At 34.7% G+C, this 72,089-nt stretch overlaps 3 protein-coding genes and 1 pseudogene across 4 annotated transcripts; 1 reads left to right on the top strand and 3 right to left on the bottom strand.

Moving 5' to 3' along the window:
• Positions 1-12,416: 12,416 nt before the first annotated feature.
• On the bottom strand, positions 12,417-13,658 carry LOC116146356 (transcription factor bHLH131-like). Its single transcript, XM_031431764.1, has 3 exons — positions 13,563-13,658; positions 13,218-13,433; positions 12,417-12,972 (listed from the first exon to the last, which is right to left on the bottom strand). The coding sequence occupies exons 1-3, from the start codon at positions 13,578-13,580 to the stop codon at positions 12,559-12,561; spliced, it is 648 nt and encodes a 215-aa protein (XP_031287624.1). The 5' UTR covers positions 13,581-13,658; the 3' UTR covers positions 12,417-12,558.
• A 22,164-nt stretch (positions 13,659-35,822) lies between these two features.
• LOC116146387 (GPI ethanolamine phosphate transferase 2) lies at positions 35,823-42,982 on the bottom strand. Its single transcript, XM_031431788.1, has 17 exons — positions 42,767-42,982; positions 42,586-42,685; positions 42,452-42,496; positions 41,830-41,997; positions 41,667-41,751; positions 41,440-41,546; positions 40,918-40,998; positions 40,672-40,724; positions 40,474-40,576; positions 40,124-40,267; positions 39,209-39,305; positions 38,507-38,732; positions 38,306-38,399; positions 37,140-38,129; positions 36,857-36,949; positions 36,469-36,746; positions 35,823-36,157 (listed from the first exon to the last, which is right to left on the bottom strand). The coding sequence occupies exons 1-17, from the start codon at positions 42,895-42,897 to the stop codon at positions 36,028-36,030; spliced, it is 2,925 nt and encodes a 974-aa protein (XP_031287648.1). The 5' UTR covers positions 42,898-42,982; the 3' UTR covers positions 35,823-36,027.
• A 709-nt stretch (positions 42,983-43,691) lies between these two features.
• On the bottom strand, positions 43,692-61,426 carry LOC116146376 (kinesin-like protein KIN-14B). Of its 2 annotated transcripts, none has more exons than XM_031431778.1 (24): positions 60,942-61,426; positions 59,442-59,565; positions 59,004-59,090; positions 58,593-58,763; positions 58,344-58,450; positions 57,841-57,972; positions 57,535-57,713; positions 55,535-55,696; positions 55,006-55,097; positions 53,681-53,832; positions 52,698-52,871; positions 51,899-52,045; positions 50,750-50,938; positions 50,235-50,306; positions 50,089-50,144; positions 49,753-49,972; positions 48,813-49,004; positions 48,520-48,711; positions 48,142-48,322; positions 47,240-47,409; positions 45,506-45,604; positions 45,166-45,306; positions 44,915-45,073; positions 43,692-44,411 (listed from the first exon to the last, which is right to left on the bottom strand). In XM_031431778.1, exons 1-24 carry the CDS (start codon positions 61,173-61,175, stop codon positions 43,956-43,958), a joined length of 3,888 nt encoding a protein of 1,295 aa, XP_031287638.1. In that variant the 5' UTR covers positions 61,176-61,426; the 3' UTR covers positions 43,692-43,955. The 2 variants fall into 2 exon arrangements, with proteins under 2 accessions (XP_031287638.1, XP_031287639.1); XM_031431779.1 differs by having other exon boundaries at positions 47,240-47,575; positions 48,305-48,322.
• A 7,263-nt stretch (positions 61,427-68,689) lies between these two features.
• On the top strand, positions 68,690-69,829 carry LOC116146371 (annotated as a pseudogene).
• Positions 69,830-72,089: the final 2,260 nt, after the last annotated feature.

Here is a 72,089-nt window from a genome sequence, read left to right as displayed (position 1 = left end):
GCCAAGTTTTCGGCTAATCGAGCTCAGCTTGAGTACAGGTTAAACAAGTTTGAGTTCGAGCCGAGCCGAGCCGAGCCAGCCGAGCTTTTGATATCCTTGCTCGACTCAAACTTAATAAGGCTTTAGGGTTAATCAAGCTCGAATTCAAGCTGGCTCGAATAAGCTCAAAAAATCTGAAAAAACAAAATAGAACCTGATGTATTTTATATGCCAACCTTTCCATTTCAATGCCACAGACTATTTGGCGAACACAACAACTAAACCTACATCTATTTTGGCAAGCACAACTACTGAACACAACAACTAAACCTAAAAAAAAAATGCTACAGCCTATAAATCATTTACCATTTAGCCTACTGGTTCTATACGACAGATTAAGTGAAGTGAACTAAAGTTTTTGTTTACTTCACTTTACTTAATTAATCTTTCATCAAAATAAAATGGGGACTATATACGAATTTAATCCCAAAACATCAAAATATAATGTTTCATCAAAATATGGCTGTATATTGGGCAGCTACATCCCAAAACCATTCTTGCCCCACTCCTACAAACAAATTCAAGTGAAGCACATAAGTACATAAAGATGAATATGAAACCCAAACAAAAAATTAATTAAGTCAGACCTGCACAATCTTGCTGCCACAGCCAATGACTAACAGGGGAATCAAACAATCTACTGATTCCCATCAACTGACAGGATAGGAAGATTAATCTCGAAGTGCTGCTGCTTTTCTGAAGTGAAAAAAGAAATAAAAATAAAGCAATTGTAAATATTGAATTGAACTAAAAATATAATCAATGGAACCTACTTTGCACCCTTTCTTCACTACATTGAAAGCACATAAGAGCATTTACACCATGTTGGGTGACAAAGAAGCTCAATAAGTGTCAATAACCCTACTCTCGGCACTAATTGCAGACTCTGAAGCAACCATAGTGATCAAGATGGCTAGTATCTCACGAGTTATCGTAGACAAGATAGGGTACTTGGTTGAATTTGCCTTTCACCATTGTAAAACATCAAATGCCTCACTATCCCCCACACACTTATGACACCCCTCTCCCAAATAACAGTCCAACACAGACTTACTTGGCTTAACAGTCTCAACCACGTCTAGAAAATTGCTAAAATCATCCCAGTTCACGCCTCCGCCAGCCGTTGCCTCCTCACCAATGGCTCCAACACCATCCCCTACTAATGTAGGCCCATAGACAATAGTAAAAGCTTTATTAGCTTCAACATACTCTCCATATAGCTTCTACAATGCATCCCGAATAATTACAATATTTGCCCGAGCTTCTAACTCAAAATACATCTTGGGAAATGCACACTAAATCACCCTCATTTTCAATCGAGGATCCAATACAGCAGCCACAGACATCAGCACATTACATTCCCCCCAATATTTATCGAACTTCTCCTTCATTTTCCTAACCATGTTTCTAATAAACTCATCATTTTCTTCACTCTTTCTATCCAACATAACTTTCACTAGACACACCTCTTTTAGAAATAAATTAGATGTCGGATAATCATTCCCTAAAATGTGATTGGTTGTACCGTTAAAAACTTTTAAAATGTCACAAATTTCTCTACTTCTCCCAATCCTTATCTTGCGAACAATAATGATAACTTGTATCCCTTTCTTTCAATCTTCGAAAAACTTTTTTGAACTTAATTGTCGTTGCCAACATTTCATACGTTGAATTCCATCTTGTTTTACAATGAAGAATAAGCTTCTAAAATGGTAATTTACGTTGTTGAGCAATCTCGAAAAAAAACCTTAAGTCGACTCTCTGAAGCATTAATATATAACACACTCTCATGGATGTCTTCAATGATATGCATAATCTGATAAAGTCCATCTTGAACAATCAGGTTCAAGATATGTAAACAACATCTTACATGAAACAATTTACCTCCACAAATCATTTTCCTCGTAACTTCAAAATTTGCTCTCAGAACTTTGATTGCAGCATCATTACGTAAAGCATTATCCACTGAGAGTGTGTAGACCTTATTTTCAATTCCCCATTCCATTAGGCACTTGGAAATAAAGTCAGCAATCGCAACACGGTACGAGGAGGAGGTAAATGAACAAAACTTAGGACACGTCTATTCATCCTCCAATTACCATCTATCCAATGGCTAGTCAGCACCATATACTACATCTTCTAATTGTTGGAATTCCATAAATCCGTAGTCAAACTAATCTTTGTCACACTCTTCAACAATGTCTTCAACTTGACCTTCTCACTTTCCTATACCTTCACACAATCATTTTTACAGGTATGGCAAGAAACCAGACTCCATTCAGGAATCTCATACTTCATCATGTTGTTCAAGCCCTCTTCCTCCACAATTGTAAATAGATGCTCATGCATAAGCACCTAATGGGCGATAAGTTCCCTCATCTTCATCATGTCGAACTTTCCACTTAGAGCAGGCAAAATAGAAGTTCCAACATCAAAACCGGCAGCTAGAAAATTAATATGTTGTTGTCTCATGGAAGCTATTCTCTTTTAACACCATTTTAAATTTCTATTAAACTAGGTGTTGCTTCTGGTGGCATTAATACACAGTTTGGCTTTGCAGTGGATACACTTTGCCTTTTTGTACCATTAGGGAGAACCACCTCTTTAAACTCTATCCAGACCACTGATGTCTTAACTGTATTTCTCCTCTTAATTGGATTGTCATTCTCCTCACCATTGTTTGGGGTACTAACACTATGTTTCATATTTGTTATGGTCTCATTCAAGTTACGCTTATTGCTTGGTGTAATTGTAATTGTATATTACAGTGTAAGGTTGCTTGAGGAACTATCGTCCATTTCCAAACCTATAATAGAAAATAAAAATGAAGTTAGTACCATTCTTGAATCATAAGTCAAGCAAGTGCTACTAATAAACACAAAACATTTCCAAAACTATACAATGTATAGTTCCTTAATCCTTTTTTTTGTCCTATATGTTATGCAAAAGTGCTATTAATAAATACGACCAAGTTATTGCATAATGTTAAGCAACATACAGGCAGACATGATTCATAATGTTAAGCAACATACAGGCAGAGCCCACAAAGTAACTATCTAATGTACAAGTAAATACTTATAAGATAAAAATACTTTTATTTCCTCCTAACCAAGAGGTCTCTAGAGTAGTGCACATCTTGGTTCCGAAATCCAGAATCTGTAAACGACGGTGAAAATGTATTAAATCCAACAGTTTGCCTTAACAAACAACCGTGGCAAAAACAAAAAGAAAATGCATCATTCAAAGAAATTGATATCGTTTTGATAGAAGAATGAAAAAAACATGCATTAAAAGTCTTTCCAAGTCAACCAACAATAGAGGAATTGTCAAAAATTACACCATCAAAAATCCTTCAAATTTCAAAGATTGAAGGAACATGTTTAATCAAACAGTTTGCCACATCTTTAGCAATTCCAACGAGGAAAAAACAAATTGCAAATTTAGATTGAACATCACAACACAAACCACATAAATCAAAAAAAAAAAAAAAAAAAAAAAAAAAAAACTGAAGAAATCATTAACCTATTTAGCTAATCAACCAAAGCAAATACATATAAATATTGATACATCAAACACCAACCTTTGTATGATGGCGAGGAGGATTGCGTCGACGACAAGAAAAAAAGGGCAGCTTATGAGATTACAGGACAGCGAGAACAATGGGCAACATGGCGACGACAACGAGAATAAGACGGAGAGAACAATGGGCGACAACGACGGCATGGTGGCAACTTAGGTGATTTTTTCTTTTTAACTTTTAGGGATTTACTGATTTAGGGAAAGAAGATCACATTTTTACTAATTTTTACAATGGGAGGAGATTTCTCTTTCTTTCTTTCAAATATTTGAAAATTACAATTTAATCCCCCATAGTTTCAAAAAACCTCTAAATCAACCCTTTTGTTTGCAAGCCAGATTCGACTCACGAGCTGTTTGAGCCGAGCCAACCACTAATCCAACTCGGCTAAAAAACATTCACAAACCGAGCCGAGCCAACTCGTTATTAACCTATTCAAGCTCTAGACAAGCCTTAATCGAGCCGACTCAAGCGACTCGCAAGCCGCTCGATTCATGTAACAATCTTATGACCAGTTGTTCCATACTATGATGATTCACTTTTACCTGACCTTAGTATTTTTTAGAGACTGATCGGTAAGCTGTTATATCTATGCATGACTAAACCTAACCTCAGTTATTCTGTCAACCTACTGAGTCAATTTATGCACAAACCTAAATAGTCACATATGACTACTGACCTCAAAATTGTCAAGTATGTCAAATCTGCACTAGGTTTGGGACTGTTTTTTCCTATAGATAATCCTATGCAATTGCTGGCTTATAGTGATTCAAATTGGGCATCTTGTCTCATAACAAGAAAATCTATCATTGGGTATTGCATATTCCTTGACAATTCTCTCCTATCTTGGAATTCAAAGAGGCAAGCTACCATATCTAAATCATCCTCTAAAGCTGAATACAACGCTATGGCATATACTTTATGTGAGATTATATGGATTGTTCAACTTTTTCTGATCTTGGTTTTCACAATTTAGTTCTTTTCAAACTGCATTGTGATAATCATGCTACAAATCACATTGCTTCTAATCCTATGTTTCATCAGAAAACCAAATATATTGATATTGACTACCATATTGTTCGAGAGAAGCTCAAGGATGGGTTGATCAAGACTGCCTATATCCCTACGTTTGAACAGCCAACTGATTTATTGACAAATAAGGCCCTTGGCAACAAACTTCATCATCATCTTTTACGCAAGTTGGGAGTTCTAGACTTCTATCACCCACCAACTTGAGGGGGGTATTAGCAAGATAATCTTTGTAGCAATGTATGTATTTTAGTAACAAGGAGCAATAGAATACTACAATGTATTTGTAAAGTTAGTTAATCAGTTAGCAAAGTTGGCTCAAATAGTTGTAGTTAGTTTACAGCTATGGTTAACTAAAGATTAGTCAGTTTTTCACTTGAGTTAGTTGCTGCATTATACAATGATGTAGAATAGTTATTGACGAGGTAATAAACAGAAGCATTATTCTTTCCCAAATTCTCTGGTCTCCATGTGTTAATAGTTGCAAAGAATGAATGAATGAATTATTGAGAAATATTCTTGTGATCAATTTCATTATGTGTAATATATTTATCTTCCTACTTTAGAATAGGTAGAATATTGTAATATATTTTTCTTCCTATTTTAGAACACCAACCTCTGTATATATTTGTGCTATTCCCATTGAATATAGACACATAGAATATTACACAACATATTGCTTATCATTTTTCTCTAGTTTTTTACATGGTATCAGAGCACCAGCTCTTGATTGCCTAACAATTTTTTCACATACCTTTCCAATCAAAATCCTCCCGATTCATGTTCACCTTCAATATGGTGGAAACTCCAATCTCCTCAATTGAATCAAAGTCTTCCACACCAATCCCCACTTCCTCTGCCATTATCAATAGTTGTTATTTCCTCCACCATGGAGAAAATCCCAACCAATCTCTCGTCAGCAAATTGCTCAATGGAGAAAACTATGCTACCTAGAGTCGATCTGTCAAAATAGCTCTCTCTACCAAGAACAAACTTGGTTTCATCAATGGTAATTCAAGGCCCCGTCACCAACTGAGCAGCCCAATGAATATGAATTACGGGAACGATGCAATGATGTGATTCTCTCATGGCTCGCTCACTCTGTAGCCCCTGATCTTACATCCAACATTGTCTTTACATCCATAGTCCATGAAGTATGGGAAGATTTTCATCAACGCTTTGCTCAAGGAAACGCACCTAGAATTTATCAAATCCAAAAATCAATTGCCTCAGATGAGCAAGGTACTTCTACTATTGCTGTTTATTTCACCAAATTAAAATCATATCGCCCTCTTTCAAGTAGCACACACCTAGATGTGTAAGAGATAGAGAAATAAAAAGAACAAGATCGGTTAATGCAATTCCTTATGGGTCTCAATGACTCCTACAATGCCGTTTGAGGACAACTTCTTCTTATGAAGCCTCCTCCTAATGTGCGCAAAGCATACAACTTAGTTACTCAAGAGGAGAGACAAAGAGACATAGGAAACAATTCTCTTATAGGAAATTTTTCAGTCGCGGCAGCTATACAAAATATCAAGAATTCCAACCACAAATTATCTGGTAACTTGGCTTCTCACCCTTCTTCTAATGTCAACATAAGTGGACTATTTTGCAGGTATTGCAAGAAAGACAACCATAACATTGCAGAATGCTACAAATTACATGGATTCCCACCTGGACATCCATGCCATGATTCCAATTTCAAGCCTAAAATCCACCAGCCATGTAAAACCCCTCCCTAGCCGGGTATTTCCTAAGTATCCCTTGGCCATGGAGAACCTAGAAAACATACGCCTAGGAAAGAAGTTTATTTTAAAATCCTATTTAAAGAATGAACCTATAGTTTAAAAAATATTTTTTTAATTTAATTTAATTTCTAAACTATAATAAGTTCATTGTACAAGTCAAAAAATATAGTTTCCTTTCTTGGAGTAAATTATGAAATCCATAGTAATACTTACTAGAACATACACACTTTTACAAAATTTACTAGCAATTTGATTTCCTTTATTAACACAAACATATATACTCCATTATAACATGGACATATTTACTGCATTATGAGATATAAATATAATTACTACACTAAATACTAGCAAAACCATTCAATAGTCATAATTAAAACATCCCTTCATGCTCATAGCGTCCCTCGGAATCCTCTCCCAGCTTCATGCCTTAATCCTTACCTGCAAAACATTTTAAAACATTTCGTGGGGTGAGCGCTAATCGCTCAGTAAGGAATATGGCCATTTATAAACTATTAAGGTTCATTATACAAGTAAATTACTTAGGACTTTACCTACCTACAAAACATGACCTTCATTCTTTGACATAACAAGTTCATAAAACATATCATACATTTTGGACTTTTCTCATGAACATAAGTCATAACATAATCATACATAATATAACATAGAACATATATGACTTATGAAATATTCATGTACATGGCATGCTTATTTCTTTTGTCTTTATACTTGATGGTTTCATTAGTCTTTGTTATCCGATCGGATTCATTTAAACCATTACCTTGTTCTTGGTCGTCACCTCAAAGGACTCATGGTTTCCATAAGAATTCCATTCCTCTGATCTTGGTTTATACCTCAAGAGACTCATGGAATTCATTCTTTAACATTTCATAAATTTTTCATAAGACAACTAAATAAGCTATATGCATTACCATTATGAATGCAAACATATGGACTAACATATTCCATGCTCAATCATACTATATTCTCCTACTAAACTTCTTAACTTAATTCATTCAATTTCTCATACAATACAAGGAATTTCAGTAGTAAGATTATTCAGGGGTTTATTAGAATTAGAAACAAATGGGAATTTCCATTAAGAAGGTGGATGCCATACAGTTCGTTACTTTCAAGCAATTTTTCCATTATCTTCTAATTCGAATTTATTTTTGGCCAAAACATAAACGTTTTAGGTCTGTTTCTCAACTTTTTAACACTTCAAGAATCAACTCAATCAGACTTCTATAACTTCAGTTATGACTGATTCAGTGAAGCATGTACAGTATAAGTCTCAAAAAGCCAAATCCGAATTCTATTCATTTTAACCATGTCACCTTCATTTGCACATTCATATCATTTGCCATATCATTCTAAGTATAAAAGGCCATAAAAACCTCCCTTTTTACAGAACCAAAAAGTGCCAAAACATCGTCCAACTACAAATCTCTTAATTGGCATAATCATCCTTCACATGCACACATACACCAATCAACACACCCATTTAAACAATCCATAACCAAAACATAGCATCACACTCATATTAACATAAATAAATGTAAGTTTCATAAACCCTAGGTGTTATCAATTGTAGTCATAAGAGAGATTTTTTTCCTTACCTTAGGATTCAAAGCATAAGGACACTCCTCCTTAGCTCCAAAGGTTCACCCTTTCTACCTTACACACATAACCACTTATGAATCTCTCTTTTAACTAAAAGATCAGAACAACTAGGGTTTTGAAACTCACCTTAAACCCTAAAATTGAAGTTCTTAAAGTGTGGATGGTGATCTCCTTCGAAATTCAACTTGAAATCCTATGAAAATTTGAGAATAAAATGCTTGGATTAGTGGTTTTTATGGTGGATTTGAGAGAGGAAGAAGAAGATGATGCACTTGGTGTGTACAAGGTCGACCACTCTCTCTTAAAACCTTTTAAATATTTATTCCATTGTTACTCTATTATGATTGGTCAATAAAAGTTAGATATAAGGGTCATTTGGCATAAATTTTTCATATAAGGGCATTTTGGTCATTTCTACCACAACATAATGATTAGCACTCATTTAATGCCATTTGACTTCTTTTAAACACTTAGCAATTAAGCAATCCCACTAGGTAAATCACTAATTTACCCTTAGTGCACTTTTATGGATACTTAATTCTTATAGATTTATATGAAAAGACAATTATACCCTTGGTTACCGTTTACGCCATTTAACCATATCAATCAACTTTATGACCATTCTACCCTCATTTCTCTTCAATGACATCACCCCTCACACTTTATAATGGCCACATCTCGAAATACATGTAAATTGACCATTTTACCCTTCCATTCAAAAAAAAAAGAAAATTACTTGAAAAGGAAAATTTCATACCTTAGGGCATCGGAATAATAACGTGGGGTTTGCAAGGCACACCAAATGACCAGCAGCTATCAAAGCTCACAATCGAACCAGTTTCACGAGGCACATGCAACATCTATCACACCAACTGAGTCTCAAGTCAGAATTGATGCCAATTCTCACAAATCTTTCCACAACAATCAGAATGCACCTGCTTCCCATGTCACCAACAACACTTATTTGCAGGAGATAGTTCCAGGCCTTTCAACGGAGCAATACCAACAATTGACCACTACCATGGCCAATATGGCAACACATCCAAAAGTAATATTGATGATTATACCAATACAGCAGGTCTGCACAAACATCCTTCTACTCACTCTATTTTTTCAGATTGTTGGATTATAGATAGTGGTGCCACATACCATATTACTTTAGACCCCACCTTATTTGCTCACTCACATCCACTTAACACACCTGTTGTCAATTTACCTAACGGTTCTAATGTCCCCATTGATTCTACTAGCACAATACTTTTCAATAAATATATTATTTTACAAGATGTTCTTCATTGCCTTCTTTTCGTCTAAACCTTTTATTTGACAGTAAAATCACCAAGTCAATACATTGTTGTGTGATGTTGTTCCCTGGCTTTTGCGTTTTGTAGGACTTGGCTACGGGGAAGATGATTGGTTGGGGTAAGCAAAGTGGCGGTCTCTATTTCATGTCACCAGCCCGCAAGTCACCTACAACATGTTCTACCACCACCACCAATACCACCTGGCACTATCGTCTTGGTCATCACCGCTTGCACTCCATCTCTAAGTTTGTTTCTATTACTGACAATCAATTTTCAAATAATTGTAATATTTGTCCGCTAGCAAAACAAACTCGTCTACCTTTTCAATCTAGTACAATTTCGTCTACTTTACCATTTCAATTAATACATTGCGACATTTGGGGACCACATAAACAACAACACATTCAGGTGCACGTTATTTCCTCACCATTGTTGATGATTTCAGTCGTTACACACGGTTATTTCTTATGTCACATAAATCTAATGCTCCAAAATTGCTCATGACCTTTTTTTAATTTTGTTTCCACTCAATTTCATTCTCACATTAAAATCGGTCGTAGTGATAATAGTGGAGAATTTCTTTCTCTGCATTCTTTTTTTCTTCAAAATGGAGTCGAATTTCAACAGTCTTGTGTTTATACTCCACAAAAAATGCAGTTGTCGAACGCAAGCATCATCACATTTTACAGGTCGCCCGTGCTTTAATTTTTCAATATAATGTTCCAATTTGTTTTTGGGGTGAATGTGTATTAACCACAATTTATTTAATTAACCATTTGCCCATGCCATTACTTTCAAATATTATCCTTTTTGAACGATTATACCGTCATCCACCATCTTATGATCATCTCTATGTTTTTGGCTGTTTGTGTTATGCCACTATCACTCATCCTATTCCCAAATTTGCCCCCCATGCTTGTCGTTGCATTTTTGTTGGCTATCCTACAGGACAAAAAGTATACAAATTATTTGATTTAGAAACCAAAAAAATTTTTGTCAATCGAGATGTGTGCTTTCATGAACAAACTTTTCCTTATAGTACAATACCCACCCACCAGTCATTAGAAACTGTATCCCCACAACTTCCACTCGCCAATGCCTCTGATTTTGACTTTTCCACATCAAACCCATCTCACACCCAAAGCCCTCTTGTTGACAACTCCCCGTCGATATCACCAACACCCTCCTCACCACCAAAATCCACTGAACCCAATCCCACTTCTACTCTATCCCCCTTCTCACTTTTCTTTTCTTGCTAATATTTCTGGTTTCTGTGAGCCCACTAACTATTCTCAGGTAGTCCTTGATCCCAAATGGAGAGATGCTATGCAGGCTGAGTTTGATGCCCTTATACACAATAACACTTGGACCTTGGCTCTTCTACCTGCCAATCATAAGCCCATTGGATGCAAGTGGGTCTACAAGATTAAATATAATTCTAACGGTTCTATAGAGTGGTACAAAGCCCGTCTTGTTGCTAAGGGTTACACCCGAATTGAAGGAGTTGATTATCTCAAAACCTTTTCCCCTACCGCCAAAATCACCACTAGTTGTTGTCTTATATCCATTGCCGCTTCACATCATTGGAGGTCTTTGCCGACAAGGGGAGAATATGGTATGTCGGCTCAATAAATCCTTATATGGTTTAAAGCAAGCTTCCCGCAACTGGTTCGCAAAATTCTCTCACGCCATTCAAAAGGCAAGTTTCACCCAGTCAAAGGTCGATTACTCCTTATTCACCAAATCCGTAGGGAACTCATTTATTGTAGTGCTTATTTATGTAGATGACATTATTGTGACAGGCAATAATGAAAAAGTAATTAAGTCCCTCAAGGATTATCTTTTGCAACAATTCCGTATCAAAGATCTTTGTAATCTAAAATACTTTCTTGGCATTGAAGTTTCTCGATCCATAAAAGGAATTTTTATCTCTCAACGAAAATATGCATTAGATAGTTTTGAAAGATACAGGATTACTTGGATCTCGTCCCAATTCTTTTCCAATGGAGGAACATTTAAAATTAAATCCTGAGGATGGCGATTTATTGCAAGATCCCATCAAATATAGAAGGTTGGTAGGGCGATTGATTTACCTCTCGATGACAAGGCTGGATATAGTTTATTCTGTACAGATCCTAAGTCAATTCATGCAAAATCCATGGAAACTACATTGGGAAGCTGCCCTGAGAGTTTTACGATTTATTAAAGGTAATCCTAGTCAAGGATTATTTTTTTCCTTCCTGTAATGATCTCACATTGAGGACTTACTGTAGTTCAGATTGGGCTGGTTGTACGACGACTCGACATTCTATTACAGGATTTTGTGTCTTTCTGGGAAATTCCTTAATTTCTTGAAAATCAAAGAAACAAGCTAATGTAGCTCGATCTTTCGCTGAAGCAAAGTATCGAGCTATGGCTGCAACATGTTTGGAAATTATGTGGATACGATATATCTTGCAAGATCTCAAAGTACCACAAAATCTACCGGCCTCTTTGTTTTGCGACAACCAAGTGGCTCTTCACATTGCCAAAAATCCCTTTTTTCATGAATGCACAAAGCGTATTAAAATAGATTGTCACATTGTGAGAGAGAAAATACAAGACGGAGTAATAGCACCTTCATATGTCCCATCACGTTCACAAATTGCGGACATCTTCACCAAACCTATGGGAAGTGAACAATTCCATTACTTAAGTGGCAAGTTGGGACTTCATGATATTCACTCACTAACTTGAGGGGGAGTATTGAGAAATATTCTTGTGATCAATCTCATTATGTGTAATATATTTATCTTCCTACTTTAGAATAGGTAGAATATTGTAATATATTTATCTTCCTATTTTAGAACACCAACCTTTGTATATATTTGTGCTATTCCCGTGGAATATAGACACACAAAATTTACACTGTAGATTGCTTATCATTTTTCTCTAGTTTTTTACATGATTTAACAATGTCGTAAATATTTCTTTAACTGATTTTAATTCTTTTATTACGCTGCATGTAGTAATTATAACTACGACAATTGAGACAATTACATCGATCGTTCGGGAATGTGTGAACAAGAATTTATACTCTTTAAACTGGCATGATTATATTGCCTTATAATAAATAAAAAGTACAGGATTTTTGTATAACATATCATTCTATAGATTTATAATGAAACTTAACTTTTGGAGATGTAACTCTTATAAGTGATCTATATATCATGCACCATTATGAAGTGTAAAATAATCACTTATAGAAACAAATCTTCTTACCATAATTTCCTGGCAAACTTGGCTTATCTATGACTATTTTTAAGGCCCTCTTTAGTATTACCATGCCTTCATTTCCTTTAAATCCTTGAATCAACAATTCACATTTGACTCTACCACCCACTGTCGCCATCTCAACCTTCAACACCGTTGCTTTCACTGACCTTAGCGCTCTCCCTATGTCTGACAATAATCCCGGCTTATCCTCGCAACTCAACGTGGCTTTTACCAACCCTCCATCGCCATTAGAGTAGCTTAAGTTCAACTCATTCACCTCATTGGGGAATTCACATTTGTGGCGATCTCGACCCACTGTTTTTAATTCTTTGACCGTCTTCTGCAGCTCCCTCACGCTTTTAATCGTCTCTTCTAGCACGGATGCCTTGTCCGTCTGTTGTTTAAATTAATTTTTTCATCCGTTGTTAATTATAAACTCTACGCATGTAATCCCTATACGTAAATTAATTAACCACTCGTCATAAAAATTGATGTCTTTTCTGTAAAAATTAGATATCACTTTTCAAAAAATAAAAATAATAAAAAACTATAAAAACTGATGTACTAGTGGTAAAGTTGATAAAAAAAAATTACCCTTTTTTTTTTTTTGAGTTAATTCATTCTGAAATATTTACTTACTTTGACTAAGTTGGGTAAGATGGTCCGAAGAGTGGCATACTGGCCATTGATTCGAAGTCGTCTTCTCCGTTCAGCCTCACTATGTTTCTTAGCAGCAAGTTCTTTATAATGAAAGGTTGCGTCGGTGGGGATATCTCGTTCAGGGTAGCTAACTTCTTGTTTTGAATATGTCGCTGATTTGTAGTAAGTTTGAATTGGTTTTGCTTCTTTCTCCAACTACAAGTACAAAATCAAGAAACCAAAAAAATAACAAATAAAAACTAATAGTACTATGAAAACATGGAAGAACAAATAATGGAAAGTGTACGCACAAATCCAAAGAGAAAGAGGAAGGTATATCGGTACCTGTTGCAGTGAAATCATGGCTTGGAACAGAAATTGACTGCTTTACAAATTGTTGCTTAATTCTGTAAAGATCGGAAAGATGGACTATTTTTTTTCTTGTAAAACATAAGAGAACAAAAAGAAAGATATTAATGTTAATAAATCATGGTTTGTTTCAGGTATTTTGCTATGTTAAAGAAATAAATAAGATGAGTATTTTTGCATTGAAGTGAAAGAAGATAGAGAGGTATCGAACATAATAAATGGCAATTAAACAGAGATGATTTCATATATACTTAACTTTTATGGATATCAGCATATCTCTTTTTAAATATATATATATACGCACACAAATTGCCCGTGCATGTAATAGATCGAGTACAGCTCTAAATATGACTACCAACCATATCATATATTTCAGCTGTTTAGTTTATTCTTTGTTTCTAGAATTCCACAAATCATATCTCACTATATCAGTTTGGTTAATAAATTTGTATTTGTAGTATTATTAGTATGGTAAGTTTTATAATTTATTAAGATAAAAAAAATACCAGAATTTTAATTGAAATTGGAATATATATAAATGTCTCGAGAAGCAAATAGTATGTTTATTATATAAAGTTCTTTGTCCTTATTAGTTTTTTATCTTTCTATAATTTCAAATTTTGAAAGTAGATCAAAATTAAAAAAAATCTAAATGATATGTGAACCGAAAATAAATTTTCGGGAGTTAAAACGTTTTTGAGTATACATAATATATATATATACTCACTTTATAATTGAATTTATTATAATCTTTATTAAGAAGAGAATCACAGAATTTTTTATTCTTTACTAATTTAGAAATGAAGAAAAAGGGTGTGAAAACAAAAAGAAAAAATGATACAGAATGAATTCTACCCAAAAATATTAAAAGATTAGAGAATTGAATACTTATTAGAATAAATAACCTTGAATATTATATAATAAATAATCTATTCTAGCTATTGTAAAAAAAATTGAAATAATTTTGGATACATATAATAAATTATAAAAATTAAAAAATTTATTTGGCTATAGCTTTGTACCAGTTTTTTCTTATTTTGGATAAAAAAAAAGTGTTTTAAACAAGTGAGTATAAGTCCATTTCTGGAATATTTTGAAATTAAGAATTTAACATGCTTGTCTCTATAAACATTATGTGGTCTTTTGTTTTTACATATTAAAAACACTAACCATGGCAGAATAACTTAACAACTCTTATTTCTTGATACTGCAGTCAATGTTTTAACTGTAGCGATGGTAACCTGACCTTGCTGTAACAGTTGGGCTTTGAAAAAAAAAAATCACTCTGCTTTGAGTTTTGTAGGGCTCTTAGAAATTTCTTTTGGAAGAAGGCATTTTGTTTTGATGATTGTTTCTTTGGAAAAATGGACAATTAAATTTTTTTTTCAGTGAGAAAAGCATTAACTGGTGAAGCAACAATCCCTTGTGAATAAATTAGTAAGGGTATCGAGAAGAATGAACTTTGATTATATCAAGTACCTTTTTTAACTATATTTTTTATGTATAATGGGTTTTACATCTTCTGTGATTAAATTATTTAATTCATGTCATATATATATTTATTTAAAAATTGCCAATCACCTTAGTTGTAGCTAGAGTGAATGGAAGAAACTACCTTTGGGTGATCAAGTGGTTGATAAGGACTTTTGGGTATATTGTTTAAGGTCCTGGTTCAAGTCTCTCCTTGAGTGCCAATAGCGATAGCCACTTGAGCTCTTATCCGGCTGATAGTTTCTGAGCTCAAAAGTTAGTTGAGGTGCACGTAGTTGCTTGAACACCCCCCGTCATTAAAAAAAAAAAAAAAAAAGGAATGAATTGAAGTCAAAAATAATGTATATGTGGTACAATTTAAATTTGACTTATTGAATCTAATTCTTGGGGGACATCTTCTTTAGAATATGAATATAAGATGATGTCGAACATACTCGTAAAAGAGTGGGAAACATGGTACCCTCACCTCCAAAGCTTGGAAGAGAGCATGAGTGATTGATGATATATCTTTGTTATAAAAAAATTTTTCTTCGATTATGATATGATTATAATGTTTATAAGTTTAAATAGTATGTCATCCTAATTATTAGATAAAATGAATAATTGTGTTACAAGCAGTGATTAGAAACCGACCCTGTAGTGGACCCGGCTAGGCCACTGGGTCATGGGTCGAGCGTTTTAACTCATAGTAAACCAGTGTCTAAAGGTTTGAAATCTAACAAAATTACCCTAAAATTATGTAAGTCCCAATAGGTTTGAAATCTTGCAAACACCCCAAAACCCCACCATCGACATCGGCAAATAGGGCTATTTCTGGCGACGACAACAATCCCCATCATCACGAAAACACTTCCCCGGCCTCCTTACGAAAACCCATCTCACCCCTCCCCATTCGCCACTCCCATCATTGGTGACAATTGGCTTTGTTTTACGATTTCCGGGTGACATAGTTTTGCAATTTCTAATCAATTCACTCACCAAAAATCGACATTGTTGCCACCATTCTACTCACCGGTCATTCCTCTTCAAAAGCCCTAACTTTTCAGCCTTCGATTGTTCATGGACTGATGTCTTAATTTCTAGAGTTTTTAATGAATAGAAAAATTTGTAACCGAGTCTGTACAGGCGGCGGGTCACTATTGAACCAGTTCAACCGACAAGCCGGGTGGTTCCTATCAACTGGTTACAAGTAAAGTGTGTAGCTTCTAAAAAATCACAAAATCCACCATTGAATACCAACGAGGACGGAAGTTGATCTTTAACAATTTGCACATTGCAAGCTTCACTAAATTTGTAGTTGGATTTTTTTCCAGACTTAGAACTTTATTTCCTTCTAACCGTTTTAATTGCATTCTGAAAATATGTAAATAAAAATCAATTAAAAGGAGAGTCTTTCTAGTATACGGAATGAAAATCATAAGTTAAATTCATTATAGGGCTTTTATATATCTTTTTATCTTTTATAAGATGCTCTGCCGCCAAGATCAGACTCGAACCAGAGGCTCTAGCTTGCTTCCTAAGAGCAGCGTGTCTATGATTTCACCATAACGGCTATACTGGAAATCATAATAACCTATTTTTACTCAGTCACCCTATATGTCTTCTCTGTGCCACCCAAATTTGCTTAACAAAATGTGGCTCCTATAATTACAAGTAAATTACTTTGTTCTATGTTCGGTACACTTAGCAAGAAGAAAGCGAGAGAGTTAGAAAAAAGTCAACTACAAATTGACAACAATTTTTTTAAAAAAATACTATATAACTAATTAGGGGTGTTCAAAGAACCGGTTGGAACCAAAAACGGGGGTACCCTGGATTTGGTTCTGGTTCCTACCCAGAACCAATCATCAATGGGTAGGTTCCGGTTCCAAATTTTTGGAACCGTTATTGTGCGGTTCCGGTTCTAATTCTATAGTAGGAATCGAAACCGGAACCAGGAACAGGAATCAAGACTAATATAAAATTAAATTAAATATTAGGGGGTTAATAAAAACTTTTGTAGAAAAAATAATGTGAATACATATATTATATTTCATAACATTAAAGTAAGTTGGTTTGACTTTTGAGAATCTTTACAAAGTAATGGAGTTTGAATTTGAATTTTGAATTATAATTTGTAATTTGTAATTTTATTTTTGTTAACAAGTGCAGGTGGGGGCGGTATTTAAGTTTTTAAGGGTTTTTGTCATTTAAAAACTTTTGGGGGCAAAGAATTACAGGGTACCAGATTCGGAACCGAAACCGTTGTTACAATGGTTCTGGGTACCTAAGAACTCGAACCGTCGGTTCGGTTCTGGTTCCAAATTTCAAGGAACCGTGGTTTGATTCCGGTTCGTTCCTTCAAAAAGTGGCAGGGTACCCGAACCAACAACCCTAATAACTATGATATATTTAAATTTTTGGAATGTGTTAATATGTTATTTGACTTGGTGATTTTAAATCCATGATGTTAATTTAGTGTTAGATTTTTGGTTAAAGCTTGTTGAATATTAAACTTATTTGGACCCAGGACTATTTGGGTTTATCACTTAAACCCATATAGATTGCTAGCTTAATATTTCTTACTAGGCCTAATGTAAAGCCCATATTTAACCCATTTATCTAGCCCAAATAATAGGCCTTGGAACTAGAAAAATCTTATAAAAATATCTCATTTATTAGCAGACCTGGCAAAATGAGCGGGTGGGTCGGATATGGACCCCCAACGGGTACTGATCCAAAATGGGTCGATTCTCAACAGGTCTAAAATATTGGATTTGTACCCTACCCTATCGAGTACGCGTGGACTTATAGGTACCCATACTGTTCACTCCAGTTTGCAATTTTTACAGTTACACCTCCACAATTTATGCAATTTTCATTTTTTTGTGAAGATGAGTTGTTTACAATCACCCACTGGAGGAGACTCCTCAACTAATACTAGTGATAAAACCAAATGTTGAAATATGATAAGCTCCACTAAGATTTGAAATGGTAAATGCTAAAGATGATGTGACATAAAAGGCAAGTTAAAGAAGAAGAGAATCAGGATTTTGGTTCGTCATGAAAGCAATATTGGAAGTTAACCAACTCCCACCAACCAATTAAATACCAAATTTATCATTCTCTAAAAAAAAATTGTATTAATAATTGAATAATTTGGTGTAACAAGATGGCGGGAAGGACTAATTCCAACCCATTGCATCAATTTGGTGCAAAATTGCACCAAATTGATACAAATTTTGGTACAAAATACTATTCTATCTCTAACCCATAATATCAAATATTACACTAAAAAGAATATTTTTTTTTCTTTTATTGTAATAATCAATAATTAATTTATTTCACTCATTATTTTTATATATATTAATTAAATATTGGGAATGATATTTTTATTAGATAATAATTATTTTGAAAATTATACTAATTTAATAAAATTAAGCATTTATTTAATCAAATAAACATTACATCTAATATAAAATGATACAAAAAAAAAAAAAAAAAACAACAACAACAACACAAAGGTAAAATTTCATATTAATAGTAATTTAATTTTTCGAATTAGTATGTTCTTCCCACAAATGATCAATTAATGCATTTCAAAGAGCATGGTAAGCCTCTGTATCCTTGATTTGTTTATGTCGAGCAAGAAAATTTCAAAATCGGACATTCTCATCTACGACAATTTCAACTTCGGGAGTTGGTGCTTCCATCTGGTTCTCAATCGATGCATCAACATTACGTTCATCCTCGATTATCTTGTTGTACATAATAATACACGCAGTCATTATATTATGTAATACATTTTTATCCCAAAAACGTGTCGGTCCTGCCACAATTGCAAATCGCGATTGGAGAACTCCAAACGCACGTTCCACATCTTTTCTACATCCTTCCTGTTTCATTGCAAATAATTATTTTTTTGGACCACGTGGATCGTGAATAGTTTGTACGAGAGTAGACCACTTTAGACCATCTCCAACCCATTGCATCAATTTGGTGCAAAATTACACCAAATTGGTGCAAATTTTAATGCAAAACATTATTCCATCTCCAAACCACAACACTAAATATTACACCAAAAATAATATTTTTTAGAATATTCTTTTTTTCTTTTATTGTAATAATCAACAATTAATCTATTTCACTCATTATTTTTGTATATATTAATTAAATATTGGGAATGATATTTTTATTAAATAATAATTATTTTAAAAATTATACTAATTTAATAAAATTAAGCATTTATTTAATCAAATAAACATTACATTTAATATAGAAAAACATTACATCTAATATAAAATGATACAAAAAAAATCGATGCCTTGTGACATGTCGTCAAATTCTCTAAACATAAGTGATGAAAATATTTGGGGTAGTTCAGCTCAACGACCCATTGGGTTGAAGAAAGCAAAATTTAAAAGGAAAAATGATAAAGAAGTTTTAAACAGTTTTGAAGCTATTCAAGAAGAAAATCGACAGCTCCCTGCTATTTTCAATCGGGGCAACTCAGCTAGGGCACAAAATTATGAAATCCAAATGAGAAAATTGGATTTGGCAGAATATTGAGAAGATAACGAAATTTTATTCAGGGATTTGAATTCTATAACCGATCTAAAACTACGTGAGTTTTTTCAAAATGAGTAATCAAGAATTATACAAAAAAGAGCTCAACAACAAGGTCAAGGATCTCAAAATAACTCTAGTTTTTTTCAATATTTTGATGATCTTACTGGATCTGGAACTAATCTACCGGAATGCTAAATTGTTATTTTAGTTTATGTTGTATTTTCTTTTAATTTTAGTGTTTTTAAATTAGTGTTAATTTTTATTTTGAGTTATTGTAGTTTAATATTTGCATTGAATAAAGTTCTATTTTTAATTTTTCATCATTTTTTAAATTATATCATTATTATAAATTTATTATTATAAATAATAATCAAATTAAATTAAATACAAATACTCAAATTTGGTGTGATTTTTAGTGTAAAATTTAATACTCAAATTAACTTAACAAAATTAAAACAAAAAACAAAAAAAAAGCAAAATTAAAAAAAAAATTATATATATATTATTTGTACTACAATATTGCACCATTTTGGCGTGGTGCTACAGTGCCACACCAAATTTGGCGCAGCACTGTTTGGCGTGGGTTGGTATTTGGTGTTTTTATGCCATTTTGGCGTGGGTTGGAGAGACACCTTCAAAATTAATAAATGTCTTTACTACTAAAGGCAAAGGTTGACTTTTAAGTTAATCAATGTAAACCATTTTCTGAAATTAGTTAAAATTATATTATATATACAGATATATTTAATTGGGTTTTTTCATTTTTTTTTAATACAATAAAAAATGAAATTTTATGACAATAATAATTAGAATAACGAAGAAGAATTTCAATAGCTGCTTCAATAAATATACTACAAACCCAACGACACAATCTTATCTTATCAACCTACAACACATAACATTTATTATGAGAAGCGTAAGAAATCAATCAGCACAGGAAACATAAGAACTCAACCAGCCAAAATCATCATATTGTGAGGATTTTCACTCTCCAGAAAGTTATTAAACTCAAAAGTTGTGTCTTACTTGTTCTCTGTTTTGGACTTCTCACCTTCTTCACACGCTCTAATAAGAGAAATCTTCTTTTTCTTGAAATTCCTGCGAGTAGGTGGCGGCCGACGGCGACGGAGAATGAGGAAGGTGTTGATAGACCAGTGCAAACTGAAGATATGCATTCAGATGTATCCAGAATAAAAGAGATATCAGAATATCAAGAAGTCAAGAAGGGTCTTCCGAATATTAGGGGAGCAACTTGATTCTTCTCATGTTCAGTTTCTTATACTCCTTGTAATTGTCAATTGATTGTGTATATAAACACACGTTCATATTGTAAAAGTTAGATTGGAATAAATGAGATTTACTCTTGCTTAGACATTCATTTTGTGTATTTCTTCTTGGTATCAGAGCAGTCGTGTATTCCTACCTCTCCAGTGGCAGCCAACACGACCTCTCCCTTTCCTGAACAAGTGAATGTGGCAAACTTTAATTGTCACAATCAAACTGAAAGAGAATAATTATCCCTCTTGGGTGACTCAGTTCAAATCACTGGTGAGACACCAGAAGTTACACAATTTTCTCACAGAAGAAGTGGCAAAACCTACTGAGTTTATTGATCAATCCGGACAATAGACTGCAAATCCTTTGTGTGCGATATGGGAACAAACAGATGGTCTTCTCAAATTTTGGATCACCGGGACTCTTTCAAAAGAAATTTTGGGCTGTATTTTTTAGCTCAAAACGGTAGCAAAGTATGGTCAGCTCTAACAGAACAGTTCCCTCAACACACTGAAGCTTGAAAGTTCGATTTGCTATCAAAACTTCATAGTTTACAGAAGAGAAGAGATCACTTATAGCCTATCTAGGGGAATTTACAACCTTATGTAATCAAATGTTAGTGATTGGAAAGTCGCTTTCAGACTTGGCAAAACTCATCGACTCCTGGAAGGTCTTGGATGAGAATACGAGGCGTTCCGCACCGTCACTTTCAAACCTCCAATTCTAGCCCATGCTGACGTGATTTCTCAACTCATATTTTTTGATCTTCGTCTTTATCGCAACACCACAACACAAGATGAAAACGTTGTCTTTTTCACCCAAAATAATAGCAATCGAGGAGCGAGACATGGTGGAGGGAGAGGAACACGTTAAAATGGCAATAATAATGGCAACGAGTATTGTAATTTCTCACATAATGCTAACGGATCTTATCAAACTAGTGCACATGGAGGCTACAGAGGACGCAGGAGTCATTCATCATATCAGCAATTCAACTCTATGGGACGAGGCTTCATCCAAACTGCACAATCTAATCAGTTCGATGATGGTAAGAGACAAACTTTTAACATATATCAGTCCCTCGTTTGTCAAATTTGTTATAAAGAAGGTCACTATGCCCTTCAATGCTCAAAACGATTTGATCACTCGTATCAAGTTGAGAGGACTCCAAAGGCTCTTGTAGTAAAACATATGAACGATCCTATAAAAGGAGAATGGATAATCTATACAGGTGCTACCTCACACCTCACAAATGATGTTGGTAAGATCTCTTCTGTTGTCACCTACTCCGGATCAGACTCTGTCATGGTTGGAAATAAAGGTGGAATAAATGGGTCGGGTTAGGAGGGTCAACCCTAACTCAGCTCGCATTAGAGAGGGTTCAATCCAGACCGCCTTATAGGCGGGTTGGGTTGAACCCAACCCGCATGCAACCCCCGGGCGGGCCAGGTTGCTATTTTGTTTGCATTAGCCAACCCGACTGGTTGGCTTGGCCCAAAAAAAATTAAAAATTAATTATTTTTTTCAAGTTTCCCCTATTTTTTTAATTTTTTTAATTAAACTATTATGATTGAACTCTTACAAACAAATAATTTTACACAATAATATTAAATTATACTTCTAAATCATAAATATTAAAATGTATAAAACTTCGTAATATTTTACATATTGTTATTATTATTTTTTATGGTACGTGAAATATAAAAAAAATAAATACTAAAGTCTTATTCTCAAATTTCCATGTCTTGTATAAAATATAATTCATTCTTCTGCTAAAATTTCATCAATTGAATGAATAAATCTAATTTTTCTTATACTACAATTTTATTGTACTAAAATTGAATTAATATTTGAAATGTTAACAAAAAAAAAAAATTAATTTAATTGAATTATTGATATTTGAAAAGTTAACTAAAAACAATTACATTTATTTATTTATAAATTGTTAATTATTTATTTGAAAAGTTAAATAAATAAAACAAAATAAAATAAAAAAATAGGGCTAACCCGGCCGGGCTGGGCCAGCCATTTTCCCAAAAATGGCAGGCCTAACCCAGCCTGCCTTTGTTGGCGGGCGGGTTAGGACCAACCCGCCTAATTAAGTAACCCACCACGGGCCCGGCGGCGGGTTACTTTTCCACCTCTAGTTCGAAATGGAAAAAATATTCACATTTCACATGTTGGTAATTGCACTATTCCTGAAGGAAATTGTCCTTTAGCGCTAAAATCTGTTCCAGTTGCACCCTCAATCAAGAAAAAATTGTTATCTGTCAGCAAATTAAATTCAAATTACCCTTGCTATTTTGAATTTAACAAAGACGGTTTTGTCATTAAGGATTCAAGGAATCATGCAGTTCTAGCTTCAGGAACTAGAAGAGGTGGTTTGTACGTATTGACCAGATCTCCATACCATGCTTTTTATGTTAGTGTAAGCCCTAAGAACCAATCGTGTTATCGGTTCCAAGGTATTATGTTTTGTACATATATGTTACTGTATATATATTTTGTATATACATTTTTATCTTATTAATAAAAGAAAGTGTTCTTATTTCACATGTGGTTTATTGCTTCATTTATATATATGTATTACATGTGAAATGCCCGAATAATATAAATCTTTTAAAGATCAAAATCATCAAAGTATTCCCTACATAGGTAAAATTAATTGGGCAATAATATTACATAGTAGGCACGCTGAATGCCTCTGTTGAATATCATGTGATGGTATTAGTATGGGTGATTATAAAAGTTATATCACTAGGGTATTGGCATGGATAAGTGGTTAGTACTATTTATCGAATATGCTCATTTATGATGAATCACATGGACATTTAAAATATAGTCAATGATGCATCATAATATCGTACTAGTGTATTATTAATCCTTAGACCTGAGATATCACGGTTGGATTCTATATAAACTCAAATGGTTCATATGGTGTATATACACAAGGCTAATCATGTCATGTGTTAATAAGCCGATTTGGTCATGTGTTGTTTATGTGTGAAGACAAGTGGTAGTCGAGATGGGATCCATTGACTTGGTATAGATTGATATCAAGTTCCTAGACAAATGTCAAGATACATTGGAAAAGAGAAATCTCCCACTACGGTATATAAAATGTTAATTGTGATTAAATGTTAATCCAATATTATTATTTAAAGAAGTTTAATAATTTCATAATAATTATGGAATCTTTTGCAACTCCAAAACAATTATGAAATTGTTTAAGGAAGTCCAAAACAATTATTGAATTGTTTACAAGGCTACATAGACAAAGAAAATGATATATCAATTTCAGTTGAGAGATCAAAAAAATTTCTAGGAACCCTAAAATGTCTCTCTTGACCTAATTCTTCTTTTACCTTAGTGTGGATACTCTTTTGTTTAATTTCTCTTGAAATTAAAAGTCTCCAAGGTTGCTAAGGACTTAAGGTAACAAGTTATACCTTACTTGTTTTCAATTTGATTGAATTTTTTTTTTTTTTTCAAAATACTAATATACATATTATAGTATCACATGTATCATTCTCCATACATTCCATCTTTCACTTTATTCCATAAGACAATAAACTATGGATGAAGAAACATGGCATTACAAACTTGGTCATCCCAATGTTGGTATTTTGAATAATTTCAAGAATAGAGATAAGACTTCTGTTAAAAGGTCAAATAAGTTTTTATGTGATAGTTGCCAGATTACAAAAAGTGTTAAATTACCCTTTAAATCTTCTATAAATAAGACCCTTATGCCATTGGAAAAAGTGCATAGTGATCTATGGGGTCCTATGCCAATTACATCCTTCCAAGGTTTTAAATATTATGTTGTCTTTGTGGATGATTTTACTAAGTTTGATTGGATTTACCCATTGAAAAAGAAGTCAGATTTTTATGACATTTTTGTGAAGTTTAAACTTATAGTTGAAAAACAATTTAATCAAAGTTTAAAAATACTCCAATCTGACAATGGAGGTGAATATACTAGCCACACCTTAAATGATTTTCTGACTACAAATGGCATTGTTCACAAGTTGACATGTCCACATACACCAGAGCAAAATGGTGCAATCGAACGCAAGCATCGCCATATTGTTGAAATGGGACTAACAATGATGTCTTAGGCAAAAATTCCAAAGAGATATTGGGTTGAGATTTTTACAAATGCCATCTATATAATCAACCGTTTACCAACACCAAACTTAGACTTTAAGTCTCCTTATGAGTTGCTTTATCATATGGAATCACAATACACCTTTTTGCATACTATTGGGTGCTGTTGCCATCTGTATTTGCAAGATTATATATCACGACAACAAGTTCTCACCAAGTTCCCTAGCTTGTGTGTTCTTGGGATATAGCACCAAGCACAAGGGATATCGTTGTCTCCACCCCTCTCGTGGAAAACTCTTTATCTCTCGGCATTTAATTTTTAATGAGAAGTGTTTTCCTTTTGTAGATCAAAATTCTCAAGACTCTTCTTCATGTGAAATCAATAAAGATTTGTCTATTGCTTCAATCCTGGACTCTGAAAAATTTAGTTCACATATCAATCCTTTAGCCACGTTTACAACAGGCCGTTCAACATCACTTGGGCCAGCCCAAGTTGCTACCAGATTCTCCTCCAATACACCAACAGTTCAATCTTTATCAAGGCAATCTGCTACATCTGGGCATGCACCCTTAACCATGAATCAATCTCCACATCAATCACATGAGCAGCTAGTTCCCAATAGCAATGACAATCCCACCTCAAGCCTACTGCACAATCAAAATTTTGGTTTGTCACAAAGTCCAAATATGTCCCCAGCTCGTAGACATCTGGTTTTTGTTTCTTCCTTGGAGCTAATTGTATCTCATAGAGTGCAAATAGACAACCAATTGTTGCATGCTCTTCCACTGAAGCTGAATATCAAGCCATGGCAGTAGCTGCTGCCAAATCTACTTGGATTTGCTCACTTTTGAAAGATCTCAGAGTATCCCAATATAAGCTTACATCACTCTTTTGTGGTAATCTCTCTACGCTTCACATGACTACCAATCCAGTCTTGCATGGGAGAACAAAACACGTTGAAGTAGATTATCTCTTTGTAAGAGAAAAGGTTGCTTTAAAGTCTTTTGTCACTCGATATGTTCCTACGAACGAGCAGGTCCCTTTCACTACCAATGTTCTTGTCTCTTCATAGCAAACTTGGTCTGATCGCCTTAAGTTTGAAGGGGAATGTTAATAGTCTAATTCGAACTAAAGATAATAAAAGAGATCAAGAAGAAGTCAAGAAGGATCTTCCGAATATCAAGGGAGCAACCTGATTCTTCTCATGTTTAGTTTCTTATACTCCTTGTAATTGTCAATTGATTGTGTATATAAACACACATTCATATTGTAAAAGTTAGATTAGAATACATGAGATTTATTCTTGTGTAGACATTCATTTTATGGAATTCTTCTAAAGGGTCGAATTGAAGAGAGAAGAGATGATTTATTGCAGAAGGAAAGAAATCAAAGATAGTATTAGTAGGAAAGGGTCGAAGTCGAAGGTGGATAGAGAAGAAACGTTAAAACTTAAGAACTAAATTAGGGATTTAGAGTTCATACTTTTGTTTTGGGTTTATTTTTTTAATTTATATAGGTACCCGCGGGTTTACCTGGCCCACTCATCAAAAAATGTACCGAGCCGATACAGGTAAAAATAAAATGGGCCTAACTTTATGAATCTGTACCTATATTTTTTTATGGGTATGGACCCGTTTTGTCGGGTCTATTTATTAGGAAGTTGTTAGATAGCTATTAATTGTGGAAGGTTGGTAGATGATATTTATTAGGGAGCTGTTAGGTAGCTATTAACTGTGGAAGGTGGAAGATGATATTTATTAGGGTAGGTAGTAATTGGGAGTTGCAGTATAGAAGACTACTCTAAGCACAGTAGAAGGGGTTGACCCCTAACCACTTTGTATAAGCCAAATTTGAGAAACAATAGTAATCCTCTCTTCCAAAACACTTCCCTTCTCATTTCCTCCTAGTTAGCCTTGAGCTAAAAACTCTTCTTATAACAAAATTGTATCAAGGCTATAAAGATCATGAAGATGACAAGTGGGATGGTTCCCTTCCAAGTTCCAATTCTTAACCAAAGCAACTATGATAAGTGGAGCATCGAGATGAAGGCATTGCTTGGGTCACAAGACATATAGGAGATTATGGAGAAAGGTTACAAAGAGCCTGAAGATCAGACTGCCCTAACCCAAGCACAAAATGATACTCTGAAGGATTCAAGAAAGGGAGACAAGAAAGCTCTCTTTACCATCAGTCAAGCCCTTAATGATGATGGGTTTGAGAAGATCTCAAATGCAACTACCACCAAGGAAGCATGGGAGAAGCTCCACATATCTTACCAAGGAGAAGAGAATGCGATGCAGGTTCGTCTCCAAACTTTAAAATGAGAGTTTGAATCTCTCCGTATGAAAGAATCAAAGACGATCTCCAATTACTTTTCAAGAGTTCAAACAGTCATCAACCAACTCAAGAGAAATAGAGAAAAGCTGAGTAATACTCTCTTAATGGAGAAAATTCTCCACTCTTTTGACTCAAAATTTGAGCACATAGTTGTTGCCATTTAAGAAACTAAAGATTTGGTGGCCATGACTATTGAGCTACTCATCTGATCTTTGCAAGCTTACACAGAGAGACAAAAGAAGAAGAGGGAGACTCTAGAGCAATTTTTCCAAACCAAACTAACCTTGCAAGACAAGGAGAAAGGCAGCAACAATGAAAGAAGTTAATGCGGAGGCAAACATGGACATGGACGAAGACGAGGACGAGGCTGGGGTTGAGGAAAAAGAGGCTAAGGATCATCCGATAATGAAGAAAGCAGACGAGGAGGCTCTAATTCTTCAAGAGGTCGTAGGAGATGCTATCAATCAAAGCAAAGGTACAATATCTCTCAAGTACAATGTTTCAATTGTAAGAAACGTGGACATTATGCCTCAGATTGTAAAACCGCTCTAAATGTTAAAGAGAAAGCCAACTATGCTGAAAATAACAATCAAGATGAGTTCATTCTATTGCTAGCCTACAGAGGAAAAGATTAAGGTGAAAGTCATACATGGTGCCTAGATACCATTAAGAAACGATCAAGTTATGGCAGCAAAAACAAAAACATAAACATCATGGATCATTCCTTAGAACCAAGATTAGGGCACAAATTTACAGTTTATACAACATATATTAGAATCTGCAGAAAAATCAGTTTAAAGTTAAGAAACCATACCCACATTTGGAGGCTCCTCCAACTTTATCACTGAATGGGTTTCGCTACCGATCCAAGGGTAGGATCGAACCAGCTGTAGTCCACACGAAGATAATCCCAACGAACTAAAGAGGGATTTGCTAGATCCTCTTTAGCCTTGAGAACCAAGAACAAAATCAAGATGAAACTTTGATTCAAACAACTGTAAATTGGCGTGGAAGAGAGGAAAGGGGTTGGGGTTTTTCTCAAAATTGATTGAAATGAATTTTTTGTTTAATTTCACAAAGTGTTGCACTTATATAGTGCACATTTTGCCCTATTTCATCATGGAATAGGCTTGGGCCCTAACCCAAACAACATCTTTGTTCAAACAGCCCCATTTAGATATTTTTATTATTATTATTTTAATTAATATATATTTCATATATTAACATTTAACAATAACAATAATTCATTTAAATATATGCGAACACATATTTAAATATAATTTCACTTATTTAATTTTATTAACAAATTGAATAAAGGCTACGACCTCAGCAAATTTAATTACACTATGAAATTACCAAAATACCCTTTCGCCTAAAATGATGAAAACACCATTCTTAGAAACAGGTTCTTAAATTATCTTTTATGTGTGTGACCCGTAGGCTCCTCATCATACCGGTAGTGTGTAGTATCGTGATTAATACCAATTAATCATCTCACCACACATAGATCAAGACTGGCCCCTAGCAAGGCATCATGGCCACCCGACAAATTCGGATTCAGCGAAGCAACTATCTGTCAACGATATGGTTACTGTACAATCCAGTCCTTTCATCATTTGTTATCTCGACAGACCGAAGCATAGAAATAGTGTCAACCTCAGTTACTCTCGATATTATGTATTCAGTTACTAGACTAATTACCTGAATTATAAATTGGATCGAGCAACAACTCAATCCCACTGTGGCATAGTTTTAGTGTCATTACCATTTACTGAATTACGTCGTGAGATAATTTCTCCTGTACCCGGGAGTGATGAATCATATGTCAATCCACCATAGTCTTGATACACTCCTTGATGCAGCCAATAACTACCGTATTAACAGCTCTAAATAGAACTACATTAGGTTAGTGTCAAACTACACCAATCGGTGCACAAGGCGCTCTAGTGATCTCAAGTCTAAGGATCACATGCACCACCATTCGTTAGAGGATTTGTTCTATAGACACTGGAGTTACCATCCATATGGAATCCTCTGGTGGGTCAGTCAAGTGAACTTGCCTACAGCAAGCACCCATGTGTTGCACTAGGTTGTCACCAAACAACCTTGGCAAGTGAGATCAGTCACTGCCTTTCGACAGGGTCGTTCAACACTATGATAGCCTTATCGTATTATATGTGCCCTTACTTCAGAATAATACTAGGGCTATGGACGTTTCTATAATGGCCACCATATGTGCTCATAGGGTTCTCACTATCAAGATTTAAAACACTTGATACCCTCGTCACGGTTCTACCATTCTAAGGACATATATCAATACATACAACGATGATTTACGCGATATAGAATAAAATGTATTTTATTAACCAATGAACATTATTACAAAAAGTCAATTCTACAATAATTGATTGGCTCTAGGGCACCTACTCTAACAGATCCCCTTGCAAGCAACCATATGTGTAGGAGTAAAGACATGTTTGTGGAGCTCGATGAATTAGTAAGTGGCAACATCACTTTTGGAGATATTTCTAAAATACCGATAAAAGGGAAAGGTGAAATTTTAATCCAGTTAAAAAATGGAAGACACCACTTTATTTCTAATGTCTATTATGTGCCTAACATGAAGAACAACATTATGAGTTTGGGCCAACTCTTAGAAAAAGGTTATGATATTCATATGAAAGAAAATAACTTTTCTATAAGAGATCACCTAAACACTTTGATTGCTAAGGTGCCTATGATAAAAAATAGAATGAACTTGTTGAATATTCAAAATGATGTTGCCAAATGCCTAAATGTATGTTTTAATGATTCATCTTGGTTATGACACTTACAATTTGGGCATCTAAATATTAGGGGCTTCAAATTATTATCGAAAGAAGGGATGATGAAATGATTGCCCTCTACCAATCACCATGACCAACTATGTGAAGGATATTTACCTGGAAAATTTAGAAAAATCTTCCCAAAAGAAGCAAGTACAAGGGCCAAGAAGCCACTAGAGCTCATACATATTGATGTATATGAGCCAATAAACCCAAGCTCTTTTGGTGGAAGCAATTACTTTCTACTCTTCATTGATGACTATAGGAGAAAGACTTGGGTTTATTTTCTAAAACATGAAGACAAACTCCCAAGATTGAAAAAGGCATTGTATGGATTGAAGCAAGCAACAAAAGCATGGTATAGTAGAATTGACAGATACTTCCAGACTAACAACTTCACAAAGTGCCCACATAAACATGCACTCTACTTGAAGATGAAATGGAAATTAAGATTTCCCAGTGGTGTGCCTATATATGGATGACTTGATCTTCACGGGAAATAATCCAACCATATTTAAAGAATTCAAGATGGCAATGACTAAAGAGTTTGAAATGATAGATATTGGGCTCATGTCATACTATTTGGTCATAGAAGTCAAGCAAAGAGATAAAGGCATTTTCATCTCTCAAGAGAGCTATGCAAGAGAAGTGCTCAAGAAATTTAACATAGAGATGTGCAAGCCAATAAACACACCCATGAAATATGAATCAAGCTGTCAAGGTATGATGATGGAGAAAGGGTAGATGCAACAACTTTCAAGAGCTTGGTGGGAAGCTTGCAGTGGTTGACATGCATGAGACCAAATATTCTATATGTAGTTGGGCTTATAGTTGTTACATGGAAACGCCAACAGTCACTTACATGAAGACAACTAAGAGGATCCTACATTACATCAAAGGAATACTAGACTTTGGCCTATTTTACTCCTCCCTAACAATTAACTTGTTGCATATAATGATAATGACTAGGCTGGAGACAAGGATGAAAGAAAAAGCACTACAGGGTTCATGTTTTTCATGGGAGATTCAACTTTCACTAGAACTTCTAAGAAACAACTGATTGCCACACTTTTAACATGTTAAGCTGAATATGTGGCTACTACCTCGTATGTCTGTCATGCAGTTTGGCTATGAAGTTTGATGAAGGAGCTTAATATACCACGAGAAGAAGCTACAAAGATTCATAATCCTATGTTCCATGATCGAAGTAAGCATATTGATACAAGGTATCATTTTCTCAAAGAACATGTGGCAAGCAAGGAGGTGGTGTTGAAGTAAGTCAAGTCTCAATATCAAATTACCAACATCTTTACCAAGCCACTCAAGCATGAAGTATTCAAAAGGCTTAGAGCATAACTCCAAGTTATGTCCAAATCAAGTTTAAGGAGGGGTGTTGGATATTAAACTTAGTTTGAGCCCAAGACTATTTGGGTATCACTTAAACCCATATAGAATGTTAGCTTAATATTTCTTCCCAAGCCTAATGTAAGACCCATATTTGGCCCATTTATTTAGTCCAAATAATAGGCTTTGTAACTACTATATAAAGATTAGAGCTAGCAATGGGTCGTGTCGTATCATGTCATGCCTAAAAATTCAAGGTCTATCGTGTCGTGGGTTGTGCCGTGCTAAGGCCCGTAGAAATTTGTGCCTTGTCGGCCTTCCAAATATGAAGGCCCATGGCATAGCCCGTTATATAGCATGTCATGTCGTGGGCCTAGCACGCGGCCCAACCTGCGTGTTTTGTGGGCCAACCTGCAAATTTTTTTAATATTTATAAATTTTGATAATTTTGATTTATTATCAATAATTATTATAAGAATATTTTATATGTTATATTTATGACATTTTGTATTTTTATTAATTAAAAAATATATAATCAGTATGAAATATAATAAAATAATGAGACATTGAAATATTAATTGAATTTTATTACTTATAAGTTATAATCATAAATTACAAAGTAAATGATTGATCAAACAAATATCATACATCTTCATTTTCATTAAGTTCTTTGAATATTTGTAGACTAAAATCAAAGTTGAGATCATTGTATTGTATTTGTATGCTTGTATTTCTAATGGAGATGTAATCGTTAATGTTAATTCTTAATTCTAATTTCTAAGTTTGTATTTATAACTTATAATTATAAGTAATAAAAAATGTTGAAATTCAATTAATATTTCAATGTCTCATTATTTTATTATATTTCATAGTGATTATATATTTTTTTAATTAATACAAATACAAAATGAGAGAGAAAGGAAAATGAAAATTTGAATTGGAGTATTAAAAAATAAGAGAAATAATGGGGTATTTATAGGAAAAAATTAAAAAAAAAATTAACGTGAAATAGTCGTTATTAACGGCTATTTTTTTTAATTTTTTTAGCAAGTCGTGTTGACCCGCGTGCCTTTTTTAAGGCCCACAATCATGATCATGGGTCTTGTCGTACTGTACTTTTTTTTGTGCCATGCTTTTTTTGAGGTGGGTCGTGCCAACACGTGGGCCAACACGGCCCACCGTCAACGCTAATAAAGATATTATAAAAATATTTTATTTATTAAAGAGCTGTTAGATAACTATTAATTGTGGAAATTGATAAATGATATTTATTAAGATACATGATACTTGAGAGTTTGGAGTTTAGAAGGCTCCTTGAGCACTATAAAAGAGGGTGACCCCTAGCCATTTGTATAAGCCAAATTTGAGAAACAATAGTAATCCTCCATTCCAAAACACTTCCCTTCTCAAATTCCTCCTAATTAGCCTTGAGCTAAAATCTCTTCTTCCAACAAAGTTATCATGGGCATTCTAAATTTTACTGTTATGCTCTCACTATATTTTAATTTAAGAATGTAACATTATTATTAAGTTCAATATCCTTTGTACACATTAGATTAAAAAGTAACTTCCAACTTAACCAGAAGAATAAACAATCATCTTTACTTTGAATGAAATTCATCTAATTAGCAAGGAACGCATTATAAGTACAATGCAATTATTATCATCACCTGTTCACTCTTTATTTTATTTTTTTTTAATTTATGATTAACATAAGAAAATCTTGCTCTCAGGACATTTTAATTTCTCAAAGAAATAATATATCAATGATTAATTATTACATAGCGCAATGAATAACAATAGAAGTATGACTCTATTACAATAACAAAGAAGCAAAGAAAAAATAATTTGAATGAGAAAGTAATCTCGCAGACAAACTAATGAATGTGTGAGACACGGCCGCTCATTCCTGTAAGCACACTCAAATACAACATTGACAGATCTGTAGAGTTTAATGGAGCTGTGCATCCTAAGAACCAGTGGTTCACTTGGATGGAGGTGGAGAGACGAAAGGATTTTTGGAATTGTGTTGGAATGGTTGGAATAGAAGGGATGGAAAAAGGAGTTGAAGGCAATGGGAGAGTTAGTTTGGGGAGTGTTGGATTTGGCAGGGAGGCAACGTGGCTTTGGAAGAGTTGGTTGAGTTGGCAATGGAGTTGAAGGAAGTTGAAGTGTACTTTAGGTAACGTTGGGATCGATGGCAATGGAGGCAATGTGGCTTTGGCAGCGGTGGAATCGTAGGCAAAATTGAGGTGGGGCGGCTGGGGTGTCCAAAAATGTCGAGCTGCGAGGCTCATATGAAAACCTGCCAACGAAATCTACAAGCAAAAATAACAAGAAGGAATGCTAAATATAAACGAAAGGGTACAAAGATTTGATTGATTAATATAAAATAAGTAATTGAACAGTGACATGTGAGTCATTTATATCTGTTTGTTCATGTGTTGACTTTGGGCATGAGGATTTTCAAATCATAATATAACTCTAATATTATTTCTTCTTCATTTGTGTGAAAGAGCTAGATTGGGGTGACATGTGAAATTCAACAACAGAGAACAAGGTTTTTAATTTGGAACCCATGCCATTTGTATTTAGTAGCCAAAATTCCTAGTTTCTTTTCGATATATAAAAGGGATTAATGGAAACATCTTGTAAATTTGTAATCGTCTAAGTGACCTGCATGCATAATTCCTTCAACAAAGAATTAGTATCGTCTAGGTGAGAATTAAACTAACCACAGTGCCCCACCTACATCTTATCAAACTCCATGAGCCCTTCAACTTTTTTACTCTATAATATAATCTATCAAACTGTTTCTTCAGCTCAAAACACAATAACAAACTTCTCCAGTCTTCATATTCACAATTCCTTCTAATTAATCATGGCTGCAGCTTTTAACCATTCCTTATGTTTAAGTTTGCTTTTTGCATTATCATTGTCAAGTTTTGATATGAGCCTCGCAGCTCGCCATCTTTCGGACACACCAGCGGCACCACCTCCGGTATTGCCCACAGTTTCCACCACTGCCAAGGGCCACATTGCCTCCATTGCCATCGATCCCAACATTACCTAAAGCTACAGTTCCACCTCTTCCTTCAACTCCATTCCCAACTCAACCATCTCTTCCAAAACCAACATTGCCTCCCTTGCCAAATCCAACACTCCCAAAACTGACTCTACCTCCATTGCCTTCAACTCCTCTTCCTACCATTCCCACCACAATCCCTTCATTCCATTCTCTCTCCACCCACCATCGAATTAAACCAGAATGCCACAGCTCTATTAGTCATTGGGTACTTTGTATCATATACATATTATTCTCATTGAGTGTGCTTGTATTATTATTCATTATTATTACTATGTTTCTGAATGTTATGTTATCGTTTTTTGTAGTAGTGGCTAGTATTTTGTTTATTGATGAACAATATCAGCAGTATTTTGGCTACTTTGGTCATATTATCCTTCATGTCTTGATTTAGTCAAACCATAACTTATTTAATGGTGTCATACAGGTAGTCATATAGCCACATAATTATAATACAAAGAGTGAAATATACCAATACTATCGACTAACTATGTGGTTAAAAATTAACCATAAAATGCATTATTTTAAAACCCAACCTATTGTGAAACCTGACAAGTGACCGGATTACTAGTCGACCGGTCCAACCGGGTGACATCAACAACAAAAATATTTTTAAAATTAAAATAGTCCCTTAAATTTTAGTATATTACAAAATATCCCTACAAAATTAAATTAGTCCCTTAAATTTTAATTTGTTTCAAAATGCCCAAATAAATTACAAATTAGTCTCTAAATTTTTGAAATATTGCCAAAAAAAAAAATCCTACCTATAAGTTTACAATATAGTAAAACCCCCCCTAAAACCTAAACTAGACCAGAGAGGCTGTCAAGCCCCTGTCGAACCGATCAAATTAATCAGTCCAATCTGGGTTTTAAAACAAAGATAAAATGACAAGAAATACCAATAACTTTTCATCTTTCTTTCTCTAATCCCACCTGTACAAACGAAGGATTGTAATGAAATCCTATACAAAGAAACTGAATTATGGAACATGTGGAATATTTCGATCTTATGAATTGGAATATCTCAAACATATATCCACATCTATGGATCCTACAAGAACACTAAGCTTTTTCGCGGATAATGATTCAATGAACTTGATCTGGTCTCTTGCGCCACCTTCTGAGATTGTCACCTTGGAGAATCTGCCGAATTTAGTGCGGCAGTTATTGCCATGAATATTTCTAATCAATGTTGAAAAGGATCCTTGCAAATCAAGTGTAATCAATGAATAAGATATATTTCCATTACAATTAAATGTTTCAATGTTCTGCCACATCACTATTGACATTAATCTTATAAATAGAAGAAAAGCAAAATGGTTAATATGAGTTGGTGTTTGTCTGAAAGAATCGAAATTGGGTTTTTCTACTCCACACTATCAAAATTTGGTTTCTTAGTGCTTCAAGCGCTATCTTGTATCGTTAATGATTGAAAATTGAAAATCGCTTCATTTTCCGCATTACCAGCACCAAATATGCGTATATCCCAGTCGCAGCCACAATAGTGACCCCGATGTAGATGCAGACAGTTGTAGCACAGACATATAGGTACCTAAAGGAAGAATGCAACCATTAGTTTTACAACAATTTAAATTCAATTGTAAATGTCATCCAAGAAATTATTTAAATCACATACCCTTCAAGGATATTCTCTACCCTTCAAAAATTCTAATGGAGCAATTACTTAAGTTTCTTTACCCTTGAAAATGCGCAAATTAGCTTTATAAGAAAAAGGTTATAGTTTGCTTAGATCATTTAGCAGCACCTTTCACCATGGTACCAAAAGTAAATCCAACAAACGTTTTACAACACTACAATGATTCATGAATCAGTCAACAATGATTTGAGTTCAGTGAGACTTACTTTGGAGAAAAGACACTCCAAACAAACAAATGGTTCCTCATTAACAGCAAGACGATGGTATATGCGGTCAATAGAATCGAGTTTATGCCCAGTGGAACCAAACAAGGAAAACCAAGCATTGTCTTGAGAAGATGTCCAGAATCTACATTCTGGGGTACAACGAGATAGCTCTTCACAGACATGTACACTACCATGCTAAGAAGAGCTAACATGGGGGATGCATAGGTGATACTGAACATTAAAATACCAGAAAGAAGCGTTGAATGACTTGAGATTCCCTGAAAAGGTAAAGAACAATATTGAGCTACTTGAATAACAATACTGGTAGAGGGTGTCGGAGGGAAAACAGGAAAAAGGAAAATATATGCCCAGAAGAAGAGAAATATACAATAAAAGCCCCAGCAACATCAATCGTGGCTAGAGTGTTGCTGTTCCCTAGAGCAAAATGGCCAGCCATTCCCAAAAAGCACAAGGCAGAAACCTAAAAGAATGAAACAAGTTGCAGAGAATTAGTATTTGAAATACAATAGAGTAAATGAAATAAGTTGCTAATTTTGAAACATAAAATACATCCTAACTTATTCTCACCCAACACATATTCATTATAATACAGAACAAATTTTCCAAACTAATTTATGTACGTTTAGACATAACAAGATGTAGTTGCGCACCTCAACCCATTCCTTATGATGCAAACGACTGTATGAAAAATATAGCATGCTGGTCATGATTTGGACAAGAAGCAACAATATAGGCATTGAATTTATTGGCTGTTGGAGCAACAACTGCAGAAGACACCAGCATAAGATGTAGGACCACCCAATAACATATAAAGAATCTCTTATTTCCATCAGTGGAGACTTCTCTTTTATGTCGCTAGGAACCAAAGTTGATAAGTAGATATTATGACTTGAGCCCATGTCAGATAGGTGAATAGGAATAAGCCAGGGTATGACTACAACAGTACCAACAGTGGCACTTCCCAGAATGGCATAGATAATTTGTGCCAATAAGGTGGCACCATCACTAGATGGTACAAATGTGTTGTCCTGATACCTCATGACATATTGCAAAACCAACAATCCAGCAATACAGAAGTTAATTCCAACCACTTGAACAATTATTTTCTTTGATCCAAAAAAAGATAGAGCATATAAGCCTACACATATGGCCATAACACCTGAGACAAGCTGAACTGCTTTTACAAGATCATTACCGCCTTGTTCAAGCCACTTAGAAATGTCAGGAAGATAAGTCCAGTTCACACCACCTTGATGCCAGCCTCTCAATATTCTTCCAGAGATAAGAAGCACAAATACAGAAGACATTATGTTCTGTCCCCTGAACACCCTACTTCCTGCTGGGAGCAACTGTGCTGTTTTACGAAGCAACACCAGATACAATGTGGATGCCATAAAATGCCAAATATAATGCTCTTCTTCCACCATAGAACTTGATGTCATACTTACAACAAGGATGAAGATCACGCCCAAAACAAAGGTCTCATCCAAATGCCACCTTTGTGAATTACTGCCTAATTCAGAGAGGTGCTGCTTCTCTACTAGGCTAACTTCTCTACACATACGAAGTATAAGGCTTAAAAATATCAGACATGATAGCAGCATTGCTGCAACTCCAGAAGCAAGCAGGTTAACAGGTTTCTGCAGAATAATAGATATAGATTAACCAAAGGAAATAAAAAAAAAAAAAAAGATAATCTACTGGACAAAACAAAATGTCTTGCTGAAACCCTCAAAGAAGAAACAACTTGAATAGAGTTCATCTCTTCATACAGAGTCTTAGTCAACTCAGAAACTGATTAAAAAAAATTACATACATCAGTTGCTCTGCTTGATAACCACTCACTTGCAGTTTTCAGAAACTTGTGGTATGCTGCAAAAGTGCTGCTATAGACTTCCCATCTATCAGATCTATTTACATAAATTACAAAGATATGAGCAAAGAGTATCAGCAAAGTTTGTAAAGAGCTGCATTTTATGATTACTACAATAATTGATATCCTATATCAATCACTCACTCTGAAACTTGCTTAGACTTCCAGGAATTGTGAAGAACTGCAGCCTTCATATACAAGCAGCAAAGCATCTTCTCGGTACTACCATTGCATGCAGTAGTTCCAGTCGTTTTACTATCACTAAAACCATTGTATGGGATATTTCCACATGATAAACCTGATGAGTGTGCCTGCAGCAATCTGAGTAACTGCCAGGAATTTAACTCCAGTGCCCTCAGCCGATGATCATCTGATTTCATCAAGAACAATAACAATATAAAAATTCAGAGTACTTCACATCATATGCAAACATAAAAAGATGAAACTTGATCTGCATAAGAATGTTCTTTCTACAATTCCTAATGAAAATTGATCTTTAAAGATAGACAAGTCAATTTCCTAAAACACTCCCAAAGCCATTCCACCCAAAATCGATGTCATAAAACAAACAATAGGGGCTCCCAAGCTCAAGTATTCTGAAGAGATCTATTTTATTCAACAATTCTGAAGCAACAGAATAGGACAGCATGGTTTCATAATCTTTTAGGCATTGTCACTTAAATTCTTTGAGGATGTCTCTTAAAACATATACCACAAACTCCAGCATATATCAGAAGGTTGACACTCAAAAAACCATATTAATTTTTCTTTCTTTTAATTTATATTTTCTTCCCTTTTACTTTTTCTGATGTTTTCAGAATAAACCACGAGAGAGAGATGTTGAACCTTTCAATGAATCAAAAGTTTCTGAAATCAGGACACCAATATTGTTTTTCGGAATTGGCACACCAAACAGAAGAGCTAATGTCGGTGCAATGTCAACCTGGATCACAAGAATCAAAGGTGAGTTATTGAAAAAGGTTACCACCTCAGTCTATTTGAGTGATCTGCTGAAAAATTGTTTAGATGCATAACATAGACCAAAGAAAAACAAACTAGAGAGTGATTCTGTTTGGAATTTTCCCAGTTATAATATTGTCTCCGTTTATTGATATACATGCTGCTTTTGATGGTCAAGTGTTGAAGTCGTAGCTCTATTATTTGATATAAGGGATATTCAAGTAAAACCTCTTTAAAGATCAGCATAAGAATGGGAGAAACTTTCAATGACAGCAAAAGCACTTGGAAAGATAAGTTATAGCCTGAGTGCAGAAAGTACATAGGAGAAGCACATAAAAGAGAAACTCACATGGTTACACCATAAACATTGCTAAAAGTGCCCTTCAAAAATAAAGGCCTTATAGTCGAACAGGATATAGAGTTGAAAACTCAAGAAGTTATTTTAATTGCTTAGATCCTGTGCCAATGAGTACTTTTTTCTGTGACAAACAAATATAATATGCTCGAAGTTTCTACTCATTACACACTTAAGATATCCAACATCATGAACTACTTGCACACTTCAGATATTAAAAACTGAAGAATCGTATTCTTATCTCTTACCTATCTGCAGTACATCTATATCATTAAGAGTTTAGTTTATAGGCGAAAGAAGAAATTATCAGTCTCATGCCTGCATCAGCATCTTAGGCCAGGTTATTAAAAGGAATTTCTGGTACATTACGAGGAAAATAAAAGGAAAGCTTGACAATTCAGTTAATTATGGCAATATATAGCCGCCAAATTTTATAGTTGCATTACCTGGTAAGCTGTGTTGTTGGTGGCTGATGCATAATCAGAAACATGATTTCTCAGGCCAATAAAGAGAGCTAAGGAATCCGTTTCTTCAAATGAAGAGCCCCCATGATTACCACTCTCAGTCATTCCATGATCACTCACTACCACCTATATAACGGAATAGAGACATCAGTAGATTCTAATTCTCAAACAGACCAAATAATCATGATAAATAGTGAATACTTTCTTCAGGATTTAAATAGCGAGTACTATTCCCAAAATGGAAGGGTTCCAGTATTCTGAAAGCATACATCAATTTGTTTCCATAGTTCAAGAGTATTATTAGAAACAATAAAAAATAAAAAAGCTCTAACCAAAAGCGTATTGCCCTGATCACTTTCTTGAGTCTGAATAATACTAGTGTGAATCATCTTCACTATTTGATCCATCTCCACAAGTTTTGGGGCCATCAAGACACTAAGGAAATGAACAAACATCAAAATGCAGCTGAAAATACCAAATTGGAAGAGGAAAATTATTATTCTTTCTGTCACAACTTGATGAGGCATTACCTGTTGCGACCACCAATATGTCCAACATGATCCAATCCGAGATAATGAAGAATCTGGAAATGTGGTTCCAGTATATGTTACAACAGTACAGAACAAGAGCCTTCTTAAAAGAGGAAAATGTTCCTCTCAAATATAGATGAACAATAATAATCAAAACCATAAACCAGAAAAGGAAAACATGCTAAAACTTAACTAAGAGACAAAGGCAATGCAGTATATTTTGGTTAACAAGAAAGAAAGACAAACCAAAAGATTCCAGTCATCTCTGCTAAGCTCATCCCCTAGATGTCGAGAAACATTTTGATCAACTTGTACAGTATCTTTCACCTGCAAAAAAGAAACTTAGAATGGTGAATGATAGCAAATAAACTCACCAATCCAATATGTCTAACTTTAAGAAACATTAACAACTAATCGCATTGTAAAAAAAAAAAAAAAAAAAAAAATCATTACTTCAACATTGACCAAGCACAAATGCTCCGCCAGAGTTAAAGACATGAAAAACAACAGTAAAACTAAGGCCACATAGTTAGGAAGTGTAGAACATCCCACAGCTTTTAGAAGGTTAAAAATATTACTTAGAATATGTTACATCTAAGTTCAATCATCATAATCAAGCTTCCACCATACCGGCTGCAGTTAAGAGATCCAGAAGAATGTCAGCAAGCTAACATTGACAATGCACATGAAATTTAGGTAAAAAAGGAATGACAACAAATTCAGACTAGTTAAAAGAATTTTCACCTCATGCAATAAAGTTCAACTTACAAAAAAACTGCTAACTCCATCTTGCCTTGTAAATAACCCAGGAAACAACTTAAGCCATGTTTCATCACCAAGCATCACCATTTTCCAACCAATACTTAAAAACTGCCCTGCAACACAAAAGTAAGAACAAGTGATTCACATTCCTAGCACCCTCCGCCCGCAACAAGTCAACAAAATGTAACTTTCATGCAGTCAATTAGCAACTCAAACATGAATGCTCAACTGACCAAGAAGATTATCATCTAATAGAGCTTGGGTGTTGAAATTGAAAGCCACATCCAAGAATCCTCCAACTGCCCCAGAAACCATAGCCTACAATTATATATTAATAAGGGCTGAGAGGAACCATAAAAGCATAATTCCTTGAAAATTTTGGAAAATGACCCTCACCTTCAAACGCGGCATTGTAACAGTTGGAGGAGCAGCCTTTGCATGGTACCCAATGGCCATTCCATTTGCTAACAGTGACTGAGTATATGGCATTGCTTCCATGAAAGCCTTTCTCGGTGGCTTACCATCCTTGCCCAGAACAAACTCTGCTGGAAGACCATCAATAACCTAAACTAACATAAACTTCAAAAACAAACCAAAAATCCCTCTAAATAAAAATAACAAATATGGATTTAGCAATTGGCATTGTTGCCTACATGAATAGAGTCATACCACGATGCAAAGTCCTGATAATATCAAAGAAAAATTGGTTTCCACAACTTTATAGTTGTAGTATGCAACTTCAAACTTAAATAACAGTAATTGTCAACTTGGAATGTTATGTTTTTTTTTAAGTTGACTTGCAATGTTATGTTATGTTATAAGTTGGCATTCCATGTTACAAGTGTAAAGTACAAAGGTTACCAAGACAAGAAATTCCCTGTAATGTTACTGGGATCAATAGGAATAGGGTATAATACCCCATGACGTTAAATTGCTAAAAATCAGCATGCAATCAAAAACTAAACAACAGAATATCATTTTAGTAACATAACCAGTAGCATTTAAATTATAAACATACCATAAAAATTAGCCGATCAAAGGATGGGGGAATCCCTGATAAATCCTACATTATGAACACATTTCCAGTTAATTTTACAAAATAAAAAGTAAACTGATGAAACAATAAATTATAAAAAGGAGACTGAGTTAAACCTGATAAAGTGATCTAAGTTGAGGAGGAGGCAGAGACGTGTGAGTGTGAGTGTGATTGTGATTGGAATCACATGCTGGTGCACGATAAGACTCGGGACCGCTATCAAAAAACAAATCAAATTGAAAAACAGAGAAATAAAAAATAAATACATGTTAAGTATTAAAGTGTTGCAAATAGTACCTGACGCCGGAGAGAGCTAGTTTGACGGGGAAGAAGCCGAAGACGAAGAGAGAGAGACCGATTAGCTGAATGAAAACAGCAGATATGCTCAATAAGGTTAATCTTTTGCATGTTATGGACGATACTGACATTTTTACGACATTGATTTGGAGCAAAAGTGTTTGCTCTGCTCAAACTCAGTGGATCTCCGAGAAAGCGAGGGAAAAATATGAGAAGAAATTAGCTTTTTTAAAATTAGGTTACGAAGGCAATGACATTTTGTCATTTTCTATATTAGAGATTTAGAGTAAAGATATGTGATGTACTAATCCAACTACTAACAATTAAAATTTTAAAATTTTTTATTTTTTATTTTTGAAACTGATATGACAATAAGAAAAATCTATCAAGTCAGTTAGTGGATTGTATGATTTTTTGTTGTTAGTGGATATAGCATTATTTTTTCTATTATAACTCTATACTGTACTGCAGTATTCTTCTTGTTAAACAATTACATGAAATTAAATGCATTGACTAGTATTTAAACAGTTGAAAATTGAAATATTGTGCAACTGGAAACGTGATTATTATATTTTATATGATTATTTAATTATTGATTTTGGAATTTTTGTATGATAACTTAGGTTAACCATACGTATCTCCTAATGAATTACAAATGGATAGAAAAGATTGATTGAATTTGTTACCCATTAACATATGAATGAATAAAAATCATTACATTGAAGTTTGAACTTTACAATCTAACTTTAATTAGATACAATCTAGCTCAAACCAATAATCAGAACTGTTCAGATATAACTTAGTATAGAGTTATTGCTACAATACATTACTAAAACAATTACGTCAACGTCAAATTATTAAACAAAAAGCGTAAAACTTTATATATATATATACATATCACAACCAACAAGACTTGCATCCATGGTTAAAAAATTAAGTGATCCATTTCCATTCATAAGGCGTAGGCGATGCACAAGCGCAGCATTTGATAGATTACACAAAATTGCGATTAGTATCAGCAATGATCAATGCGTGTAAAGATACAATGAGTACTAATAGATTACACGTTGAGTTTATAGAGCTCACTTTTCCGTTAATATAATAAAATGGCACAATAGATTACAATAACAAATACCTCACTGGAACTCCTTCACAAGGCAAGCAACAATTTCTACACACCCTTCACCATTCATGACTTCACATCTTTTAGTACTCCTCCCTTTTCAAGCTCACCCACTAGATCCCTTAGTGATGGAACCTTCATCGCCAAAGTCCTGTACAGTCGAGAATAACGAGCTCGTGTACCATCTGCTGTTCTTGCTAATGCAAGCAAGCTTAGTGCCTCGGGAAGTTGGGAGAATACTTGTTTCATATCCTCCAAGCTCATATTTTCCAAAACAGACGGTCTCGGTACCACCCTCACTATTTCGCCGCCTTTTGGTTCCTGAACGTGGGCATCTGCTTTGATGACCAGTTCAGAATTTGAGTTTGCTCCACATTTTATTATAAATGGGGTTGTTGAGCCCGTGTTAAACTGCAATACGTTCCACTGTGCCACATCAGTTTCAGTACCAGAACCCATATCTGCAGATGGTTTGCGAGCATTGGATGCTTCAAGAATACTGTCATCCTCTTCAGGTATTGACTGCACCAATATATGACATAATGGCAATTAGAGGGGGCAAGTATGTGAACTTCAACCAAATAGAAATGCAAACAGAACCAGAAGCGCTATAAATTTAAAGAGCATTTCAGTCACTAAACCCATAAGCTACTAATGCTTTTTTTTACCTTAACAGATACAATATACCTGACAAGAAGGATTAGCATTCATTTTACTTCAAATAAAACATTTTTTTCTCCACAAGGCAACTAAAAGAGTTCATCTGTTTCTAGACAAATTTTAAATGAAGGCCATTTCATTATATCATCTTTGGTGTTATCATTCTCCGAGATTTGATGGTCACTTTAAACCTATGCCTTGAAAATTACAAGTTGAACCTAATTGAGACATTTAAGAAAGCCAATGATGTCCTAGGCTACTGGCAACCATCATGTAGAGCAAGAAACTCATGCAACTCATTCACCTGATCAACGTACATGTTAAAGCTTTAACCTTCAGGTATTAAATGAAAAAGTTTGATGTACCTCAACCACACGACGAGTGTCAGCAATTTGCCTTTGAGCACAAGGATGGTCAATATCAAGAAGAGAAGGCATCCGCTCTGCAAGTTCATCTAGAGATGAGAGCATCACTTTCTTTTTACTTCTACTCAAGGTGCTTACAGAGGATTGTCTTATTATATCCTGTATAATATATATAATGTTGCAGGTTTACTTTTTCTTACATTATAAACAAAATTTTAAAAGAAAAAATAACAGTTTCATGAAGTAATAACCTTGACTTGCTTTATTATGGCATCCAGAGAAATAAGAGATGCTAATCGTGCATCTTCAGCTGCAGTATTAGGATTCCGAACAGGTGAACCACCATCTTCCAACATTAATAATGCTACATCACTCCTCATTTGTTGCAAAATCTGATTATATAAATATCTATTAGCATGACCAGAAAATGTTAAAGTATTTCTAGACTCATGGATGTCACATGAGGATAATAAAAGCATACTGTCACTGAATAAAATGTATTTAATCAATTAACATTCATTAACCCTGATCCAATCCACAAAGAGAAATAGAAAGTTGAGACAAATATGTTTTCTAAACAAAGATGTGCACCTTTCTTCTTTTGTGATCAACAGACTCAAGAGCTGATCGCAGCTTTGCCACTTGTGATGCATCTTCAGCCTCTTCTGAAGCCAAGGTCCCGGCAATATCCTGACAAAAGACTGAGTATTAGCAAACAATCCATTACTCGTTAAATTGTGAAGAACGTTAAAGAGTGCACAACTAGACTTGTTCAAAGTATAGAAAAAGTACTTGTTAGCCATTCTGATTTCTTAAGGTAAAATGTACTTATCAAGGGCATCAAAAGATGTTTTTGGGCATAAACGAACAACTAAGATGCAGCCCACAGCCATACCAGAGAAACGTGGTACAGGCCATTCTCCAACAACATATGCATCGTAAAGTAGTAAATTGATGCCCTTCCAACAAGAGGTCAAATTGTCATGCCAAATTGACCCATCCCTGAAACGTGGCTCAGTCATCCTACGCACCATGCCCATACCCAGAAAATAAGACTATCCATGTTGTGTTGGCATGTTACTTTCATATTCCCCACCCCCATTAATAAGACATCTCCCAAATTAATTCGTAAGTTTCACTACAACTAATTTTAGAAATTATAAGCAATTATACACGTTTTCTCACTGGTCCATATATCAGCCCTCAAAACTTTTACATTTAAAATCTAAGCCAACATAANCATACAACTAAGATGCAGCCCACAGCCATACCAGAGAAACTTGGTACAGGCCATTCTCCAACAACATATGCATCGTAAAGTAGTAAATTGATGCCCTTCCAACAAGAGGTCAAATTGTCATACCAAATTGACCCATCCCTGAAACATGGCTCAGTCATCCTACGCACCATGCCCATACCCAGAAAATAAGACTATCCATGTTGTGTTGGCATGTTACTTTCATATTCCCCACCCCCATTAATAAGACATCTCCCAAATTAATTCGTAAGTTTCACTACAACTAATTTTAGAAATTATAAGCAATTATACACGTTTTCTCACTGGTCCATATATCAGCCCTCAAAACTTTTACATTTAAAATCTAAGCCAACATAATTCCACAATGGGTCCTATGCCATGCTGGCCCAACTTTGTATAACACTCAAGCCATACTAGTGCCTACTTAGCTCAATTTACAACTCTTACTTTATTTGAATAAGAATAATGTTACATATATAAACTTGTGATATGATGTGATTGAAAGAACGGAAACTAAAACAAAATTAAACAAAATAACATAAATGGTGTGACTAACACGCAAGAAGGTAACATTCCATATATGAGTCTATATAGAGTGTATGTGAAGCATCACTCTTAAAATGATGAAGTCATGTGCTGCATAAATATGATTACATGCCAACAAAAAAATAAAACCCACAGCTCCAGATTTATAACCATCCCAGCAAAGCCAACCGAATAAAGAAATAACTTATTAAAGATCAAGCGGTAAACTACCAAACAAAATCACAATACTGAAAACTTGCGTCAATGGAAATTCATGCCAACCAACTATTCAGCAGGGAGAGCTTTATCCAAGAACTGACTTCCACAAAAAATTTGTGTATGTACAAAGACAAAGACAATTTACTGAACAAAGAATTAGCATCTTCATCTATGAGAATGCGGATCCATTTTGCTAAGCAATTTAATAGTACTAGGAAAGTTTTCTAATTCACATTCCACAGGCATTTAAAGTAAGCTAATTTTTCATCCAGAAGAAAAAGGTGCTCTCCAAGAAAAGGTCCTAGCAATGAATCAAGGCATACCTTCAAGTGCTGCAACTGAGAATTATAGACCCGCTTTGAATACTCGGACAGAAGTTGGCCAAGTGCATCAGTATTTGGAGGCAGAGCAGCACCGAGACCCGCCATCCAACCATCCATAATTGCAGTTGAAAGAAGTTCTAACTGACCAGTGGTTCCCCCGGATGCATCATCTCCTGTGACAGAAAGAAACTCAAAGTTTTCGGCAAGCCAGGACCTAATTTGCCGCTGAAGCTCGCCAGCTGGGGTATGGACAAAAAGAGCAGCAAGAGCCTTATTTCCTATAGCAAAACTTTTGGCTTCCTCTTGTATTTCCCTTAGCTTTCCACCCGTAACCTGCTGCCTCCAAGTATCCTGCAAATTTGATCACATAAGAAAATTTTCTGTTCATTAGAACATGAAATATCTAAAGATAAAATCCAATAGAAATATTGACAATGAGTCGTAGATAGGCATTGATGATAACAAATGAAAATAAGCCAAATTGTAAAATAATAATAATTAAAAAAGAAAAAAGAAAAAAGAGAAGGCAGAGGGGACAAAAAAGCCACCTGATCAATTCCTCGCATTCTCAAAACGACTGTAGATAACTTGGACTTCTTTTCCGGCTTTATATTTACTTTAAAGCCTTGGATCTGCTCATCAACATAACGCACAGGAGATCTTCCGGGGCTGCTACTTCGACTGGAGCTTCTACTGCGTCCAGAATTAGCCTTTTCTAAAAAGCATTCAACAGGGGAAACCTACAAATGGAATAAAAACACACTGATCTCAATAAAAAGCAAGTGATAGCATATAGTCAACAGAGGAAACCAAGTAATATGATAGCATCTTGAGTACGTACCTTGATGGACTGCAGCTCAGGTGATCTAGAAAGCAACGATCTTATATACAANATGCATCATCTCCTGTGACAGAAAGAAACTCAAAGTTTTCGGCAAGCCAGGACCTAATTTGCCGCTGAAGCTCGCCAGCTGGGGTATGGACAAAAAGAGCAGCAAGAGCCTTATTTCCTATAGCAAAACTTTTGGCTTCCTCTTGTATTTCCCTTAGCTTTCCACCCGTAACCTGCTGCCTCCAAGTATCCTGCAAATTTGATCACATAAGAAAATTTTCTGTTCATTAGAACATGAAATATCTAAAGATAAAATCCAATAGAAATATTGACAATGAGTCGTAGATAGGCATTGATGATAACAAATGAAAATAAGCCAAATTGTAAAATAATAATAATTAAAAAAGAAAAAAGAAAAAAGAGAAGGCAGAGGGGACAAAAAAGCCACCTGATCAATTCCTCGCATTCTCAAAACGACTGTAGATAACTTGGACTTCTTTTCCGGCTTTATATTTACTTTAAAGCCTTGGATCTGCTCATCAACATAACGCACAGGAGATCTTCCGGGGCTGCTACTTCGACTGGAGCTTCTACTGCGTCCAGAATTAGCCTTTTCTAAAAAGCATTCAACAGGGGAAACCTACAAATGGAATAAAAACACGCTGATCTCAATAAAAATCAAGTGATAGCATATAGTCAACAGAGGAAACCAAGTAATATGATAGCATCTTGAGTATGTACCTTGATGGACTGCAGCTCAGGTGATCTAGAAAGCAACGATCTTATATACAAAATTCTGACACGTGAAACAAGCATGGTGTCCATCACCCTCTTAGGTTCCATTTTACGAATAAAAGAGAAGACGGCATCTCTGATTTCAGCAAGTATTTCATGCTCTCTAGATGCTCCTGCTTTAATAACCGCTGCCAAAACCTGAAATAAATGGAAAGTTATCATGGAAATGCTCATTCTTTTTATCACACTTAACGGCAAAAAAAGTCCAACACATCAGCAGAAAGTGAGAGAGCACATTGTTACATTTTCAAACCCAAAAGCAGCAAATATGCTATGGTACACATTTGAAACCAATCTAACATACCACCAGCTACATGGGCTTGGTGATTAGAAAGTAATTGCTACGTACAGATTAAGGTGTTGCCTTCTTAAAATCTTTTTCTTTTTTAATAGAGGAATTTCCATTGTTTTTTATCTCAGAAAACTAAAAAAGTACCAGATTCATTTCTAAATCTTGAAAATACAAAACTCAAAGAGAATACAAAAAATTATTTCCTACTAATCCCTACCAAATACAGACTCAGAAAACTAGTTTGAAATACAGTACCAGACTCATTTCTCAATCTTGAAAGTATTAAAAAAAAAATAAAATAAATTCCACTTTCATTTTTCAAAATATTTTCAAAGACATATTTGTTAATCAAATATTTGACAGGCCTATCCAACTTGAATATATTGAGTTAATGATTAAAAGCAACATCAATGTTAGTCTAGTTTCTACAATCTCATCCTCAAGTGTAAACATTAGAAGGACCTTTTTGACCTTTTCCACAAGCTTAAATGTAGAACATAAATGACACCATTGTAGATCTTCACTTGAACAGCACAGATCATTATGTGACAGCAAGATTACAGTCTCAAATGGACAAGCCAGGAATAAACGTACCAGCATCAGAAGCTTGTTTGCTCCATCTGATATGGCAGCAAGGCTGTCATATTGTTCTGGGTCAAAGTCATTTAATGCAGTAGTAAGATATTCTCCAGCTGGGGTAGATTTAACTTTATCAGAACTTGATTTAACCAAAGCCATTGTCCCTTCAGTCTTCTCGGCAGATAATGGGGAAGGAACAGCATCCATAGAGCGTCCTTTATTGTTACTATCATTCCTGTTCATAAATAATCACAGAGTTCAATAACCAACTATTAAGGTACCAAGGAAAAGGGAATATGAAAGTCCCAGAACAATCACAGCAACTTTTTCAAACTTGGCTAAAACACATACCGGGCCGAGTCCCGTGACTGAACATTCACTAGTCCTTTTGATAATGGACTTGATACCTGAAAAGAAAGACAACAAAGTTAGACAAATGAACAACATTTACAAAAGAATAAAAGCACCTGTTACACTGTGCAAGGAAGAAAAACTACCTGGGGTGAACCAACTACTGATGCTTTCTCTGTTAATCTATCAAACAATTTCTCATTTTCTTCGTGCAACCTCTGCACAAGCAATAAATCAAACATACCTATAAGGAAACCATATTGAAAGCACAAGTCCACCTTAATTTTGAAAGGATTAAAAAGAAGATATACAATAGACAACAGACACAAATTCCAAAGCTTCATGATAAAACAACAACTTTCAGGAGATATAACCATTATTTTAGCGAGAAATCAACCCCATCCAACCAATAATCAAAGAAAGATACTTTATTATAGCATTAAGTTCCATTCTAAAAGAAGGAAAGTATGTCTTCTCGATTTTAGAGGTCCATTATTCAAACTTTAATTAGTAACAACTTACACAGAGGACCAGTGACAACTATGCCAGAGACAAGACATGTTGAAGTTGACAACACGAAAAAAAAAAAAAAAATAAGGTCAAAATTGTAGATTCCTACACTTTAATGACTTAAAAAGCCAAAATATGAATTACAGCACACCTCAATGAGAGCATCACGTTTTTTAAGTTCTTCCTCCAGTTTTTTGGTTACTGCTGAAGAATCCATGCCATCCTCAGTTGCCTTGGATATTGATGACAGAGCATGTCCTGGTGCTGAGCCAGGTGTTGACCTTACTTCACTTGAATGAAGTGCTTCATTGAGTTGAGATTCAATGTTTTTAATCTTGGCCTGGATGAGAGATTAAAAACAGGAGAATCAATATAATCATTCAACCATGTTATAGAAATTATATGATCAGGATAAACAGAAACATGTAGTTAAATTTTCCATAGAGATGACCATAATACAACTCGAACTTTTTCTCACTAAAAGTTGGAATATATAAATGAAACACAAAAGCTGGCAACGTTATGATAAAGGTTACAAGTAGTTCAAAGTAGAAACCCAATAAACAATAATCATGACGTATCAATAAAAATCTAAGAATGATAGTCAAGTGCACAAACAAAAAATCTCATAAAAAACTATGCCATATGGTTGCTGTCTCTACTAATGACAGAAATTTAGTGTTTGCCAAAATGGCTCTGGGTTACATACATCTGAGCTGACAAAAAACTCTTATGAGATTTAGTTAAGCAATTACTATATTGTTTTCAAGGACTAGGGCCAGTTGGGCAATGTGAAAGAAAAAGATTAAGAAAATTTAGTAATCCACAAGAAGAAACTTCCCTACCCAGAGCTGTTTATTCAATATAATTGAAACTAGAGAGCTCAAACTACAATTAGTGAAGAAAATTTCAGTAAAATAACAGTCAAACATAAAATATTAAAACACCAAAAATATTTGTATGGACATATATGTCTTTGCCATTGCTAGCAAATACTCCTTCAGGTCTGGAAAAAAAAAAATATATGCATCAATAATAGAAAAAACAGGAGCACACATTAATCCATCACCATCAGCTTTGACTTGGGGTGAATTACCATCACCCTATAATCAGAGCAGTGTATGTAGCATTCATATCTAGGAAAACATATATGCTTGATTGCCGTGAAAATTGTTGCAAGGTGAACAAACAAGCTGTGGCAAGGCCCAAAAAAAAATTAAAAATCTCCAGGGCATTGCACAAAAACCTTTTTCTTCTAAACATATACATGGATAGACATATAAAGTTGCTGAAGACCAACCTGCAATGTCTGAATTATGGAATCTCTTTGTTGAATCTGTATCTTTTGTTCCTGTTCCAAATGTAATAGTTGAGCTACCTGATTTCTGAGCTGAGCGTTTTGTTCCTTCTCTATCTTATGCTTGTCAGCAAGCATCAGATTCTCAGACTGCATCAAACAAAATTGATAAAAAAGATTAGCGATATGATTTACCTGAAGTGCCAATACCTATTTTTAACAAGAAATGCACAAGTACAAATGCCACAATACACACCTACAACCACAAAATACAGCAAAGCAGACAAAGTATAGCCTTTCACAAGTCTGAAAACAACAGAGTCTGAAGCCCAAGCAAGTTAACTAAATGGAGGAAGTTTACTGTGAACTTAAATTGGCTAATCAACGGTGCAGAAAACTTCACAGACAAGGAGTAGGACCACCCATTACACCCTTACTTAAGATTACATATGTAACACTAAAACACAAAAAAATAACCTAAACCCATGCATTCTTATTTTACCTGGAATGACACTTGATGAAGAAGTAAGAGAAAATATCAGTTAAGTCATCTTATTGTGCAGAAAGAAGGCAAGAATTTGACTATACAATATACTCTAGCAGAATACATTTAATTTTTATGGACCATGGACAATTTCTGAATACTAAAAGTCTATTATGGCAAAAGCAAAAGAGAGAGAGAGAGAGAGAGAAGGGAAGAATAAGCCAGGAATGTTAAAAAAAGAATGAAAAGCAATTCCAAAGTGCCAAGTAACATGTTACACAATTGGAAAACTATACCAAACTCATGAAGTTACAAAACCTTTAAATCTGACTGTAGTGTTAAAGACACTTTCCACGCTTTCTGAACTTCATTGTAGAGTAGGATACACTGATCATTTGCTTCTTTAAGCGACTGTCTTAGTCCCACAGTCTCTTGTTTAAGATCTTGGATTTCCTTTTCCCTTTCATACAACTCCTTACGTGCATCATTTGCCTACAAGAATCATCACACATAATAAAAAATGTAAGTTCGGGCAATACATCTGTGCGTTACCAAAACATAGACTTGACTAAGCATGGAGAACTCCAGAAAGTTCCTATTTGATCTATCAAACTTTCGAGAGAACAGACATAAGAAGCACCCAATCATAGGGACCTCAAATCAATTCCTAGATTGAAATGTAGCTGAGATGCTTCCCTCCTTAATTTTGTTCAGTTAATAACATCTCTAAAGCTTTCTAGTTATCTCATCAATATAAAGCCCTTGCCAGTTATCATTTCACAAAAGCAGCATAATTGTAAATCCAAATATTATCAGAATGCTTATTGAACATTCTTTTCATTGTTCATTGACATAATTCTGCATCTGGAGAGAGAAAGCCCTGGCCTTGAGGAGATGTCCTATTCTTGCTGCTATTTGGGTTATTTAAAATGAAGAAATAAGAGGAGCTTTAAAGACCAGTGAATGAGGATGCAGGTAAGCTATCGGATATTCATTCATTTCATGTTCTCCTCATTTCAGGCTTCAGTCCCAAAACAGTTCATTTCATTTTTTTTTTTTTTCTTTATTCAAAGGGACCGAATTGTTGTAATGTCTTACTCGCTAATAAAAAGTATTTCTAGATATTAATAGTAGTGATCAGATAAGAGTACTCCCCTCGCCATACACCTTCATATCGAGGTATTATCCTACTGAAAGACACATTTTGTTCATTAAATATAAGTTAATTACAGCAAAAAGCAGCATATGTTGAAATAAACGATGCATTGTAACAGAGATTAAAACAAAAGTAGGAAACTTACAATATCTCTCCATTTCTTAATTGTATCTCGATTTCCAAGGCTTAGAACAGCATTACGAGCTCTAGCAGAGAAATTGAGAGATGATAGTGTCTCAGACAAATTCACAGCATTTGGACATACATTAACTATCATTAAAGTTTTTGAGTTTCCACCTGCAGAAATACAAAAATAAGAAATATTGATTGAAACGGTTTGTCAATAGATATCTGTCAAAAAGAATATATTAAAAGAGAAAAAAGAAAGTAAATAATTTCATGCATAATGAAACAAACGAAACATTCACAAGCAGACAACAGCCAGGAAAGCTGGAACATTATGAAGGCAGTTAATCTCACGAAGGATAATCACCCACAAATAAAAATAAAAGTAAAGTCATTACATACCAGCACTCTGAGTTCCAAATAATGCATCAAACAAATTTTAGTGGTTTAGCACTTAATTGCCAACCTTGTTCTTGACAGATCCCATTCTCACTCAAAAAACAGACATATCTTGTATCCTATATGATGTAGAATAACAAAACAAAGCAGATATGGTATTTTCTACAAAATTGCTAACTTTCCAAAATGAATAAAACCAAATCAGGACTTTACAAAGTTTGCAATCCAACTTTCTGAGCAAACTTAAAACCGTACCACTCCTTCCAAGCTAAGATTTTCCAGAGTACTGCTTGAATATGTAATTTTCTATTGTTCTAAGCTTTTTATATGAAATGAAATCTTTACCTTTAAGTAAGAGTATTTTAAACAATAAAATTACAGGCCATCAATCTATGGAAGATTATGATCAAAAGTATTAATAGAGTCTGTACAATTTCAATTCTTTTTCCTTCACATAACCAAAGGGGAGTTAACCTAAGAACCAGGAGCATAATGAGTCCCATTTGGCATCTTTTAGAAGGACAACTAAGAAGAATCTATGGGATTCATGGTTTCCTACTTATTCCAAATAAATAGATGGAACTAATTTCATAAGTAGACCAATTTTTTGGGAAAATTCATCTCTAAACTTTTATTTGGTTGGTGGCAGACGAGGGAGGGGAGGCACTTTTCCTCACTTGTCAATTGTTACCACTGCCGCAAAAATGGGCCCAAATAGTTTAAGAACTGAAATGAACCCGTGAATCTCTTGGGCCACCTCTTTCCAAGAAACAGGGACAAGACATAGAGCAATAAAAGGATTTAAGTGCATTAAGAAAAGGACATAATGATAAGAATACTTTTATTACCATTTTCCACAATAATATATCTTCTGTTGCTCTTACAAGTCTGACCATCATAAAAGTGCCACCAAAACTTATGCACACAAGAAGAAGAATTTGGTACCTAGAGAGTCCGCAAATACTTTGGTAAGCATTGAATTTTCGTAAGGAACAATATCCTTTCTTGAAGTCAGGGACGACAAAACATCTCCCAGCCTACAAATTTAACAGACAATTGAATAAGAAATTGCATAGTGACAGAAGAGACTTCAGAAAACATGAAAGTGTTGCATGCTAATCTTACTACCATGATTATTAAAGCAAACGAGTAAATTACAAATACACTCTTGTTTCCCACTAACCAAGCCTAGGAAATGAGCTAACTAATTTTCTCGTTTAATTAACTAGAAAGCACACAACCTTGAATTGCAACTATTACTATACGAACCCTTTTCTTTTTTTTAATAGGAAACCATAAAATGCAGCAACAACTCCACAAAGAGAAAGCAGAAATGAAATTCCTATCTTTGGAAGTATTCCAACATAACACTTCATACACAAGCAGCAACCATGAGTGGCAATTTGTTGCTACTAGTGCAGAACAATTAATTAATTAATTCAATGGAGAAGCAGGAGAGTTTAACAAGGCATACGCTGAAAGTGATTTCATGACATGCAGCAAATCAGTTACACGCTCCCCACTATCATCTTCTGTTATCAGACCTTCACTTCCAGCCAAGTCAACAAGACAAAGCTTACTATAAGTGTTTTCTCCAGTGATCAAATTGTTATAATATATGTGTATCATGATAATCCTGCCAAAATGAGACACAGAATCCACACAATCGAATTAGAGAATAGCACTTACTATCAGAACAATGGGCATGCATACATGACACATGTACATACAATGCAACAATTTACATTAAAATTTCAATTGCTTTTCAGAAACTGCACAAACATTGAAAGAGTTTGGAAGAAAGTCGGGAAGCAATCATCTCTACTTGCATGTTGTATTAGTTATCCTCTATTTTCTTATCAAACCTCTCAAAAAGTGAAAAAACTTCTGTGAATGTCTTAAAGAACAGTCAGGAAGATGCTCATTTCTTAATTGAGCCCTATTTTCTACTGTTTCCTTATCTGCTTTCCATTTTCCTTGCTGATACACTGAATTTTTTAATGAAATCTACAGACAAGCCCCTTTTTCCGAGAGTAACAGATCAGCCCCTTAAAAAATAATTATACCCCCAAAACCCTATCCAAGAGATCCAGAAAAAATCTTGAACTAAATTCAGCACCTCCTTCACTATAACTATAGCCTTGGAATATTTGAACTCTATGGATACTTTTACAGAATTATCCTAGGAAGTTTGTTACATTCAATCAATTATGGCTTTTGAACCTTAAAGACTATTGAAACTCTTTTTACTATGAAACTCAAGAAAACTTATATAAATTGAAGAGAGTATTACATAAAAAAGAGCAAGCTTCCACAGTATGTACATACATGCCTGGCTCAAGACAGGCCAAAAACAAAAACTAACTGATGATACAGGACATGATTGAAGGTCCTATCAAGAAAAAAAAATAATATCTACTTAGTCTATCCATTCAATAAACCCTATTCAACATACAGTAATATTTCAAACAATATTCTATCAAATTTATGAGTAAATGCTACTTATGTGGCGCCATTACCAGTTCAAATAAATAATATCTACTTAGTCTATCCATTCAATAAACCCTATTCAACATACAGTAATATTTCAAACAATATTCTATCAAATTTATGAGTAAATGCTACTTATGTGGCGCCATTACCAGTTCAAAAAAATAATATCTACTTAGTCTATCCATTCAATAAACCCTATTCAACATACAGTAATATTTCAAACAATATTCTATCAAATTTATGAGTAAATGCTACTTATGTGGCGCCATTACCAGTTCAAATAAATAATATCTACTTAGTCTATCCATTCAATAAACCCTATTCAACATACAGTAATATTTCAAACAATATTCTATCAAATTTATGAGTAAATGCTACTTATGTGACACCATTACCAGTTCAAATAATTCTTTTCATGAAACTTAGTATTCAACTTTAGTCATACGATTAACAAATGATCTACTAGATCAACTTCATCAAGGTCATAACCTGCTACATGTGCTCCAATTAGTTGATCAAATAAAGAAAAAATCAATTAACTAAAATCAGATTCTCCGTTTACATTTTGTCAAGTTCATAAAGGTCACTAATATTAGATTGTTCAAAAATGAGTTGATATCAAAGAGCTTAGATATTTATTAGCTATTCCAGAATGCTTTGACAAGCTCAAAAATACGACAATAATACCGAAAAGAGAAAAAAAAAAAAAACTACTAGGAATAACTTGTCTCAAATTAAACTTAGTACTCTTTGACAATAATGTGTCAGGACCTTGTTTAAACAGACTTTATAGGGCATATCTGTACTTTAAATAAAAATTTAATTTAACCCAAGGCATGGTCAAATTTTCTCTCTCAGCGAAGAAGCATGGTCATAGAACTAGAAAGGAGATCATCAAATGTTATAGGGGAAAAGAGAAAGAGAATGAAAACAAAAGTAAAATAATGAGATGGAAACTTTAATAGTACAAAGAGAACATACAAATGAGAAACATTGAACTTCAAAACATCATTTCCCCGGCTTTGAAATGCAGATTTCAAGACTTTAGAGAACTCCAATGGATTATCAACTTTTTCCTGTACAAGTTCTATAAAAGATTCTGCCGTTCCTAAGCGAACCATTGATAAACTGCTTCCTGATTCTGAGAGCAAATCCCTTATCTACAGGAACAAGAAAAGGGTCTGAATCAGAAAATTTTGATGACACTATAAATAAAAACCAGAAGATAATAAAGATAAGCAATGGACAGGAAGTGCAATGATTGGTTAGTGATCGAGGGGAATAAACCTGCTCATTATAGAGCTCAAAAACTGTAACAGAGAATTTGAATCGAGAAGTTGAAGTTGAATCCGAGTTAGATAAATCAAACAATTCCTCAAAACAGCGAGCATACAGACCACGATCGTGGCTTGATCCTTCCTGGGCAAATCAGAAACATGTCAGGAAAGCAAGAGACTTCACAAAAGAATGAGGCCCTGCAAAACCTTAAAGCACCAGCAGTAAAGCACAAACAGCCAGTTCAACCGATGTGATGATCATCAAAGTAAACCAATTGCCAGTTAATTCCAAAAGAACGAAAACAGGAAAATAACAAAACAAGACAGAAAGATATTTTATGCAACAAGAGTTGCAGATAGTTGATGAAAAACAACAATTAATCTAGTTTAATCAATAGCTAAGCCAGCTTTAACAAGTATATTCTTTATACTGGGCAATGAAAAATGTTAAAGCACAAGCTTTAGTAAATTTTCCAATGGAAGAACCCAAGGGGGAAGAGAGAGAGAGGGCACCATTGTGTGCGTCTTTCCTGAGTGAGTTTGCCCATAAGCAAATATAGAAACGTTAAATCCATCCAAAGCTGATTGCACCAGTGGCTGTACATCACTGAACAGCTCAGCTGCACAGAAATACCTCAATAAGAATTTTTCTAAGGCATTTCAATAGTCTAATTATTAAATCATGTGTGACTAAGGAGGGAATATAAAAAAATTAACTTATAAAATGATTGAGAAAGATGATTAAAGAAAATTTTATGTCACCTTGTCCAACATGAGGTCCATAAACTCGGTCAAATTCAAAATCCTTCTTGGGGTTGGAGATGGAATCATCACGGGTATTGACACGAATAGTGCAATCATCAGGAAATTCAACAACTGAATGACCTTCGTCTTCAAATAATGGCCTCGTGCGGCAAAATACCTTTATGTTTCCTGAAACAAACAATCTAGTTTCTCAAACATGATAAATACAAAAACAAAGAATCTATGAGAAGCAGATCTTAGAATAAATACAGAAAATATTGTAAGGATAAAAGCTTTTGTGTGCATAGAGTATGTGCAAATCTCTGCATTTGTGTGTCTGCTAGAGGCAGAGAGAGAAGAAGACAGACAGATAGATAGACAGATAGACAGAGAGAGAGAAAGAGAGATGGTAAATCAAAAAATGAGTACCTTTGGACGTCAACAAGTCATTGAACAATCTTTTCTTTTCATTGATCAGTGGAGATATTCTAGCTTCAGTTTCGATGGCAACTTGATCTGACATTTAAATTTAAGTAAAAACTTAAAACCACTAGCAGAACCCAACAACAATACAAGCTAGAGAGACAGTAGACAAGATAGTGCAGGGAGTGACAATTAGAGAAACAAAATCATTGCATGTGTTTCATAAGTATGTTATTTCAGCATGGAATAATATCCACCATAATTGCTCTGTTACACTTCACGGAAATGTTCTCCAATATCCATTTCAAACATAGTATCCCAATAGACATGAGCTTAGATATGTAGTCTCATTCAATTCAAAATCTCAAACCAAACATAGTCCTTAATTTGGGGAAAAAAATTCATAATTTTAGCATGGACGATACGAGTGACTTGGGTATATACCTAGCTTACGGGTTTTCTCAGCAAGAACACCGAGATAACGTGTAACTCGGTCAAGCTTTGCATTAGAGTACTCCTGCAGATCACTTGCTTCTTGCCTCAATCCCAAGTAATCTTCTTTTGCTAGCTGTCAAAATAATGTGAAACAAGTATTAGGAATTCATGAAACAAGTGCATCATACTATAGTCAAATCAACCATCTGACCCCAATGTAATCTTACAGAAAAGAGCAAAGTACTAAAGCTCAAAGAATGTCCCCAAGATAAATTTGCAACTCTTGATCTACCTTGATATCGATATAACCTAAAATAGAAAAAAGGGGTCTCCAATACATCTACCAGCACATGTGATTCCAGCACTCAGCAAAAGCTGAACAATTTGCCAGAGACATCTTGCATTCCAGGTCACTATGTGTGGAAAGGTTTAAATCAAGAGGTACCTCGATATTTCACTCACAATTTCTTTTTTCTTTTCTTTCTTTTGAATTCCAATTTTCAAAAATCTGATACTCAATCTGCATGTATAACTAGACTTGCAAATAGTATAGCTTGCGTAAAGTATGGTTAAAAAAAGTTATTAACAGAAATCATCCTGATATTACAGAATCTTGGACACTTAAATTAGAAAGAAGAAAATTAGATTCTTTAAATAGTTATCAAACAGAATGAACTTCTTGAGACGTGCACTAATTTGAGACAACTAACTTTTCAACCATCAGTTGGTAACCACGGTAGTTTTCAGCACTTCCCAATATAGTTAACCAGAGTTCACTGCCAAACTTTTACTGACTGTTGTCCCACTGAAAGCCCGCAAAAAAGAAAAACTTGTCACTACCCACCCAATAAAAAGCCCACACAAATCACCTAAATGCAAATGTTTTGGTTGCAGTAATGTGCATTAAACAAAGGCAGTGCAAAATTCAATATTAACCCTGAGAAACCTACCCGAGTAGGATTGGATCACCAAGCAAGCTCTGGTGCCAATGGACGACAGTTCTAAACTTCCTTAAAGAAATAAGGTCATACCTTGTTGTTTCACTTACAATGCCTCAAAGTCCTCAAGGACCTCAACTAATCTACTTCTTCACAACTCCGGCATAAATTCAGATTCACCCCTCCAACTCAAAAGTTTCAAAAACCAACATTTGCAGACTAATGATATACTCCATGTCTCAAATGCCAACAAAATCAAACAGTCTAGCAGTATCAAACTAAAGACTTCCAGTCCTCCACCAAGGAGAAGCTAGTCCTAACCAAAAGTATAACCCTAAACTGCAATTGAACTTAGTTAAGAACATTAAAATAGCATTTTCCTATTTCCTGAATAAATTCTTTTCGAAACATAATTGCCTCTCACATTCAAGAAAATAACTCTGTAACAAATTATTCACTTCTTAACATCACTGTCACACTCAAACTCACTAATCACTACACACATTGCCCTTAACACCACCAAATCAAACCATCAGCCTACAAACTCAATCAATAATAATAAACACACTACCTTAAGTTTATCCTTCAATCGCTGAACCTTAGTAGCAAGCGCCTGCCTCGAAATCTCCGGAGAATGCGGCGAAACCGACGTGGCAGATATCGAGTAGCGCCGAACCAGAGGTGCAACAGCTGGCCGCTGGTCCTCGGGGCGGTCGAACGGCGACGTGGAGGATGACGACGACGACGTCTTCGTCGGCTCGAAGCCACTCACCTCCCAGTTCCACCGGTTCTTGTTCTCCGCCATTACTAAACCAAAACCCTACTTCACTCACAACCAAATTTCAGAGCTAAAATTTCAAAAGACTGTCTCTAGAGATCGTCATCCAATCTTTTTGCTTTGCTTTTGTTTTTGCTTTGGCCCTGTAATGTAATAAAATGAAGGGTGGAGAGAGAGTGACGATGAGAACGACGCCGTATTGGAAATGGCGGATTGATATAGGAACACTCAACGGCTGTTTGGGACACAAGTAATTTGTGCTCAGTATTACTTCACGATTCGCTTTCTGTGAATGAGTTTTTTTCCTAATATTTGTTTTTCTTTAGATAAGGAAGCGCGTGCTACGTGAGGATGCGCGTGGGGGTGCAGGTGGTTGTTTGTATGATGAGCTGGCAATGGGATAGTGTCGGGTTGGCACGGCCTGATTGGGTCCTGGACTCCTGGCCAAAAAACCCGAACCCATTAGATTATATCTTTGTTTCTTTCTTTAAATGAAGACATGGTTTTGGTAGTACCCGCCTCATTTATTCAAACTCAACTTTTTAGCAAATGAAATTGAACAGTGGCAGTTGAAGTTTGGTTAGGTCCATTGCGTGACACTTTTAAAACGGGCACCACGTTTTTGGATAGTTTAGCCAAGCAAATTGGTCACAAGTTTTGTAATATTATCGATAAAGTATCATAATTGGGCTTTGAAGTGTGAATTATAAACTCTAAGGTACTTTATAATCTTTTATGATTTATATAGTTTTTAATCATGCCATACAATATTCAAAAAACAAGAAGAACCCTTATTGCTAAAAGCAAATCACAAAGCCAACATTTGACTACCTTTATAACCCATCATAATTATCATAGGTTATAATAATACTAATGATAAAAAATAGAGAAGTCCATAAATATACATATATTTTTTTCACTATAAAATTTTGGTTTGTGTAAAGAAAGCTAAACAAGTTAGGTATGTTTGAAGCATGAATGTATTTGATCGACATGGCAAAATTATATTGTTGCTAATTCTGCATTCGAGTGGTAGTACTTATGACCAGCATATGCAGCAACCCCACCGGCCAGCTCACTTTACTTTGCAGAAAATCTACTACGCCAAATTGTAAGCAACCTCAACGTTGCCGGGAAAAATATCATCTCCGACCACATTTATAACAATGCAGCAAAAATATCATAAAATTACATCACCCCTATGCGAACCATGTCGCAATATTATATGATTATTTTCGATGAAACTGGTGTCAAAATATAATCAAGCAATAACGTCATTCTTGTACTAGCATTAGACTTCAAACATTCTCATCAACATCACACGGTATCGTTGTAATAGTTCGTCGAGGTTAACCTCAGATAATCTTCTTGTTCAAAGGGATAGGGGTTTCCAGTTTGATCCTTATACATAAGTTAGTGGGGTAATTGTCAGGTTTTTATGTTTGAGGGGGTGTAAAGAGAGCTTTTTAGGTGCTACAGCCTTAATAGAAGTTACCAAAGTGGGTTGTCAATGTTAACCTAATCATTTTTTCTAAGTGCTCTGAAATGTTGAAACCTCAGAGGTGGTCAATGTAATTAACTCTTTAATTAACAGTTAAAAATTAATTACCTCCTCTCATATTTGCTAAATCATCATTTGAATGTCAACTATCACCAACTCTAAAAGTTTACAAAACTTCATCAGGAACAACCCTGTAAATGGATTCCATTAATTTTTCGTTAAAAATTGTATCAAATGTCTATTTTACCCTTATTTTAAAAATTAATCAACAATCTAAACCTTTAACTGATCTTTGGTATCATCATTATTTTTTTTGTAATGTGGGTGGTCTCATTTTCAACCAAATATCAATAATAATAGAGCAAATGACATGTTCCTACTCGAGGTTTGGCAAAATTTCAAGTTGGTACCCCTGGCTGCATGTATTCCAATTCACATCCTTAAACTAACACTGTTTCCTTTATTTTAACAGTTGAAGGTTAAAATAGTCATTTTTATTTTATTTTTTTTATTTTCTGCAAATCTCTCAAACCTAATGCTGCCTCTTCTTTTTCTTCTACCCATTCTTCTTTTTCTTTTATCGCACTCAAAATGTGCCCATACTCATAGATTAAACCTTTTCTTTCTTCATTTACCTTTTTCTTCTAATTGGGTATTTTATGGGCATTCTTCTTCTTCTTCTTTGGCTTTATCTTCTGAGGCACATTTTAGCCAAAGCAGAAGAAGAAGAAGAAGAAGAAGAAGAATGCCCATAAAATACCCACTCAAAAGAAAAGGGTAAATGAAGAAGAAGAAAAGGTTTAATCTCTGAGTCTGGGCACATTTTGAGTGTTGTGATAAAAGAGGAAGAAGAAGAATGGGTTGAAGTAATGTTCTGAAAACCGGACTGAGCCTTGACCCGGTCAAGGTCCCGATTCACGACCGGTTAAACTGTTAGTTTAATCGGCGGTCCAAAAAGTTTAAATTCTTACAAACACACCCCTAAAAACTACATTTCAGTCCCTACAGATTTAAAATAAAGCAAATATACCCCTGTTATCTGTTTTGGTTTTGACTTTTCCAGCCAAATTTCGGCTGATTCCGATAGCCAAAATTCAATTTGACACCACCACTTGAACCATCAAAGCTCCACTCTACAAAGCCCCTCTAACCTTGGAACTTGGTAGCCCTCCGTTTGCCGGTCGTGACTCACGAACACCGCCGCGATTGGGTTGATTTTTTCAGCCAAATTTCGGCTTATTATGGCCTCCAAAATTCAATCAAACACCACCACCTAAACCACCGGCCTCCGCTCTACAAAATTCCTCTAACCCCGACACTTGGTAGCCTCCCATTCGCCAGCCGTGACTCCCATATTGGGTTGAATTTTTTGGCCAAATTATAGCTTATTCCGGTGTCGAAAATTCACTCCATCACTACCCCTTGAACCGCCGACCTATACTCTACAAAAGCCCTCTAACTCTAGCACTTGGTAGCTCCTCGTTCGCCCTTGATCAAAATAGGGATTTGAGTAAATAGTGAAATTGAAATCTTGGATCGAAAAAGAGGCCAATCGATAGTTGGACCGGTCCGGTCGTAGAAGAAAAAGAATAGTTGGCAGTGGGTTTGAGAGATTTGCAGAAAATAAAAAGTATATGACCATTTTAACCTTCAACTATTAAAATAAAGGAAACAGTGTTTAAGGAAGGAAATTTGGAATAAATGCAACCAATGGTACCAACTGAGATTTCGCCAAACCTCTGGTGGCAACATGTCATTTGCTCATAACAATACTTCAAAATCAACAAACCAACCACCTTCCTCATAGTAACTATACATTATGTTATAAAATTTACATTATTTGCACCACACGAACCCAGGAAGCGCTTCAAATTCAAGTCTCAAAGCTCCAAACTTTCTTCATTTATTTAATACAAATGGTGGGAAACAATCAAATCAAAACACAAAAACAACAATTACAAAAAACAACACAAAATGAAAAAGTTCCAACACTGAACACAAAAAACTAAAATCAATGTTTTCTGTACTGCAGGATTTCTGCCAAACTTTTAGGGTGGTTGGTTTTAATTTTTATATTTTATTTTTGTTGTGCAGACTGAAGATTGAAAGATTAAGATAACATGAATGTAAAATGGAAAAAAAATAAAATAGAAAACAAATCAAAATTTCAATTTTGTAAGGAGATGCAATATGGGCTGTGTCCGGTGTGTATCAAAGATATATATGAAGAGTGATTTGCGAAAATCCAAAGGCTCCGTTTGGTTCACAATTTTTTGTTTTTGGGAAAAGTTTTTTGGAAAAAGTTAAATTGGGCGGGTATTACGATGTAGGATTTATAAATTTTAAAATACCCCCTATGTTTATTTTTTTACAAAATACCTCCTATAATAAAACATTAAAAGTTAACAAAAACACCCCCAACCCACCCTCAAATACGGATAGCCAGCCACCACCGCCGGAGGGTGGCCAGAGTCACCGTATCGGCGCATGACCAGCTGGATCTTGCCGGTCGTTCCGCGATATGGCCTTTTCCGGCCAGATCCACGGTGGATCTGGCCGGCAAAGGCTAGATCAGCGGACTACCGGCTGAACCAGATTCCGGCCATTTTCCCGCAGTGGTGGCCGAAATCTGGTAAATGTGGATTGTTGGGGTGTTTTTGTAATTTTTAAAAAATATTTAGAGATATTTAATTAAATTAACAAATTTAGGGGGTTTAAAAAAAGTTGAATAATATTGAATAATATTGTGAGTTTTTGGGTATTTTACTGTTTAACTTTTTTGGGAATACTAAAAGTAGTATTCCCAAAATGCAACCAAACGAAGCCTAAATATTTTTGGGTCCTTTACAGCTTGATTGTGTTATGAGCAAGAAGAATAAAAGAATACTAAATTGTTTTGATACAATCATTAGGCCCCTGTTCGTTTAACTTTTTAAAACTCTACTCAATTATCTTATTTAAAGTAAACAGTAAAAAACGTGTTTGTTTTGACATTGACGGAATTTAATTCAAAATCCAATCATATTTTATTTAACTCAAAACAATTAACAATTATATTTCACAATAAAAGTTTATAAATGAACAAAAACACCCTCACCCACCCAAGCCACTATTGGCTGCCAGCAACCACCATCAACCGCCAACCGCCGTCTTTGCCACCGACATCTCACTTAGCTATTGGAATCATCACTATTCCCAACCTTGACTTATATCTTTCCACCCAACACCCTGGCCACCGTCGGTTGTCGGCGTCGAAAAGACGCACGATCGGCCGAATGTGGCCGATCGTGCATTGATCTATAGCCAAATCAGATTTTGGTTGTTAACGACCACCATAAATTTGGTCGTTTCTGGCCAAATACACGGTGGATCTAGTCGCTAGATCGGCAGATCTAGTCGATTGTGCACCATTTTGGCGACTGCTAGCTGCCAGAAGTCAGTTAGGTTGTTCGGGGTGTTTTTGTTAAATTATAAACTTTTATTGTTGGGGGGTGGTTGTTTGCTAAATTACCAAATGTAAAAGGTTAAAGTAATCTAAATGTTTTCCAAAAAATGTACTAAAGTATCAAACACATTCTCATAATCATATCCTATTTGATTTAATTATATTATATCCTATTCAGAATAGTTTTTCAGAATAACATATTTCAAATCATGTACCAAACAGGTCCAAGACTTTTGTCCATTAAATACATGTCTCAATCTTACATTGTTCCTTCTTTTTATTTATTTATTTACAATTTGAAATTGGGATAAAATGAATATAGAAGAGAGATATTTAGGTTTTATTTTAGTCAATTGAGTTAAAAATGAAAGTCTTGCCTTGGTCAAAGTATCATAATTCTAACAGAGTTTCGGCGATGTTTGATTAAAATGTGAATAACCCAAACCAATAAGGCTAAACTCAAACTCGATTTTGACAAATGGATTTTCTATCATGCTATAAGGTCATATCCAATTTTATCAAGCCTATATGTAAAATGTGGTACAGATTATTTAAGCCCACTTAATCTTTTCTTAAGCCCCAATAACAGTTGTTGAAAATAATATATATTTTTCAACTTGTAATTACTAAAAAATACATTGTATCTTGGAATAAAATAATATATATAAGTAAAAAATATTTAAGCTATTACTAGGGCTTGGAAAGATATTGAGTGGGGCTTAAATCAAACAACTCATATAAAAATCCTTCTTATAAATTTTGAATATGTATAGAAGCATTATTAAAATAAAAAATCTTAATACAAATTCATAGTGATTGATTTATTGCAATCTAATAGATATGATGGAACCTGTTGGTGCAAGAATTACACCAACTAGAGCGATCCGATTGACCTTGGTGAAACTGGAACCGATGTGTGCATGATTAAAGATAACCAACAATGTAATGAATGTAAAAACATTAATGTAAAGGACATGAAAGGTTTTTAAAATGGTTCGGCAAGTTTGAATCTTGAGCCTACGTCCATTGTGTTTCTTATTTGTTTAGAGAGCTTACAAGAAAACAATATAATGCCTAGAACAATTTGCTAACCCCTCTTCATGAAAGTTGGAATGCATGGAGAATGATGTATGTGATATTATAATATGTATATTAGTATTTTGCAAAAAAATTCAATCAAATTAAAAACAAGAAAGATATAGCTTGTTACTTTAAGTCCTTAGCAACCTTGGAGACTTCTAATTTCAAGAGAAATTAAACAAAAGAGTATCCATACTAAGGTAAAAGAAGAATTAGGCCAAGAGAGATATACTATATAGGGTTCTTAGAAATTTTTTATCTCTACACTAAAATTGATATATCATTTTCTTTATTTATGTAGCCTTGTAAACAATTCAATAATTGTTTTGGACTTCCTTAAACAATTCCATAATTTTTTTGGAATTATAAATAATTCCATAATTATTATGAAGTTACAAGAAAACTGGCATTCTGCAACCAATTTTTTAGCAACTAACCAGAATTAGTTGCAGAAAGGCTACATTTACCAACAAAATTGACATTAGTTAGGCAAAGAGGATTAAAATTTTGGGGCCCACATGTTCCAACTTTCGGTGTCTAAAGTTAATTTTCTACGACTATTTTGTTAGTTATAGAACAGGTTGCTTTAGTGACTAATAAATTTAGTTGCAATTTTGTGCGGGTGATTTTTCCCTCCAAAAATTGATAATTTGCATCTAAAATATTATATTTTGCATCTACATTTTTTTTTCAAAAAACAATTTTTTGCAACTACCCCTTAGTAGCTAAATTAGTTGCGAATAATTAGGGATTTATTAGTAACTATTATGATTAGTTACAGAAAAATGAAATTACCAAAATATCCCATATTTGGATAGTAATTACAAGGGCCCCAAAGTATTTTTAGCAACAAATGTTTGTGTTCATATTAACAATAGTTGCAGAAAAAAATATACAGCAACTAAATTCGATTTAGTTGCCAATTTAAGTTAAAAAATTCATATTCCCCCCAAATTATTTGTTCCCGCCAGATCTAAATTATAGACAACTAACACTAATTCTTTACTGACTAAATGTTTAGTTATAAATTTACTTATTAGCAAAATATAATTATATTTCAAAATTAAACAACTAATTAGAACCCTTACTTTTTTAAGTCATTTACAGAAAACCCTAACCTATATAAAGCAAGCATTTTTGTCAATTTCATATCTCTTCTCCACGCATCTTCATCTCTTCTGATGCGTCTTCATCTTAATCGTTGTTGCCTGAATTTCCGAAATGCAGAACCTGACGTCATCTCTTCTCCATGCATCTTCATCTTTCAATTGATCTTCTTGGCTTCCTTCATTCATCCAATACGAGGCAATCCCTGACCTCCCGTAAGTACAAATTTTGATTCTTTAGTTCTCTCACATGGTAACATTGAATCTGATTTAAAATTTTGACAAGCTGATGTATTTTCATGTATTGACATTGCATTGATTTGAAATACTTGATTTTTGTTTGATAACTTGTGAATTGGCGCCATTATTATACGCGTCCTTTCTTTGTTCACTTAGAGGTGTTATTGGCATGTTAGGCTTATCAATACATTGTTGTGTTTTTAAACTTGGATTGTTGAGTAATGAGATACCTTTAGCTAACTCTGTTATGAAAATGTATGTTAAATTTGGTCGACTTGATGAAGCGCGTTTGGTCTTTAATGGAATGGGAGAAAGTTCCATTATTTCATGGGCAATAATTATTGGTGGGTTTGTGAATGTTGGGAAAGTTGGTGAAGCATTTAGTGTGTTCAACCAAATGAGAAGAACTAGTCTGAAACCAAACTTAATAGTGTTTTTAAAACTCATTTCGGGTTGTTCACAAGAAGGGAATTTGTTGTTAGCTTTGTTGGTTCATTCTCTTGTACTGAAATGTGGATGCGAGGATGAAGATCCCAATGAAGCAACCATGGCTACAATACTTTTAGCTTGTGCTGATTTAGGATCACTTGCCATGGGAAAGGAGATTGAAGAGTACATTTTGGTAAACGAGCTAGAGTCTAGTAGGCAAGTTCTGACCTCTTTGATACATATGTTCTCCAAATGTGGGAGCATAAACAAGGCAGAAGAAGTGTTTGAGAGGGTGTCAGATAAAGACTTGGCTGTTTGGGGTGCTATGATAAATGGCTATGCCATTCATGGGATGGGAAATGAGGCTTTTAGTCTCTTTCATAAGATGCAACAAGTAGAAGGTATAAAGCCAGATGTTGTGGTTTACACAAGCTTATTATCGGTGTGCAGCCATTCCAGATTGGTAGAAGATGGATTAAGGTATTTTCGAAGTATGCAGAATGAGTATGGAATAGAACCCAGCATACAACATTATGTATGCTTGGTAGATCTTTTTGGCACAGTTGGTTAGTTTGATTTGGCTTTGAAAACAATCCAAGAGATACATGTCCAAGTACAAGCTCAAGTATGGGCTCCATTACTTAGTGCATGCAGGAAACATAACAACATTGAGCTGGGAAAACTTGCAGCTAGAAAGTTGATAAATTTAAGCCCTCTAAGTACCGACAATTGTGTTTTAATGGCAAATTTGTATACATCCGTGGGCAAGTAGAAAGAGGCAGCTACAGCAAGAGGCTTGATAAATGATAAACAATTAGTAAAAGAAGCTGGTTGGAGCCAAGTTGAGATGGATTTTGGTAATAGTGTAATAGTGTACTGATTATTATTGATTCGGTATTTCTGCTTTGCTTTCATTCATATTACTGATTATTACTCAACAGTTCAAGTGTACAAAGGTGAGTTTAGACCTTTTTGTTTTTTGTTTTTCAAGTATTTTATTTCTGTTATTGATTCGGTATCTCTGCTGTGCTTTCATTCATATTAAATAGCTTCTCTTTCTCTATTTTCTTTTTTTCAAGCTTGAGGATCTTGTTGATGATTCTTTTTTTATGATACAAAGATACCAAAGTAGATGAAATAGCATATTCTAAATCACGTTATCTATTTTTCAAAATATAAAGGTAAAAAGGAATTGAAAGATTCAAAATATTCTTGTCTTACTTTTTGGTTATCAAAAGTTCCTTTTTCTTTTTCGTTTTTGTGATTTGTAATTTTTGATACCAACCTTAAAGGTGTTGTAGCTTTTTTTTTTTTTTTTTTTTTATGAACGATTTGTTTGTTCTTCAGTTTCTGTTACTTATATATTTCCTTGTTAGAACGCTAAAATTTTTCTGTTTGATGGGGTTTTAATTCTCTTTGATGGTTTTTGTTTATGTAATTGTGTTCTTAATTGAAATTCGAGTTGATAAGCTATCAAAAGGTACCGTGTCAATTTATTTATGCGATGTATATTATCAGGCTTATTTATCAAGAGACTTTACAGATTCAGTTCTAAAAGTTAAAAACTAAAAAAGAAACTGAATCAACAACTACTAACAACAAACTCTCATAAAGCAATTAAAGAATGAAAAAAACCAATTTGGCTTTGCACATTGGCCACACAATTCAGTATTTTTTCTCTTATGTTGATGTTAACAGATTCCGAAGATGGCTCCTGGTACAAGAAGGACCCTAGCTAGACGTGCAAAGGTTGTTCGAATGAATCAGAGTGCTGAACTGACTCCTGAAATTGCTGCAAACACTGGTAAAGTTATGATATTGGTTAACATAAGCATACTGAAATATATACTTGGATTTTATATATTGTCTCTAATGTTTTTTTAAAATTTAAGAATCCAATTTACTTTACCAACATGTAAACAGTCCTTGTGATAACATATTATTTACTAATGATGCATTATTTTGATTTTATAGCCAATATTGTGGCAAAGAACGTGAGAAGGAAGACTAGAGGAGGTGGATGTGAAAGACTCATACAAACAGCGAAGTCGAAGTTGCATGTAGACTTTCAAAAAGAAGATGGAGTACCTACTGGAGTAAATGCATCAAAGTTGAATACTGAGGTAGGAATAGTTGCGAGGAACTATGCCCCCGTTAGAGTGCTTACTTGGAAGAAAGTTCCATACGATGTGGAAAAACAAATGATTGCTCATATCACGGTAATGTCTTTCATATCGTTATCCATATTGTCATACTTCCTTATGTAAATAATATATAATACCCGTATAAGTTTAATGCATGTACATTATTGCTGAATTTAGACCAAGTTTGACATTGATGTCACGGAGCCCCATGTGCTGAAATGGCTGAAGCACAAACTATGTAAGAGATTCAACAGCTTTCGGAGTGCCCTACACAAGAAATTCAAAGCATATGCTACTAAGGAGAAAGCATTACATAATTGTCCTAAAGAAATTAAAGATCCCGATGATTGGATATATCTTTGTGACCTTTTTTCTAGTGAAAAGTTTCAGAAAAGGTCAACATGACTTTTAATGTTATTATATATGTATTGTATTTTAATATTAAATTTTGTGGTGTTAGGCACGATCAAAAACTTATTCTGAGAACCGGTCAAAGATGAGGTGTAACCACCGCGGTGGTTCCAAGAACTTTATTCAGCACAAAAAGGAAAAGGTATTTAATATTATTCACATATACAAATATACAACTTTGTTTTCTTGTTTACTAATTTTATTGTATCACTTAAGCGATTTTTGTAAAAGACTCTTGATTGCTTAAGCGATTTGAGATCGCTTAAGCGATCTTGGCCAAGGCAGAATGAATCTGCCCAGATCTATGATCGCTTAAGCGATCCATTTGTATTGCTTAAGCGATTTTTTAAAAGACTCTTGGTCGCTGAAGCGATCTTGTCCGAGGCAGAATGAATATCTGCCCAGATCTATGATCGCTTAAGCAATCTTATGTATCGCTTAAGCGATTCTTCTTAAACGAGTCTCTATCACTTAAGTGATTTGGGATCGCTTAAGCGATCTTGGCTAAGGCAGAATGAACATCTGCCCAGATGGGTAATCGCTTAAGTGATGCTTCGTAATAGACTCTTAGTCGCTTAAGCGATT

The sequence above is a fragment of the Pistacia vera genome, unplaced genomic scaffold, assembly GCF_008641045.1.
Source record: "Pistacia vera cultivar Batoury unplaced genomic scaffold, PisVer_v2 Contig477, whole genome shotgun sequence".
NCBI classification, from domain to species: Eukaryota; Viridiplantae; Streptophyta; class Magnoliopsida; order Sapindales; family Anacardiaceae; genus Pistacia; species Pistacia vera.
Note: the sequence above shows the minus strand (reverse complement) of the source record. Positions and strands in the feature narration are given on the sequence as shown.

Coding starts and splice junctions, on each gene's coding strand:
- LOC116146356 (XM_031431764.1), bottom strand. Junction 12,973..13,217: donor TCTTACCCAACTTAGTCAAA/GTAAGTAAATAT, acceptor TTTAAACAACAG/ACGGACAAGGCATCCGTGCT.
- LOC116146387 (XM_031431788.1), bottom strand. CDS start 42,897: ATGTCAGTATCGTCCATAACATGCAAAAGATTAACCTTATTGAGCATA. Junction 41,998..42,451: donor TTGATCGGCTAATTTTTATG/GTATGTTTATAA, acceptor ATGTTAGTTTAG/GTTATTGATGGTCTTCCAGC. Junction 40,268..40,473: donor ATCAGGGCAATACGCTTTTG/GTTAGAGCTTTT, acceptor TCCGTTATATAG/GTGGTAGTGAGTGATCATGG.
- LOC116146376 (XM_031431779.1), bottom strand. CDS start 61,175: ATGGCGGAGAACAAGAACCGGTGGAACTGGGAGGTGAGTGGCTTCGAG. Junction 55,098..55,534: donor GTCATGAAATCACTTTCAGC/GTATGCCTTGTT, acceptor TTAAATTTGTAG/GCTGGGAGATGTTTTGTCGT. Junction 45,605..47,239: donor CTCAGTTGCAGCACTTGAAG/GTATGCCTTGAT, acceptor GTCTTTTGTCAG/GATATTGCCGGGACCTTGGC.